This window comes from Leptosomus discolor, chromosome 1, assembly GCF_034619465.1.
Source record: "Leptosomus discolor isolate bLepDis1 chromosome 1, bLepDis1.hap2, whole genome shotgun sequence".
Lineage (NCBI taxonomy): Eukaryota > Metazoa > Chordata > Aves > Leptosomiformes > Leptosomidae > Leptosomus > Leptosomus discolor.
In genome coordinates, this window is record NC_141391.1 from 121,877,690 (window position 1) to 121,948,858 (window position 71,169).

Genomic DNA, 71,169 nt, shown 5'->3' on the forward strand with positions numbered 1-71,169 from the left:
GTGGGTTGGAACAGATTAAGCTTCTTTGTAGAAAACCGTGTTCTTCTTCATCCTAATTCTGTAACATTCTTAAAGCGGATATCCAACTGCAGCCCAAATGCACCGAATAATTTTCTAAAATGCTAAGCCTGATCTTTCATCATGACATCTATCATGCTGCTTTCCATTAAGGAAATAATGTTAGAGGCTTTTATCAACATAAAGCAGGAGGTGACTAAACACCAGTCTCTCTGATAATACAGAAGATTCCTGTGATCTTGAATCTGCTTTTTGTTTGTGCATCACCCACCACCTAGACTAGTGTTTCTGCAAGTAGCAATTCTGAACAGTAATGTACATTTGAAAGCTGATTTATATTTTGACACTTTTAAAAGATGTTCATTTCCACCCTGGAAGCAGGAAAAAAATACCTATTTCTACTGATTTAAGACATTGGATAATATATCTCTCCATGCCTTTAGCAAGACAACGGCTAGCAGTGAATTCACTAACACTGATTGATCACACGGATACCCAGCAACTGTGAACAGCTGATTAACCCTTCAGTTAAGTGTTTCTAGTCAGACATAACCTGGTTATAGATACTACAGCCTGAGAGTACAGGGACTGAATGGTAGCCAAGTGAGTCCCTAATTAGCTAATTCACTTTACTTAGGAAAGAACATATAACAGTACCCAGTTGTCTGTATTTGCAGTATTAACTGTGAACAAACCGAAGAGGATATCTTGTGAAGCACAAGCTTGTGTTGTGACCAAAGAAATAAATAAGCAGTATAAATACGGCTATTATTACACACCTGATATATAAAGAACTGGAAACTAGTCACTTGTCAGCTGTGAATTCTTACCCAATCGCCAATGCAAACACTTCTTTACGGCATTGTTCATTTTAGATTAATCGTTACATAGAGCCACAGTGCCATCTACAGACGGCATACAGATTTTTAACGGCTTAGAGGTCTTTGTTGCCATACTTAAGTTTAATACATTACTCCTCGAGAACACTGCTTTTCACTGAAACAATGGCTTGCTGTGTGGTTATTATTATTCAGTTTTGAACATAGGCTTGTCACCTGTCTTTGTGGTTTGGTGGTTTTTTTTTTTTTTTTTGAAACCTGATCTTAAATACGAAAATGCAAAGAAGACTGGGGACTGGTGGAAGCAGGTTTAAACAAAACTAACCTGACAATCAAACCCAGCTCCTGAAGTATTCACAACCTGAACTGCAGCTGTGGTGTTACACACCAGAAGGCACTATGCACTCGTATGATTATACTTGTGTATCCTTGTACTTCTAAGCCAATGAAAGTGGCGTATGCTTTCCCTTGCTGTATTTATCGGGGTGGCGGGTAAGGCTGAGATAGGAAGTACTTAGCATTTCCAGCCTTCTTGGTAAGAGTTGTGTTGGGAAGCCTGTCTGCTCAGCGCTGGCTAACACGCTGTTTTCAAGCACGGAGCTTCACAGCTATTACAAGGAAGGGAATGCTGCAGGCACAGCGGAGTGAGTGTCTGGGGAGCATTACTTCTTATCCGCTCCGTAATCTGCAGGGAGCAAATGCTTGGCAAAAGCTACTTACCAGAAGGACCAAGGTAAACAATCTGGGATGAGCAATGGGGAGAAGCAACAAGTTTTCATTTTTTTAATTAAACACAAGAGATTCAAGTAATGTCCTGTAATGACAAGGAGCCAGCCTGAATTTTCCTGAGACCTGAAGCACGAGTTGAGATCTGCCCCTGTAAACAATCACCTGCAGCTGTGTCAGAAAGTTTGGGATTCAGGGGGCCCCAGGGTGCAGAGTCAGCACGAGAAGCTGGGCGACACGGCTCTGTAGATCTTCCATGGCCATAGTTTGTGTAATTCAGTCAGGCATCCAGTATCAGTTGGGTTATGTCTCTTGTCTCTGTGGAGAAAATACAAACATTCTGTTTAATCCCCAAAAGGGCACTCAGGTCCCACAGAGGTGCTGTTATCTGTGCTTACGCTTCATATTCTTGGTACTTTGAAGGAGAAGGGAGAGGAAGGTTTGGAGGCCTGGGAGGCTTTATAGATTATTTAGGGAAGACCAGCAATTCCACTGTACTGGCAATCCCACACTCAGCCCATCTCAGTGTCTGTAAAGCTATTTCAAAGCTGAGATGACAGCTACTTCCAACCTTCCCAATTTGTTACTTTACACTAGTTACTTGAATATATGTGTCTTCTTTACTTACCATGCAAGATTAAAATCTTCTTTTTTTCACTTTTAAACAGAGAGTAAATGGAGATGATTGGGTAACTGAGTGATAACAGTAGAATACTGTGTGAGTTGAAGAAAAATCACTGGCAGGCAACAGTGGGCCTATCTGGAACCTCATGTCTCCCAAAATTATGTCTCTACATCTTCTTGAAGGAATTGCTCTTCCCCTGGCAGAGGGAGACCCTGCTTTTTGTTGCTCTGGGGTGTTTTGCTATCGCAACCTGATCTCACTATGTTGTTTTCGTCTGGTGAAAGGGCTTTTTTTTTCTTCTGGAAATAAAGACAGAATGGTGTGAGGAGCTTGGTAACTACCACAGCCAACCCAGGATTATCCTTCTGCAGGAAGAACAATTGTGCACATCTGCATCCAGGGTCTGCCAGCTGATCACTTTGCAGAGGAAGTCTCAACCATTCCTGAGGCAGCTCATAGAATGTCTGTGCTGGGGGCATCTAGGATTTTGGAGCCAAAGGAAGTCCTCGATAAAGGGCACACCACTGCTTTTTGCTCATGCAATTGCTGTGCAGCCCATGGAGCAGTACTGCTCTGCCTGAACCATCACAGTGACGTCTCTGAAGAAACCAGGTAGCCCCATGCTGACATGGGCGTGCAAAACTGGGCCTTGCTGCCTTCTGTTCCTGTTCTTTTACACATAAGAAATTACAGGGGGTTTCACCGCATACGACAGTGGAATCGATCCATGAAAATGGGACACATTTAAATTTGGGGGCTAGCCTCTGCATCCTGCTGCAATCCTCAATCCAGGGAGTAAAGTCAAAGCAAAAGGGATGCAGTGCATTTAGGGTTAATACTCACCACCGGACACAGGGTGCCGTGTACCCATCCACCTGACTCTATTCCATGATGACTAAAAAAAGCCTTCCTTTTTTCTTTTTAACTCAGCTGAGTGAAATGTAAAAAGGGGAAAGAAAATTACACCATGTCCAAATCAAAAATACTTATGCAAGGGAGACCCAAGGAAGTCTCTTTGAGCTCAGTCTTAACTACAGATCCTTTCCCTTCTTACCCCTTCATAGGGCTAGTCTTAGAAAGGCAGAAAAAACCCTCTCTGCCTTTCTTTAGATGGATATATAGCCAGATGTGTATTGCTTAATTATAATACACTAATACAGGCAGCAGATCTCTTTGTTTTGTTGTTTTATATCAGTTACCTTGTTGGTTCCTTCTTAGTTTCTATACATAATTTAGTCATAATTTAAAAAAAATAACTGGACACACTCTGTAACTTTTTCCAGAAATCTGTTTTCTTTCCCACTATGAAAGGAATTTCTCACTTGTTTAGGGGGTGTAAAGCTTAACAGTTGAGTCTACCTGCTGTTTGCCCAATATTAGATGTAACCATTGCATATTTGTCTGTAACAAGCAGAGTCAGATGTTATTTTATGAAAGTTATCGGGGAAACTTACAGGGCTTCTTTCAGTTTGACAGGGCAATTTGTTGAATCACTTCAACGTGACAAATCAGCCTGACAGACCTTCTGTATTTTTCAGCAGTCAAGAAATAACTCCAAGCTAAACCAAAATGCCTAGCATGTAGTAAAGAACAAAGGCTGTGGAGCAGGAAGGTCTAACTGGGCTCTTTCAGAGGGTGCACAAGCAACTGGATCTACTTGATAGTTTGCTGATAGCTCTGTGTCCTAGGTTACAGTGTAAAATGTGCCAAAAGGAAAAAAAAGGTATTCTATTACCATCTTCAGGAGCTGTTGAGACCAGGTGGGGTGATGCTCCCTGCCTCCCCCCTCTGGACTATCTTCTGTTAATGGGCACAACAATGCCTTATCGCCTGACCCATCGATAACTCCCTCCTGGACTATCTCCTGTTAATGGCCCATCAAGGAACTGCCTCACGACTCCCCATCCCATTGTGAGATGCTCCGCCCGGGGGGAAGGAGCCAAGCAGTCCATGCCAAATAAAAACTGAGATCTCGAACACCCTAGCAGCCTTCTTCCACTGGATTCCCAGAGGAGTTTTCCCCCCCCACTGGAGTTCCAGAGGACAAGAGCTACCTACCTACCACTGGACCTTCGGAGGAAGACCAAACCCTTTTACAAGATCGCTGCTTCCACAGAACTACATCCATCGCTTCAGGAGGACTGCAGCCAGCATCTTATCGGACTGCTACTGCCACCCTAACAGGGTGTCGGGTTGTATTTCTGACTCTGTCAGTGTAAACCAGTGGGTTGTTTGTTTTTCCCTGCCTTGTGTTATATATATATATATATATATTAGTAAAGAACTGTTATTCCTATTCCCCATATCTTTGCCTGAAGGCCCGTTAATTTCAAAATTATAATAATTTGGAGGGAAGGGGGTTGCACTTTCCATTTCAAGGGAGGCTCCTGCCTTCCTCAGCAGACACCTGTCTTTCAAACCAAGACACTCTGTCAAAAATCGCTTTTTAGTTTGAGAATAATAATCTTCAAATTTGCAAGGAAGCCTGTGGGTAAAACCTGGTTTTGCTGCAAATACAGACGTTCCACTTGTACAGTTTTAGAGTCATGTTCTGGGCTTCCTCCATGGGGATAGGCTGGCACCTATGGCTGGGACCAGGCAGGTGCTGCTGACACCAGGGTTTCCCGCTGGACCTCGACTGAAAGCAGCTCTTGCGTCCAGGTCGCTCTCCCCTGGGGGCACCCAGGGCCCCGCCACAGCCACGCCAGCTGCCGGGGGGGGGGGGGCGCTGCGTTCAGGTCCCTTGCAATTTGTAACTGAAGAGTTTCTGCATTGCACTTTCTTTCTCTTGGTCCTAATCACAGTTACAGAGCAGTTGGGGTTGTTTACATATATCGTGTCGCATTAAGAGTAAGGATGTGACGTTTGCCCATCAGAGTCCTCTCAGGGATCTTCACTGAAACAGTTTTGCAAAGTTGCAAATACAGGTCATTTATTAAGGCGACAGATATAACAAGTACGGAATTGCCCTTGAGAAATGCACTTACTGCAATAGCCCTAACACACTACAATAATGCTGGCCAAGTTTTCCCGGGTATTCTTCGCCAGGGGCAAAGGCACGATTCTTACCAAGAAGGCATCCCTATCTTGGGTGGAGGAAGAGGAGCACAGCCTGTCAACCATCTCTTCTAGATCTGCCATCCCTTTCTCCTAATTTTTACCCCTTATTCTTCTCTTTTTGTTCTCTAATTCTTTGTTTCCCCTCCCATAGGTTACATATAGCATGATTTAGGTGGAGAGCTGAGTGACATAGTCATATATGTACAGTATGGTCTCTGTAATTCTCATTGACATAAGCAGGGGTGTTAACTGTTCTAGATATAGCAGAAGTTTCACTCCGGGCATCGTAGCCTTCAGAGTTTTGTGCTGAAACACTTTTTCTGCACTCTTTAGCCAAAACGGAGCTGTCTTGACACCACAAGGCTCCCTCATTCAGCTGTTATCTCCCCTCACAAGGTTTGTAGAAGGAAGAAGCAGATACCAGCATTCTTACCCTTTTACTGGTTTTTGCCAGATGAGCAAGCTGCTCAGCTCTCATCCTTGCTCTATCCAGGGCATTGATAACCATGTTGCTTTACTTTGCTTAAGCTGAACCTTACAAGCCTAGCATTTCTCCACAATATAGTAAGTGGTGTCTTATAACAAGTTTCTTCTTCAAGGGTGAGAAATAAGGTCCTTGTGAATTCATATCCAAACAGATGTCTTCTCTAGATCACAGAAGTGAGGCATTGAGCTGCAAGCAGGACAGATTCAACAAAACAAAGAAGTGTGGGCTTGCCACACTTATGCTGCAGCATGTCAGGTTGCAGAGCTAAGAGCTGAGACACTGGGAAAATTGCATAGTAAGGTTTATTTTACTACTTTTTAATGGAGCACATCTGTATACATATATTATAACAGTCTTTATGTGATCATATATTCTTATTCTTCTCTCCTCTACAGGAGTTGAGAGCTTTGTTGATACACTTCCAGATTTCCAACAAAAAATTGAAGTGCTCATGTCGCTAATTTTCATTCCTGCTTCCTTCTTCATGATTAATTTAACCAGTACAGTGGAGTTATTTTCAGAGGCACCAAGTCAGACAGTCATTTCACACAGCTTTCATGCTGTGAGATGAAGCATTTGGGTTTGAATATGAATTTGATAGTAGCAACAGTAGCAGTGGGAAGCTTCATCTGCCAAAGGGAGTCAAAATGAAACAGAACTGAGAACTCCATCAGCAAGAGAAGTCAGTTATAGCTGTACTGCTGTATTTCAAGTCCTTTCTTTCTCCTCTCTTGTGATAGGTAGAGACACGGACAATTTAAAGTGCCAAAATCCAATGCGAATTTTATTATATTAGCAAGCGAACAAGAGCAAAGGCAGCACTGGGCGGCCGGGGAGTCTGCGCTCCGCCAACGGCTCGCAACTTCCCGTCTCGTGTAAGCACATTATATACAGTCTCATTTCCTGCATTCGTGATGTCGCAATCAGGTCGATACTCTGCGCATGTTCCTTCTGTTGCTGGGGGGTCTTTCTCTGCCTCCTGGTGATCGTAAGGATGAAGGCTGAAGGTCTTCCTCATTGCCCTGTGGGTGGACTTATGCAAGAATGTGACTACTCAACCCCCTCAGCTACGGGTCCTGTTGACTTATGCAAGAATGTCCTTCGGTTGGGCTATCAAGCCTTGCGGGCACATAAATCTTCCATCCATACCTTCCCATACAGGTTTAATGAACAAAGCACAATATGTTACTTATTACACTCTTAATCAAGCAACAGAAAATTGTTCCTGCCTGGCTCAGCAGCTCAAATACAAGCATGCTGTAAAAACATAAAGCCTTTAATAAATTTTGGCCTCTACAAATTTGTGTCGAAAAGTACAGAGGCTCGCTAACTAGCCTGGGAATCTAGAAGAACTAATTTTGGCTGACGAGATAAATATTAATCTAGTTTTCTAAATCCTAATCTAATTCTTTGCAAAATAATGAAAACTAGAGAAGACCAGCTAGGGGTTAATAGAATGTTTCTCACTGAGACAGGGAGGTCTCAGGTAAATAGTAAACTGCCAACATGATGCTCTTGGGCTCTGAAATCCACAGAACAGGTGGGAATCCTCACATGGCCTCCACTCAGGCCACTTTTAGAAACTGTCTTTGAAAAAGATAAAAGTTCTCCTGCTCAAATACAGCTGTGCTGGAGAAGATCAAAACTATCCACCCGAATTTGATCAGAGAAGCTGAAATAGTGCAAGAAAATCATATTGCAGTGCAGTTCATGGGTTATGTTTACACAAAAGTCATAGTTCTACCACTTCATACAGCTCTAATAAATTCCTTGTTGTATGATCAACGTTTGCTCATATGTGTTTAACCAAAATAAGGTTAAATAGTCTTTAGATATTTTCCCCTTTATATTACTCTCTTCAGCCTTTGATTATAAGGAAAATCAAATTTTATCACACTCACCTTTTTTTCCTCATTCCCCTCTTTTGCTTCCTCTAGTGGCTTGCCTCCAGCTTCCCTTCACCTGTGGCTTACCTCATCCACTGACCTGTTGTGTGATTGTAACTGTATTTGAGGCATCTGTCACTCTTCCCATGGTTTTAGTGTCCCTCACCTTAAGGACTCCTCCCACAATCTCACTTATGCTTCCTATAGCATCCTGCTCATTCTTTGCCCATTTTGTCTATCCCTGTCACTTCTGTCCTGTGATTTGCTCTGTTGTGATTTACACTCTACTCAAGGGATTCCCTTTGCCTATTTCTGGCTTGTCTTTGAGGAATCCCAGCAGATTCTGACTGCGATCTTTCTCCCATTTCTTTTTTGCTGCAGTCCTAAATGCATCCACAAGTTGTTAACAACTCACTGACAGACGCTCATAGGTTAAACCCCTCTAAGTTAACTGATGCATTCTCTGGAATCTCTGGCTCCCAAACCAGCCTTCCTTAGAACCATTTCTCCCCTTATCTTCTCCACCATGGAGCACAGCAAAACCGACACAAAGGTGAGCGTCACCTTCAGTGGTGCATATCTAGTGCTCCCATATTCAGTCGTCATCTGAACTTTGCAGATTCTGTCTACCAACCCCAGGACATGTCCTTTCCTACTCATCTTCAGAGATAAGGTTCTTATCCTAGTTGTCCTTCCACAGATAGTATCCTCTCTTGTACAAAAACTGTATTCACTTTTGTATTAAAAAAGTGTATTTCTTACACTTTCCTTTTCTACATATCTGCTAGTGACTATTGTTGGAGGTGGGATAAAAAAATGGCTTTTGGTTCAAACCAAGTGGGCAGTCTTGATGCTTTCTTTGCTTTTGATATGCTCCACAAATTCTGCTTTAAAGAGCTCTCCTAGCCTATCCTTTGACATAATTTTTTCCATGTCTATGACTTAAACTCCTATTTGAGTTTTAGCTTAGTTGCTGTTCCCAAGTATAAGCCTCTGTATGGGGATTCATGCCTTTCTTGAAGACACAGATTCAAGCCCAGGCTCTGTGTGAAGTTGTCTTGTAAACTCCTGAGAGTTTGGACCATCATTTTGTCCTGTGTATGCCCTGCATTGTGTACTTGGAGAGCCTAATTCTCTGATCACCTCTCTGTAGCATTGCCCAGACAATCAGTAAAGGAATAGGAATATGTGAAGGAAGTTTGGTAGTTGAAAGATAATAATTAAATGCCGGCATCGAAGTGGTTCAGAAAATTATGGAAGAGCCCTCTGAAGTTTGTATGTGGTCATCCTGTTTGTTTTTCTTTACAATGCGCAGTGCCTACTTACTACAGGAGAAAGTGTTGTTTTCAAGACTATGCAAAGTTGAGAAACCAGTGGCACTAGGACAAGCCACTCTTCCAAAGTGGCAAGCTGTAGTTGCCTGGTACACACTGCTTTGGACAGGACAGTCGCTACTTGGTGACCAGGAAAATATTAGTAAGGGTAAAAAGATCTATTAGTAAAAGTAAATGGAGAAGGTAAAAATGATGTCACTGTTGATATTACTCTAGATGTGAAGGACAGATGAACACCCTAGTCAGAGCCTTGTTGTCAAATAGTAAGACAAAAGCTACAAAAGAGAGTTTTATACTGAAGTTGTATGAATGTATTATGCAGCAGAAGTATAGAAATGTGGTTAAGTGTAAGTGGGTTTTGTCATCTCCCACAGCTTTATTTGCACATTTCTTAACAGGAAGGCAGTACTTTGGGGACATTGTGATGTGAACTGACTTCTCACTGCATTTCACAAATTGTTTTATGTGATATTTGAGACCAATGATGTCTTATGAGCTGAATTTCCAGCGCGCATAACAGTTAACATGAATCGGGACTGCCAAACAGGTGGAGTGAGCTGCTTTTGTGAAAATGAAGAATGGGCTTTCTAGGTCTTGAAGACCATATTATTGTAGCAGTGTAGAGTTGTTACAAGACTAAGTGTACTTCTTACAAAGGTCTGTGCCCTTTAGGATGGATTCAATGAACTTCAAGTAAATCATTTTCTTGGTGGAACTGGTGTGTGCTGAAGTCTGCAGAGCAATTTTGGTGGCATCTAGCACCTGGAATGTGCTTCCAGTCACGCTGAATTGTTCCTCTGCATTTGCACAGCAGATGAAGAGATCCAGTGCTAGTGGGATTCCACAGCCCTCAAGCATCTGTTCCCCCCTGGCTGGCCAGTCTTTCAGGAGGCACCAAGGTCTCTTTGAAGTGCCCCTTTATGCCACCAGTTTCTTCAGTTCAAAGACACTGGAAACTCTTATGTGAAGAGAAACCTTTTTTTTTTTTTCCTCTCAGTTTTTCCAATTTTTTTTTTTTTTCCCCAGAAATATATTAACTTAAATACAAAAATCGGAAATTTTAGAAGCTCAGGGAGCAATTGAATATGGATCACTGAGAACAGGGTTGCCAGTGAGAGCAAAATGTTATTTTGTGACTCTATCTTGCAAATAAATTTTAAAGTAATGTTCTAGATAATTTAAAGACCAAAACCCACTACTTAGACATACTCATGTATTATATAGATATATAATTTTTTAATTGCTTGGTTCTATGACTTTTTAATTCTAATTTTAGCACAAGAAGTTTGTATTTTGAAGGATCATTTTCAATTTATGTGTATTTTAAAAAACAGACAATATGTTAGGAGGGTTATAAATTAGGCTTTTGGTCCTAGGTTTACATTTGATTAGAAAGATAATGGCAGAGCTCTGGAGCGTTGTGGAATTATTCTGGCACTGTACAGATAGCTCTAGCAGCAATCCCTAAGTAACAGACTCACTAGTTAAACTTTCTTCTTGAATTCACATCATAACGATTTCTCTTTTGATCTAAAGTAAATCTTGCCATCAACAAATATCACAAAAACACTTTGTACCCAGGCACAAAACGTTGCAAAATTACAGACCGGCATAGATATCATGCTACAGTTGCAAATTTTGCAAAATTAAATGTAATTTGTTATAATGATACTTCTTGCAGAAACCTTTATTGGTTCAGTTTGTACAGTAAGCCACAGTATTGTGACTGCCTAGCAACATAGCTCAATGAGAACTCGAATTTTCAGCAGGCTTAGCTAGGACTCAGCCTTCTTTCTGTTTTCTTCTTATCTTGTGTTTTTTGCCACCTGGTCACACAACAAATGACCCTTCGGCTTGCTGCTTTATTCACAACAGCTGTCAAGCACACCCGCTTTGCTTTTAGCTGCTTTTGATCACAACTTTCAATCTAACCTTGATCTCCTACACCCTCTCTGATTATTCACTGAACACTTAACTCAATGTTGTCAAGAAACCTAGCTCTTCCTCAGATTTCCTATTCTTGCAAGAGGCTCTATCAAGAGTTGTGTTAAAGCTACAGCCCGGAGAAGTTGTAGAACCAGAGCTCCAAATGTGCTTGATAATAGGAGATGTCAATGAAAAGGCCCCACTAATTTTTACACTAAAAGAAGAAAAAACTGAAAATGGGTAAAGGCAGCAGTATGGCAGAAAACAAACTAGATACACAGACTTGGCACTGCTGCCAAAATGTTGCAGGTCTTGTTTCTGTAACAGTTGTTCTGTGTAAGGAAGAGTAGCTAACTATCCTACTCTTCTAATCAATTTGTTCAATCATAGGCATCAAATTTTACAGAAGTAGTAGCCAAAGTGGTGTCAGGGAAAAAAAAAAAAAAAAAAAAAAAAAAAAAACCACCAAAAACCCAAAGAGAACAATTGCAAGAAAATGTGGCTTGTAGGAAAAGACTGAAGGAAGTGGTTGTATTTGGTTCAGAAAATACAAGACTGACTAAAGGATGTACATGTTCTGATGTATAGAAGATTTTTAGAAAGTGATAATTTAGCTATTTTTTTCCATGTAGGGGTAGAAGCAGGCCAAGGTGCAGTCTCTCAGGAAAAAAACTTTACTTTTTCCCCCCTTCTCTGATGTCTGAAAGGCTAGTTAGTCACTGCAGGAGGCTATCCTAGGAACTGTGAAATCTCCTTCAGTGGATGAGGAGAAAAAACCAACCTAATCCTATTTTGGATTGGAGCAAAATGATTTTAAGAGCAGATTCACAACAGCCACAGCTTGGTTTGCTGTAGCTAAGATTTGAGTGATAATGCCCAGAGGTTCAGCCTGGAGTGACTGCCTCAACCACTCAAGCCCCACTGCCTTGGGGCACCACTGCTGTTCTACCTTCCCAGGCTTCTCATTACAAACTACACAAAACTTGGAGCACTTCTCAGTGGTTTTTTTCCTCTGAAATGAAAAGTTTCTATTGTCACAAACTGTCCACAGCATGAATTAGAATGACTTCAAGCTCTGTCACCACCACCAGCACAGTCAGCATGAGAACCAGCTGCAGATGAGAAATGAGACCAAGCTGTGGTTTTCACCAGGCCAGGGTTGAGGCAGCTTCCAGGAAAGGGCTCCTCTGCACTGACCAGAAGCTCTGGCTCCACTCTGGATGCACAAAAATTATTATGCTATGCAGTATCCTGAATTCACTGAAAAAGACTCTGCTCCTAACTATCATGTAGGCAACACCCCATCCAATTCTCTTCTGTTTAAGTGAGAGCCTTTCAGACATCAGGCAGTCTAGAAATTTCTGTCAGTAAACAGTGGTGAAGAAACCCAGGTGTTGGTCTCTCTCTCTGCATCCCCCTGGCCCATAAACTGAAATATACACAGACATCATCACAGTTAATACCATCAACTCGTATTTCTGACCACTCCTCAAATTCAGCTAAGACAGCAGCCTCAGTATGCAGGTTTGTGTAAGCCAAAAATACTTGCTAAATTTGTTAAGCCAGAAATAACTTGTTAGGAAATGTTTGCTCAGGGTTTACAGCTAAATTTGGCCCATGGAGATATATTGTTGTGTGATCCCAACAAACCTTCCAGGTATTTACACAGTGTCCATCAACAGGTATCCCAGGCTGTGATCTGCAAGCCCTGTTTTGTCTTTGCCAGAGCCTTGCATTTTTGCCCTGGACTAGCCCACCAGTGCCAGAGCAAAGCATATAAATGTATATGCATGCATATAAGATGCAATGTGGAGTTCCTGTGTCTGGCCACTGAATCATGCTGGTGGTTTAGTGACAGACCAGACCATATTTACAGCTTCTCTCTTCCATCTCCCTTCCGGACCTCTTTCTCTGGTATGTTTCTGATTTCTACTTTTAAACTAAGTTCCTATTCTCAGCTCCTCTTGAATGCTACAGACAGGTAAGGTAAGGTAAAAGAATCATATTAATTCCTATTAAACACTGCCAGGGAGCTGTGGAAACTGTATTGCCTTGACTTATCCTTTAAATTCTCAACTCTGCCAAAGCTGTGCTTGCATCGTGCACAATGCATGGTGAACTACAGAAAGGTTTTCTGTGTCTGAAGTTTCTGTTTTGCAGTTAGAACTTCTACCTGGGAATATAATTTCTTTGTTCGAATAATTAATTCAAAACCTTAAAAGGAACTAAAAACCCACCACTGCACAACTCCTCCCTCTTCATCTCATGATGCTTTCCATGGGGAGAGATTTTTAAAACAATGATCTTTGATTAACCAAAGCGAAGCTCTAATCTTACCATGTCAAACACACCATCACCCCTGCCTCCAGCTGACAGAAATGCATCAGATATGGGACCATGCTTGTGAACAAATGGAGTGTGTTACACAAAGTAGACCACTTGACCAGTAGCACAAGAAATTTCCTCCCTTCCTAACAGGAACTTACCATGATGGTTGGAAAATTTGAGTTGTTGCTGAAGTTTTAACAAAGCTAGCTATGCAGTTGCACCACTAAGAAAATTTGTAGTCCCAGGTTCTGACTCAGTGCTGTGGTTGACAGGACAGAAACAGAAACAGAAGGAGCTGAGATTTCTTTTTCTCCTGGAAAGTGCAGTGGAAGTGTTTCTAAAAAGGACTGGAGACAATACTTGTTTTTGTAGCAAGGAATTGCTGGATAGGTGCACAAGAAAACCTTCCTCAGCAGAGAAAGCTATTGAGCCCACTGTGCTTTCTTTTTAAATGAAGTTCGTTGTTTCACCTTATTTTTTTTCTATATTCCAGAGCAGAAACTAATTCTTTAAGAAGCAGATAAAGCTGTTGGCTTCCTTAGACACAAAAGCAGCAATTCATCATCAGCTAGGGCTGCTTGAGATGCTGTAGTTACTCCGACTGACCTCCATCTACAACTCCAAAAGGTCATGGTTCTGTCCATGCCAGTCCAGTGTCACACCTGCCAGCCCTGTGTGGCTATCTGAGACATCCTAGGTTGTCTACTACAGCACTAGGCACTCTATTAGGCATCCAAATCCACTTTCAGAGAATTTTAGAGGTGATTCAATTCAGGGGTTTTCAGACTTAGAAACTAGGAAGACTGAGCAGAACATCATCAATAGTAGTATCCAGAGTTGAGTACCAAGCTCAAAATTCATCATTTTTAACAGTGTAAGCACCATTCCTCTGATATTGTGAGAGTTCAGTAACTGCCCAGACCTCGAAATAAGCAAGGAGGTTACAGGTATTAGTGATCACGGCTGATAGTATCTTTCACTACTTTCAGTACTTTATTACCCAATCTACTAAGCTTTGGTGTCTCTTCCGGCCCCTTTTACTTATGCCAAGGTCTTCTCCTAATTCCAACACTTTTGCTGTCCTTGTTTAATTTTCTTTAAAAGCTTTTTCTATTCGGCATATTGAATTATTTTATCACAGGCTAATTTCTTTCTCCCTTTAACCTCAGTTTTTCCTTTTCAAATCTTCTTTCTCAGTATTCTCAAGCTCCTGTCCATTTGTCCCCTTCTTTTTTTCCTACAAATATTACACAAATTAATATTTTTTTCATTAATTTTCTGATAATATTTAGCTGCTATACCACTACAATACTAGTCTTTCCCTCCACTGCAGCTCCTGATTGCTATTCCAAAATTTCTCATCCCATTGCACCTCTTGAAATTGTTGCCTCTTGAAAGCTTGTGGGTAAGAATTAGAGACTGAGGCAACAAAGGGAACCTTGTGGTCGGTGTCTACTACAGGCCACCCAATCAAGGGGAGCCTATGAACAAAGTCTTCTTACCCCAGCTACAGGAGGCTTCACACTCACGAGCTCTCGTCCTGCTGGGGGACTTCAACAACCCTGGCATCAGCTGGAAAAGTAGCACAGTGAGCTGTAGACAATCCATGAGACTCCTGGAGTGCATCGAAGATAACTTCTTAAGCCAGGTAACAGACAGCCCCACCATAGAGGATGTGATACTGGACCTGATCGTCACCAACATGAGCTAATCTGTGACGTCAAGATTTGTGGCAGCTTAGGCTGCAGCGATCATGCACTGGTGGAGTTCACAGTTCTGAGGGATACGGGTCAGGTGAAGAGTAAAGCCGGGACCCTGAATTTTAGGGAAGCAAACTTCCAGCTCTTCAAGGAGTTAGTTAATAGGACGACTTGGGAAACTGCCCTCAGGGACAAAAGCGCAGAACAGAGATGACAGATCTTTAAGGATGCTTTCCATAGAGTGCAAGAGCTCTCGATCCCCAGTTGTAAGAAATCAGGAAAGCAAGGCAAGAGATCGGCATGGCTAAGTTGAGACCCGCTGGTCAAACTAAAGGTCAAGAAGGAAACACACAGGCAAGGAGCAGGGACAGGTATCCTGGGAAGAGTATAGGGACACTGCCCGTTTGCATAGGGATGGGATCAGGAAGGCCAAGGTGTGGCTGGAGTTGAACTTGGCAAGGGTTGCAAAGAATAATAAGAAGGACTTCTACAGGTATGTCAGCCAGAAAAGAAAGGTCAAAGAAAGCACACCCCCTGCAATGAGCAAGACTGGCAAGCTGGTAACAATGGATGAGGAGAAGGCTGAGGTACTCAACAATCTTTTTGCCTTCGCTGGCAACCTCTCTTCCCGCACCTTTCCGGTGGATGGGACACAAGACGGGGACTGGGAGAGCCAAGTCCCTCCCACTGGCTGTAGGTGTCAGAGCTGTGAGGTGAACATGCAAACAGCAAGTTTTGAAATCAGGAAGACCCTTGCCAGTGCCAGCATTTGTGTATCTGGACTCCACTTTGATCTTGAGACTGGGCTGTATTGCAGGGGTCCCAGATCCTTCTCCCCTCCTTTGAGGTCCCTGTCTCTCCTGCCATTCTTACCATCTGAATAATTGCTTCCCTCACATCTTTATTTCCTCCTTCAATTTGCTCTCCCTCACAAACACTGCCCAGCCTGGTTCTTACCTCCTGCTTCTCCAGGTCTCTGTGCTCCTCCCCTGGTCCTTGGCTTCCAGCAGGGAAAGTATAAAATGCCTGGTAGAGCATCTGCCACGGAGCTGGGCAACATTTCCTTCGTTGGGGAGCAGCAGTCTACATGTGGCTGTATCCTGTCTTTGTTGAATTGACAGCAGTTTCCCAGGGGTGGCAAAAGGCAATGTCTGACCCCCTTCTCCTTACTGACATATCTCCAAAATCATGGCACAGAGATACCAGAACTTCTTGATAAAATACTTATACTTTAAAAATAAGAAAGGGGTGTGGGGGAAGAGTGCTCTGTTTTAAAAAATCTAATTCTCAAATATTGCTGACTAGCTTTTACCAAAATTTGAAAAATCAAGTAAACAAAACAAACAAAAAAGCAAGGAAACAAACAACAATAAAACACAAAAAACCCCACAAAATAAAAACCAAACAAATGAATAACTGTGTCAAAGGCAAGTCTGCCAAGGAAAGGGATCAAACCAAGCAGCATTTTTGAAAACTATGAGCAAGAACCCTATTTGCAGGGCTTTGAGGCACTTTAAATATAAAAGCTAACTTAAAAATACAACTATACTTAGGTGTTAACTTAGCTGTTGCATAGCTTAGAAATGTGATACACAACTGAAATGTCTGCTGATATAATGTGACAAAAGACTCTCCCCTTCTGTTGTGGACAGTGACCAGTGATGACAAACCAGTTCCCATTTCCTGCTTTCACTGCAACCATGAGCTGTAAGCTCAGGCTGATAACTGACTTCACCACGGACGGGTCAGTGATAGCAACATAGATGAACTCGCGTAAGTACTTAGCACCTCCAATTTCAGCTGTCTGCAGACAGCGGCATTTGGAATAAATCTTCTTTTAATTCCAGGCTTCTGACATTCTCTGGAATTGCTCTGAAAGGCAAGAGACCTTGTTTTCTTTTGCCCATGGAGTTACCATTTTTTCATGGAAAGATAACAAGAAGAACCTGTGAAGAACTGCTGAACAAGAACAGAAAGAACGGTAGCTATTTATTACGAGAGAGTGAAAGTGTGGAAGGAGCCTTGTGTCTCTGTGTTTTGTAAGTACTCAAATATGAATTTTTAATGAGTCTTCAGATAGATCCGAAGATAAGCATTCATCTTCTCTAATAGTAATGGTTCTTCCGTAATATTAACAGACTCCAAGGGGGTGTGTATATCTATTCAAGTAATGCTGGTTGCCTTAGGCTTCCTTTATAGTGAGTGGTGAAAGGGTGGCATTTGCAAAAGACATTTTATGCAACAGAAGACAGAGGAACTGTAATCTGCTGATGCTGGTCTCTCTGTGCAGACAATAAGGGAAGTCCAGAGAAAATAGCTTAACCTGCCAAAACACAGCAAGAACCTTACTCGAAATTACTGCCTCCATAATGACGAGTAAACAGCATTTTACAGAGATGTAAAAGGAACTGTTTTGTAACCTACCACAAGACTTTTCACTGTTCCAACACTGAAAAGTCTCATGGTAGGTTACAAAACACTTCTTTCTTCATAGGCTTTCTAGCTGAAGAAAGATTAGACCTGTGCTTCAAAGGAATTTTATCTGATATAAGAACATAAGCTGAGACAGAAAGCTATAATGTCCTGTTCAAATTCATATGACAAGTCCAGGAACAAGATGAGCATAGAAAATTGCTACTTCTAGTCCTTAACTGTAATTACTACAATTAAAATTTTATTATTTTCTTTTCCTGTAGGGAATAGCACTTTTATTTCCCTTTCAAGAAGCCTGGTTTACACTTTTCATATATAATTGATTCGTTCCTAGTGCACTGAAAGTTTATAAATTAGTAACTCTGAGTCTTTCTTTGTTTGACCCTATGAGGTCTCCTTGAGGATGTGTTTGAGTGTGACATGAAAAACTTTTAACACCACCTCTAATTGATAAAAACATTTTCTAACATTTTTGTATTAATAATTGAAAATGCATTTATTTTGAAACAAATCACAGAAAGGAGAAAAGGGGAGAGGGAAATGGAGTACTATGGGGTTGGTGGGCAGAAGAATGGAGGTCCATGAAATGACAGAGTAAGGAGAAGATAAATGGCAAGTGGGGGACAAACAGAACCCTCAGGGATGGAGCTGCGGGAACCTGGGAGACAACATAGGGGGTGTGAGGAGGGCAGGGAGCCTGGGAGGGAATGGGGATGCATGCCCTGTCAGAAGGGACAAATGGGGATCCTGGCATAGAGGAAGAATGACTGTATTAGTCTCTCACATGAGAAGATGGCTGTTGAGATCTCATGCAGTAGAGGTAGATGAGAAAATGAAGGGCTACTTAGGTGTGTGCGATGAGTTTGAACTACTGATGGTAACAGAGGGCACGTCTACAGAGTACACTGTGCGCAGATGTAAGGTAACATAAATGTTAAGCTTAGTGCCACACAAACAATAGTTGTTTTCCCCCTCTTTTTTTTTTTTTTTTCCTAAGTGCAAAGCAGATCTAACTTGTGATAGCTTGCGGACATGCTTTCGTCTCTTGACAGTGTTCTGGGCAGGGATATGAAAAAGCATGTGACTTCCAGCTAGCCTCTGTGGGTTTTTGTGTTAAAACACATTAAAAACTTTAGTGTATTTGACTTTAACTCATGCATTAACAAATGTAATAGTTAAACTGTAGGGGTGGCAGCAATGTTATAACAGATACTGGCTTGCAGGGGAGAAAGCAAGGGTTGTCTTCAGACAGCAAATGGGATGGTAATAGTGTATCGGCTCAGAATTGCCTCAGAGACTGGACTGTCTGTCAGTGGTTGACTAGGCAGAGGAATTGTCCTAAAACTGGTGGCAATCAACACTGAAATGCTCAGTGCTGTTTCAAGACAACTTATGGATTAGAATTGCATCTTAAACCAACTTATTTTTTGTCCTCTTTTTGTTTAAAAACAACGAACTTTTTTTTTTGTCCTCTACTGATTAGTGTACGGGGGGAAGGGCACTCCCATGGAGGATCTGGGAGTCAGAATGGTGGGACCAGCTCAAATGCATCTCCTCTAATTAGGCATGGTGCACAGCTCTACTGATAGTCTTTCTCCACAGTGCACTGCTGCTCTCACTCAAAGATGTCCCAGGTCTCTGACAATGCCTCAGTCCAGACCCACTGTTCTCCTCATGGTTCAATATGTCATTCTCCCAAACAAAGCTCCTCTCACCCTGCTTTTCTGCCACTGGATCTCCCTGTGCCCAAATCAGGCACTTCATCAATTTGTACCACAGGTAGCTGTTGGTAAGCATTTAATAGTTAATGGGGAAATCAGAGTTTCCATTTTAATGGTAGTTTCATGTTTATTTAGTAAAAAATACAGTAGCCAAATAATATCCAGGCAGTAACCTTTCAAAATTTAGATGATCAGTAAAGAATGAATTTCAAAGATGATCAGTTTCTGGTATTTTTTTTCTCACTTCTATGTTTAAAGAATGAACAGCCACATTTATACAATACTCTTAAGCCAGGAACATGTACATTTCCATAGGTATCTCAAGGAGGAAAAAAAAAACAAAAGATGCATTCCTGTGATGCAACTCTCTGAATTAAAGAAAATCTATTCTAGCCGGAGATGTTACCCTGATCTCAGTATACAGTAACTTTTTTTGCAGAACAAAGCAGTTTACTTCCAGACTAACAATTCATTTATGTACAAGTCCCCTGAGCTAGGTTTTCTCCCTAAGATTCTCCCCCTCATGGCAGCTCAATTCATGTAGCTACAGCTGAAGTCCTTCTGATGATCATGCGTCAGTTAAAAGAACTTGTTTTCAGATACTGCCCCCCCCCGCCCCCCCCTTACTTGTTGTGTACACTTCCTTGCAACTTTACTGCCTTTTTTTTTATCATGGTCATGATCTCCAGTTCATCTTCCAAACAGCTGCCACTGCAGTATTTGATGAAGCTTTTATATATCCAAAGCCATCAGTACCCTGCGTATTCACACACTTGCATATTCTTTAAAATATTAAAAACTAAAACCCTGGGAAATGCAAAGGAAGAATAATTTTCTTAGAAGTAGGACCTGTGCAGTCATTTTCTGGGTGCTGGTGACCGGAGGCCATTTTCTGCTAACATCTCTCCAAGAATTCAACAGCCTTCTTGTGACACAGCGGCAAAATGAAGTTTAGGGAATGAGGTGAATAAGAAGTCAAATGAGAGGATGGGATGTCTGTGGAATCAAGTTACTCTTATACAAAGGCTTATGTTAGGCTTAATTCATAAGTTCTTTGAAAGCCCTGGTTAGAATAATCTCATGTTCCAAGACACGAAAAGTTCTCTCGTTTTGCAAACTCTAAGCTCCCTTCTGTTCTGCTTTTCTCTGTCTCATTCAATTTTACTGCACAGCTTCTCGTGTCTTTAATACTACCTGCTGTTTGCAGACATTTCCAGTCTCACGCTTTACTAAAAACATGATGTCTCTTCCTTCCACCATAGTGTCTGCTTTTGGCAGTGGGGGTCAGAGACTCAGCCCACTGTTAATTCCTTAATATCACACATAGTCTTGAGTATATGTCCAGCATCATATACAACTCTAGCTACACTCTGGTCAAAACAAACGTATTCTAGGTTGAAGTAGCCTGGTACATGATCACATCTGGAATACATGAAGGTACAGACAGCTCAAGGGGTCACTGTGTGGGGCAGCATTGGGGGAATAACAGTATGAATTTGTGGTGCCACAATTACTTGAGGGCTCCCACAAGGAAAGCGGATTACATGGAAAAACATTCTGGAACTTCACGCTCCCATGTATGCTGTGGTAACCTCCTCACCTGTTCTCTTCTTCAAAGGAATGCCAGCAGATCTCATGCAAAAGGTGAACTCCAAGTTTTCCACAGAACCATTCTTTACCACTACTTAGATTAATACGGTTTTCTTTCTCTCTCCCCTCGCATTCTTCTCAACATCTACCAATACGATTGACAGACATTGGCAAAGACAGTCTTTCAGAGCATCACTCCATGCCAGTGTGCTTGTTTCCATAAAGCCCATATCCCAGTGTCATATCCCAGTTGAATCTCTCATCCTTGTTCTCAGCTGTAGATCAGAGCTGTAGATCAGCCTTTTGAAAGGTGACTCTTCTTTTGTGGATGTGGTAAGTAGTTGGAAGCCAGCCCATTTTCCCCTAGAGTATGACTTCAGGGAAAGAAGGGCACCTCACTTTTGTCTTTGTAGCTATTTAGGTCTTCCATATAGCTCTGTTTTTTGAAGGAGGGGTATTTATTAGCACTGTCTTCCCATTGTGAAAAGGTTGTCTAATGATTAGTCCAACCCAGTATAATGTCTGAGAGTCAACCAGGCCACAGCTTCTCTTCCCCTCGCTGCTAATGGAGATACTGCAGTTCTTGGTGACGCATATGCCAGCCCTTTGCTTGCAGTTAATTCCCATGTTGATGTTTGCACAAAGTTGTTTCTTGTGTCATGAAGCAATTCTGATGGTGGTGAGCAAGGACACCCTATGGCAGCAAGGACTCTTCTTTTACAAGGCACCTGCAGGGGAGTTTCAGGGTCTGTTTCGTGTTTTACTGCCTCAGAACAAGTAATACAAATTCTCAATGGCATACAGCCCTTTCTGGAGCTTTCTGAAAGAAAGCTCAGCCACTTAGCTAACATTGAGGTGAGCTAGCTGGACATGCTTTATCAAGACCTATGCTAAGCAAAGTGCAGTGACAGCAGATTGAACACAGCACTCTAAGCTACATTTACCATATGTGGCCTCACTCTGCAGGGCAAAAGAGTGCCGTAAATTTGGTCCAAAATCAAACAGATCTGCATAGAAATGTATGGGGGATTAGATATGAATTGGCAAGGCATGTTAAAGTAATATTTGTGTTTCTGAGGCTTAAGAAAATAACATGCATGACTAATTTTGGTTAGCAGACAATTAAACATACGACTTAGAGAATCGCCAGTATTTGGAAAGCTCTGATAGATGAAGCAACTGGAAAAGTGAATGCATATATATATATACATATATCATTTATGCTATTTAGCATCAGGCATTCCTTTATATTTGTTTCTCTGTTTGTAGTCTTTTATTGTATTGCAGTTTAAGATACAAGCAAACAAAACCAAAACAGCTGTAGCAGTCTAAGCAAGTTGCAGTGGCCTGACAGTTTATAAAAAGCATAATGTATACAGCAATGTTTTTCACAGCTTTGAAGAACTCGTCTACACTTACCGTATCTTCAGGGAACATCAAGGATATTTCAGAATACAGGTAACTCTCATTTCATCTGTAAAGATTGCACTAAAGATCATTGTCTTTATTAAAAATATTAATGTACATGAACACATTACCTTAGAAATTATTTCCAAGTTTGTTTTCTTCTCTACTCAATTCTTGTCATTTTAATGTTATATGTCTTATTACACATGAGCTCAGAGGTAGCTATTATCTTTTAAGAATTGCCTTACAACCTAAGCAAATCTGTTATTTGTTGACCAGCTGCTTTCTGATTTGACTATTTCTTTCTGATAGCGCTGAAGAAAAATCTACCATTTTTGTTACTTGCTCCTGTTCTTAATTAGCTTTTTCTATTTGAAAGCTCTGCCATTGCACTTGGCATCTTGTCAGGATTTGGAATATTGTGATGATCTTCTTGATTTAAAGAGCCCTATCCATAATTGTGTGTGATTCTGAGGCACCTGAAGTGATGACCCCAGATAATGCTGCTCATTGCTTGAATAAGCATAAGAACAGACTGCATCAATCAAATCCCTAGGCAAGGTGAAAGGACACTTAAAAAGCTGGCTCACTCCTCTGCTTGTAGTAGGACAGGCAACAGCATCACCAACAATTTAGTATCATTTAAGTGGAATGAGGAACTCTCTCCATAAATGACACACCAAGCTCTCATAAGCTGGTAATTTCTTACTTATTAGCTGTTTGTACTGAGTACGAAAGACACAATTTCCCATGAAGAAGAATGGTTTGTTGACAAAAAATAATCTATTTTGGACTATAGCCACTCTGCTGGGGTTTGCTGTCATACCTATCAGCACATAATAACTCAAACACTTTTAATTTTTCAAATCCAATTTTTCTTACAAGGTTTTGCCAAGAATATGAAAGAAGAGTTCTGTTCTTCATTTTTAAGTCAGATATTGAGAGTGGAGGGAAGATTGTTTGAGGTTTTTTTTTAATAGCCAGATTCAGTCATGAACTGTCTAGAGTACGGTAGTGGGTAATTGCGCGCACAGCTGCTCACCCCCTCTCCCTCTTAGCAGGACAGGGTGGGGGGAAGAGAACATGAAAAGCAAAAGTGAGGATACACCTGGATCGAGATAAAAGGCAGTTTAATAGATGAAGCAAAATTGTGCATGCAATCAAAGCAAAGAAGGAGTTTAGTCACTACTTTCCATCTGAAGGCAGTTGTTTAGCCACCTCCTGGAAAGGAGCGCCTCACCATGGATAATGGTTACTTGAGAAGACAAATGCCATAACCACAAACGTCCACGCTTTCCCTGAGCTTTTATTGCTGAGTACAGTGTGGGATGGGATGGGATGAGGTGGGATGGGATAGCCCTTTGGTCAATTCAGGCCTGCTGTCCTCCTGTGTCCCCTCTCAGCATCTTGTGCACCTCCAGCCTACTCGCTGGGGGAGCCAAGTGTGAAAAAGAGACAACCTCAGGTCTGTGCAAGCACTGTCCAGCAACAGCCAAAACACAGGTCTGTTACCAACACTGTTTTAGTCACAAATTCAAAACACAGCACTAGACAGGCTGCGACGAAGAAAGTTCACTCCATCCCAGCCAGACCCAGTACACGGAGGCAGTAGCACCCAGTCCATACAGGGCTGAAGTGAAGATAAAGGATGCAGAAAAACAAAGAAAATAGACATGTGTTTTTGTTAGATAGCAAATGAAGCGAAACCAAAGCCCTGTTCACTTTCAATGACTAGCAGTAGGACCCTCACTGTGATTAGAACTGATTAATGCACTTACTGTCTGTCACTGTCCTGAAGCCATCAGCTCTGCAAGGTCTCTATACAGATCACTGGGGGGCTGTGCTATGAGAGCCGTTCAGTCCAGCTGTTATGAACCCACACATCAAAAAGCAGTTTGTGAGAGCACTGTTCCCCTGCTTAGGAGTGCCATCCTCCGTGTTTGGCCTCCGGAGTCTCTAATGCCAATCACAAAGCCGGACAAATAATAAACTCCTGCCTAAAACCGAAAGCTGATGACGGGGGCTTTGATATGGATCCTCTGACATGTCTGCTGCCTCTGCACATGTCCTTTGCTTGCCAGTGCTGGTATTTTGTAAAGCATTTGGCTTCTACTTGTCACATAGTTGTTTAAATGCAACACTTTAAGTGAGAACTACGCATGTTGCCCCTAAACTTGTGCTCTAAACCAGAGGGAAGCCAGTAATGCTGTCAGTCTTCAACACTGCTGTAGTGGATTGCTCAGCACACATCTGAGCCAGTATTTTACACTGATGTTCTTTTTTCAGAAAAAAGATGGTCAGGCAGGTTACACTTAGTGCTGTAACCATGCCACCAAACAGGTGTCCCTAGTGTTTTAAAGATAGTACACTATTCTGTCACCAAACCTGTTAACAAAACAGCTCCTTGGTAAACAAGAAACAACCTATCATTCCTTTCATTCAGGGGACTCTCTGTGATGGGCAGTTTCAAACAAACTTTATTTTCCTTTCCTTGCAGACTTCTGAAGGTGTTCCAAAGAGGACCTTCAGAACGTTAAAGGACCTAATATACACTTTTGAAAAGCCAAATCAGGGACTAATAACAAACCTCCGCTACCCAGTGAAGAAACAAAATGCCTCACAAAGAAGCCAGAAGTTCAAATCAGGAAAAGAAGACATTTATGATGGTGAGAAATTTAGCTCTGCCTTTGTGGGTTTTTTTAAGACAACTGCATTGACAGGTTTGTGGTGAACAGTTGCTACATGTCCTCCAAGACCAGCTCACACAGACAGGGGCTCAACATCCTTCCTTCTCTCTTGTGTTCACCGGAAAATGGTTATCCCCAGCTTACAGGTAACATACCCTCATCCACTACAAATTAAAAACTTTAAATTGCAAGAGATACAGAAGGCAAAGCACGATGTTGCCCACAGCTCATTCCTTCATGGGTGTTGATGCTTCTAGGCTAGGGACGGCTGAGGACCAGTTTTACCCAATGTGGTTCTGCTAAGCTGCCAGGCCCCTGCACTTCACTGGAAGTTGAGGCTGTCCTTTATCTTCATTGTCCATATTGAAAGCTATTTTTATACCAAAATCTAACTCAGTTATTTTTCAGATGCTAGGGAAAAAAAAGAAAAACGAAAACAAAAACAAACAATCCGGCCAGCTTGGGGTTGGTTGTATTAAAACATAACTAATTTTTTAAGTTCATATGTTGAAAAGGAGAAGCATATAGCATTGTGCTCAGGATCACAGCTTTGGAACCAGAGAGTTCAGTGTCTGGTTGACGCTCACAAGGTATAAGGTAAGGATACAACATTTCTACCTGACAGAAATATTGTGCAAATGGATACAATAAAGATGGAGGTTTTCATAAAGTGGTAAGCACGTCTTATAGTACCACGTCATCTTTACATCCTTGGTTTGGGGAGGATGAATAGAGATGCTATTGGTAACTTACCAGCATCCCTCACACACTTTGGAAAGCCATTCTTCATACTACTGCTGTACAACGCTCAACTGCAGTATCCAGCTCACAGGATGCAAAATCATTAAATCATATAGTTGGAAGAGACATTAAAGATCACCTGGTTCCAACCCCCTTGCCACGACCAGGGACACATTCCACTGGACCAGGTTGCTCAGCCTCGCCTTGCCCATCCAGCCTGGTCTTGAACACTGCCAGGGAGGGGGCAGCCACAGCTTCTCTGGGCAACCTGTGCCAGTGCCTCACCACCCTCACAGTGAAGAACTTCTTCCTAATCTCTAATCTAAATCTCCCTGCTTTCAGTGTGAAACCATTACCCCTTGTCCTATCACTACACTGCCTGATAAAGAGTCCCTCCCTGTCTTTCCTGTAGGCCCCAAAAATAACCTTGAAACTCTTCTATGTCCTTTAAGTGTAACATGAGCCACGGTGAGAGCATGCGTGAGCAAGGGAAATCCTTTCATTAAGTACAGTTGCCATAAAGTAAAAAAATCATGGAGTATCCAGTCCTCTGTGTGATTTATACCTCATGACTTACGCTAGCTAAAAGGCAGTCGCATGGGCCAGCCTCTCTGTGCTGCAGCCAGACTCCCTGTCAGTAGGACAGGTGCTGGTTTTATGCACACAACAGCAGTGCAACAGCTCTGGTGCTGCCTGTGTCAAGCAGACAGGATAGGAAGGGGTGAGCCGTCCCCACCACTTCATGCACTAAGCTGCATTTTTAGAGGCCAGTGCAGGAACAACTTTGCTGAGAGAACAGGTAGCAACGAGACATATCCAGTGTCTCCAACATTACATTATCACTTGTACCACTAAGGCAGATATGCCACGTTTGCTCGAAAAAGGTTTTTATGGTATCTTGTCATGCCGCTCCAGGGAGATGGAAAATACTGCAGTAGCATGGATATATTTTTAGGAAAAATCAAGTGTAATACGTATTTTATTCTCTGGTCCTGCAACATGAACTTTTCTAGAAGGTGCACAATGTCCTGGTCTGAACTCACAGGGAGGAAAACAAAACCTTTCATTTCACTATCAAAATGTTTGTGGTTGTCCACAAAAATGCAGGGTTTTAGAAATAATCAAATTACTTTGGAATTATTGCGTTCAATTTTAATTTAAATTTCTCTTACATAGCATTCCAAACTTCCCCCTCGGACTGCTTTATTACACACTTACAGGCAGAGCTTAGGCTAATGTCATGATGGACATCTCTCTGAAATGGAGGCACCACGCAAAACACTACGCTGCTTCCTAAAGCAAGCACCATACTTTTCTGGCCTGCTTCAGCAACTGGCACAGGCACATGCAGGACTGAGTGCTCCAGTGCCATCAGTGGACCGCTTTAAGGGACTGGGGTCACGGTACTGGTTGCTGGACATTTTTTAACATTGTTTCCTAGACTAGGAACAGCTTGTCTGAGGCTGGCTGCTTGAAGAGGCAGTAATTTTCCACAATGCAGATTAAGTTCCAAGCATTCTATTTCTGCCTTTCCCCTGGCTTCTCAAAAAACATAATAAATCTGGTAAGCTCTAAGAGAGAAAGAGTTTTTTCAGGCTCTCCTCCCTTAGTTGGGAGGAGAGCTTTTCTGTTGGCTACTTATTTAGAGAAGAAAGGGTGTGTTATGCTATAGTCATAGCCATGTCAGCTATTGATCTGATTTACTAGGTATGGATGATTTCCGACATTTTAGTGTTCCTCAGGAAGAAGGGGTCTCACGTGGACACAACTGTTTAACAATGGAGCTTGCTGGCTCGGAAAAGACAATGCAGGCCTTGCCCCTATATGGGCTCCTGGAGGACCCAGTCCATAGGACACGGGGCCTAAACATTGGCCCTGCAATAGCTGAGAAGATACCGAGAAACCAAATTGAGTTACTGATACCTGCCCAGCAACACGGCCACAGGCCACCCTGCTTACCGTGGGCTTTCAGAGGAGCCATTCGCAATGACAACCTCTCTTTTTTTTATTGATTTCTTCACAGAAATTGAAGACAGCGACTACGTCTGTGTCTTACCCTGAATGATCTGCAACCCGACGATTTGGGAAGCCGCCGTTTCAAGCTGTGCTAGAGCACAGTAGATCAGCTGGGGCATTCTCTGCTGTGGATCTGTACCTCTGGAATGACTCTCCCCCTTTTGCAGACTATCAGAGCAGCTGCATTGTCTCCAGTAGACCCAGTACAACCTACTATATGTGTTTGTTGAGCAATCAAAGAATTAACTTTTATAACAGACACATGCATGCATATACATATGTATTGGGGGAAAGGTATCCGTGTGCATGTATGTGTACTTTGGCTTTTTACTCAGCAAACTGTCCCAAGATGCCTACTGCTAAAATGAACAATCTGTTTGAAAGCAGCAATGTAAGTACAATAAATGAATGTGCATAAACCAGTAGTTTATGGCAAAACTGGTATGTGTTGATAAAAACCATACAAGACAAAAATTCTGCTGGCATCATATGATGCTTAAATACCTCTAAACTCTGTGAAACCTCCAAAATCTGTTATTTTGTGCAGGATTCATGTTGGATAAGTGGGTAGTATTTCAGCTACGTCAAGGAATAAATATATATTATCCTGTAGTTTGGAATACTATAAATTAAAACAAATAGGCTGTGTTAAATCCATGCCATAAAGAATTAATCAACAACATTAAAATGGTTTGAAATACTTCAAATACTGATGAAGGGTTCTGGTAGACTACAAGAAGAACGCAATTTGGTATGAACACATCTTTTTTTTTAATAGGCACTGTACATATGAGAACACTTACTACAGTTCATTTGCTACTGCCATTAGCTCTGTATTATAATGTGTATGGGTTTTGTTATTTTTTTAATGTAAGAAATTGCTTTAATCTTACCCTTAATTTTAAATATTTAATGTATGCTTTTGTTCTGAAGGTAGCCCACAACTAGCAGCCAAAGCCAGAACTGGAACATGTGTCCTGATTTTCCCAGTCACTAGTACCAACTCCCTCTCCATTTGTGATCTTGAGGAAGACATTTATTTTGTGGTTTATGCTTATTTAACATATTTCACATATTATTTATGTATTTTTATGCGTAATACTAGTTAAATTTTTTTCTGTTATTTTTTTCTGTTATGTTTTTTTCTGTTATGTTTCTTTCACACCATTATTTGTTAAAAGATTTTAAGATCTTTCAGTGCTTTGGAGTTCATTATGGATTTAACAGGGCTAACAGTTTTTGGTGCCAGGCTCAACTGGTACTTCTAGCATGAAGGAGACCAAAAAAATAAGAATATTAATTAATTCTGGCATTGCCAAAAATACTAACATATGTGTCCAAAAATCATGAATTGAAAAGAAAGTAGCGTCCATAAGAAATGGTACTGTTGGAGAGAACCCCCCACACACACCTTGCTCTGTAGAAGCGCATAGACTGATGTGTCTATTTGCGGAATTCAGCAGCCTGCCTGATAGTTGGTTAGCGCACGTACAGAGTGCAAAGCATCAAGGATTTAAAAAAGGAAGCAAGGAACCAGAATGAAAAGAATTTTTTTTATTATTATTTCAATTTACATTACATTTGCAATATTTACCTGTGCTTTACAGAAATGCATGTGTTCTGATAACAGTGTAAGAAATGAAGTTAATATACGCATTTTTACCCTTCTTCGCAGGCCAGATACACTAGAAAACAATCAGTGCATGAGTTTCAAAAGACCACGTTCAAAAGCTTCACACACTAGCATCTACCTTTCAACATCCCAAAACAGTGGTACTTGTGTGTGCGTCTGCGTGCGCGTTGAGCAGCGAGGGGTCAAATCATGTTGTACCTGAATGCTCGAAAAGTATAAGAACCAAATTAAAAGCACATTCGGGGTGCCCCAACTGGAACGGGCCACCTCGTGCCCATGAAGGAAGAAGGAATTACTCCTGTCACGCTATCCTTTGTATCCCAGCCTCTCTGCTGGGTGGGCACTGGCCAGTTGTGACATTTTGACGACACTCCGAGGCCCCGAGTAGGCATCTGGCAGCAGCAGCAGCAGGTATTCCGCTCTGGCAGCAGAGGAAAAGCTTGCCGGAGGGGAAGCAGCGGGCAGGGAAGAGGCGAGGAAGTCGAGGGGCCGCGGTAGTCCTGCCTGCCCGGCGGTAGCTGAAGGCGGAGGAGCAAGGCGGGGCTGGTGTGGGGGTGGCGGTCCTGTGCAGAGCGGGGGAAATGGAGGAGGAAAGGCGAGAGCGTCCGTGCGGCGGGGGAGCAGAGCGGGGTGCACAGCGGCCGGTGCCGGGGGGCTGCGGGAAGCGGCGCGCCCGCGGGTGCGAAGCCTGTAGGGGGAGAGCCGAAAGAGGAGCGCTCAGGTCGCGGGACGGAAGGCCCACAGTTCGATCCCCACCCTCAGCTCTTGCCGGCGGGCAGTCCTCCGCAGACCGCGGAGGTTTGCCTCTCGGCATCGCCTCGGCCGCACCCGGGCCAGCACTGCACGGGCAGCGTCGGCTTTCCGCGTTCGCACGGCGTTAGCTTGGGCCGGGAGGCTTTTTTGCTCTCTTTCCTCCTTTTCCAGCGGGAGAGGGCAGAGAGCGACGGGCAGGAGGGGCGCCTGGCTGCTGGCCGGGCTCAACCCCACCCCAGAGGGACAGCAAAGGTAGCAGCAAGGAAATGCAGGGCTGTGGGCGCAGGGGGGAACCTGCGGCAGCTCCAGTCCTGAGGCTGCCTTCCACAGGTGGGGGCTGGAAGGCTCAGCACGCCCCAACCCTACGGCACCTCCTCTTAGGAAAAGCCTCATTCCCTAACTCTCTGCATCGCCTCGGTCGGCCGTCCGTGAGCCCTGAAACCGGAGGCATCCACCCAAGAAGCTACATGTCCCGGATTTCTCCCTCAGGGGATAAAGCGACAGCTGACCCAGCTCCGCCAGCCCCAAGCCACAGCATCCGATCACTACCTAAGCTCCTCCCCGCTTCCCTCTCCCTCAGGGCAAGATGGCGGAGGTGGCGCCTCCCGTCATGCCCCGCGGGGTCGGCGGCCGCTCCCCTTCAGTGGACGCTACTTTCAAAATGGCGGCGGCGGGAAATACGAGTGGAGTTTGTTGCTCCTGTGTCTGAGGGGGTCGCTGAGGCGCTATGGATGCCTTGGGCTGCATGAAGTCCCTGCTCCTGGCAGCCACGCAGTACCGAGCCGCCAAGACAGCACCCAACGCGGCGCTCCTGCAGCGTAGCCTGGAGGTGAGAACGGCGCCGATCCTGGGCCCACCCGGCCGCGGTGGGAGCGGGGCGGCGCGGCCGGGGGTGTGTGTGTGGGTGGTCGTGTCCCCTTGGGGCACGGGTGGCTCTTCTTGAGGCCCGATCTCGGCTGGCTTCTCGCCGCCGTTACCGCCCTGGGCGGCCGCAGCGCGGGCTCCGGAGCGCCGGGGCCTCGGCTGGCTCCGAGACGCCGGCGCCTGCGGAGTTACGAGCCGGGGAATCTCGCCCGGTGACCGGTCGCCAGGGGAGCTGGTGGCCGAGGGAGGATGTCGGACAGAAGAAACGTTTCCATTTTTAGCAATACCCCCGGACTGTTATAATGTCCTTTATTATAAAGTTTTATGGTGTTCGTGTGTATTTACAGGTGTGTGCAGTGTGTTTATATGCACATAGGCTAAGCATGGAAGGTGCCTTGTGAGGGACTTCCCCCCCCAACAACAAAAAAAATTAGGGATTTTTTTTGTGGTATCTGCAGTTTGCGAATTTCGAAGGAGTTTGCTGGTAAGGGGTAGGCCTGTCCCTTTCCCTGACCTCCAGGTAGATCCTTGTGTACAACCCTTGCGGTGGGCACGTTTGGTACAGTGGTACTGATACATTGACTGAATTGCTTAATCTGCAAGGTACCCTTTTCAAACACCTATTTATTTTTTTAATTGATAAAACATTAATATAAGAGTATTCAGCTTAGCTTTCTTCTCTGTATCCATTGTAAAGAAGTTTACAGGGGATATGCAGAACCAACATTATGTTGCTCCATTATGCAAGTGTAACCCATGTCAACCTGTATTGATGTGCAGGTGCATCATTTTCAGCATCTTCTTATATAGGCTTCCCTGAACTCAGGTTCCATTTTTCCACCTCAAACATGGAGTTCTCCCAAAGCAGCCCTACCTGTTACCGCTTACCCGTCCTGCAGAGTGTCACCTTTGGATTTCTGTCCACGTCTCTACAAAGCAGGCTGTTGGGCTGAGCCGAAGGCTATTACCAAATGTTTGTGTTGAGCAATCTGGTTGTTCTTTCATAATAAACCCTATCTATGCTAAAACGTATCTAGGAAGAGTAACCTGGTGTTAATTAATTCTGTTCAAATGTGTGAAGATATATAAAGCGTTGCTCTGCTACAGCTATGAGGTTAAAAATAATGCTATCAAAGAAGCCCAAATATGTTATGAATGATCTTAATGTAAACTTTGTACTTTCCAAGAGTAAAGGGAACAGGAATGAAAACCAGGGTTTTTTTCAAACTTTTTTTTTTTGTAGCAAATGTCAGTATAAATGTCCTGTTAGAGTGGCACTTACGTTCTCAGTTTGTCAAATAGGGAAAAGTCTTTTCAATACAACTCTGTGCTTTGACTTCTGTGTTAATACTTTGTTGTTGCAGTTGAGTAATTAAGGCTGTTTTTCTCCTTTCATCTCCAGGTTATCTCTGGGCTGAAGCTTACGCGGTTATTTGCTTCAAACCAGATTCTACCAAGTGAATGTCTCAGTTGCCTGGTAGAACTCCTTGAGGATGCTAATATAAACCCATCTCTAACCTTGTCTGTGGTTACTTTGCTATCACAGCTAGGTAAGGTTTGCATCTGACTTTTTATCTTTGTTCTGGGAAAGGGTGGGACAAGACAGGTGCTGATTCTGTGGCATCGGTGATGAACTTCTTGGAAAAAGCATAAGATGTGAAAGATGAAATGTTTTTCATTGGCTGAGCCACCTGATTGTACAGAAAAGGCCGGATAAGATGTTAAATCACCATGAGAAGCAGATTTGATGTCATCACTGTGAAATGGCAATGATCATGCTTGTCAGAATTTGTTTCCTCACTGGGTAGGGCAAGGAATTGTTCTCTTGTCCTTAATTTTTGGAGCTACCTTTTTTAATAAAGAAATCTGCCTAGGAGATGCAAAGACAGGGAGAAGCTGTGTTACATCAACAACTGTCATCACCTCAGTTTACTTCTCCCATTGGAGTGTTGGCTGGGCATGGCAGTTTGAGCTCTCATGGCCTGGGCCTGTGTACGTTGTTTCCCAATTTAAAAATAGTTTCTACTGGCTCTTACTTGTTTCTTGAGGTGCTAATTTTTTAATTTCCCCCCTGCTCTGCTTCATAGAAGTGGGACTTCATTGTCTAGGGAGCTCCGTGCTCACTATAACCTACATATGTAGGTTGCATATACAAGGAAAAATACCCCTTAGTTGTATGAGTAGTTATTCAAAATTCAAGTCCTTTATGATGACCCCTTATTTGTCTTCTCTGATTCTTGGAGATTTTAGCCTCTTCGAGCTTCCTTCTAGGTTTTTGAAACAATTGCTGTAAAATTGTATTTGTTGCTGGGGTTCTTAACTATCTTTTCTAACCCATAAGGTCTGGAAAATTTTAAGAATTAGTCCTCCTCCAACTGATCTGTTGTTTTACCTGCCATCCTTGTTTCCTGCATCTTTTCCAGGACTGCCTAAGCAGAAGTGGCTTTTTTTAGTTAACTATTGCTGGATAACCCTATCAAGGTATCAGTTTTAGTCTACTTGCCCACCACAGCATGAAGCAAGAAACTGAGATAATTGATTTTAAGCTTTTAAAGCATTAGTGCAAGATCTCAAATAGAACTGCAACTTTGCAGGTAGGCAGTAGGTCATTCCTTTAGCGTCCAGCATCTTAAGGAAAAGTATTAGTGTTTCAATTAACTGTAAGTTCAGAAGTAAGGTGGAAATGCAAATGCGTAGGAGCTGTGATTTATTTGTAGTTATTTGTGAAACGTATGTGAAAAACTGGTCAAAGACTTTGGCTTCTGCTTAGATTGGTTGCTTTTGCTTTTAGATAGGGTTGTTTTGTTAATAATTCTTAAATTCTAGCTTTAGACAGTGAGACTAGAGAAGCTCTTCAGGATACCTACAATCTGACCAGCGTGCTGGCGGGAGTAGTTCATCGAAGTTCTACTAATCTCAGTGACCCAGTCTTATTACAGGTAACAGGAACTAATATTTAATAATATTTGGCTACTGTTACATATACATTATACTGTATGCATATAATAACTCTTTAAGACCTCTTATATGAAATAATGTGTTGAGGGAAAGTTGATCTTAGCTGTGTATTTTATTTGCTGAGTGAGGTTAGGATGAGAGAATTTTAACACTGCGTAGAGTTCTTGTATTATCTCTTTAATCTTGCTTGTGCTTCTCACCTGCTCTAATTTAAAAAAGAAAAACCAAACAAAAAAACCCTGATTTTGAAATTATTTCAAGAAATTGTTGCTTGAGAGCTTGGGGCGAGGTCTTTAGTAATTTCTCCTAATGTTCATAACAAAAGCCTGGAGATTGTTTTTTAATCGAGACTTCAACAGGTTGTTGTGAAGGAGTGAAAAGAAAGCCATGACTGCCAATTCTCATTGAATGCCAGTGCATTCAAGGGGGCTGTGCTAATGGAAGCTTACTTTTTAAGAGCCAAGCGCAGACATCATTAATTTTTTTTTTTTTTGTGAGCACTTATCTCACCGTTTGACTTCACCAATTTAACCTGTTCTTTCTGTACATTGAACAGTAAAGTTGGGCAAAACTTTTTTTTTTAAATCTGCACAGGTTTTCTCATATGTGCCTCTTGAGTTCACAGCAAGTACTTGCTGGCCACCTGTGGTCACATCTCTCTTCTGGAGAGGGAAAACCAAGAAAGAATTTGCTAGCAGTTCTGTTGCTCTTGATCTGTGGAAAATGAGTCAAGCATCCAGTCAAGAACACTTTTCTCACAGTTTATTTCTCAAAGCACTAGAAGTACCAGAAGACTTAGGGATCCAGGTGATTTGCCAGTCAGTGGGAGAGATTTTGTAATCATCAAGTAGATCCAGTTATAAGACTTTTAAGCATGTGTTTACATGGTGAGATTTTGTTTCAGCTGCTATCCTATGCTGTGGTTTTTGTCCCATTTGAGTATATTAAATTCATCTCAACTCGGTTACGGGCTGAAAGGGTGCTGCATGAAAGACTTCACAACCATTAGATCTGTTGGCAGTCATCACAGCAAACCTGTTTTCCTATAAACATGCTTTCCGCAAGAGGCTGCAAAGCACTCCTTGAATTTTGGTGAAACTTCTAGATCTTTCACTAGGACAAAGCCCCTTTCTCACTGACAGAATGGAGAACTTGCTGACTAGGCAAAGTGGAGAACTGGATGGGCTGAAAAGGTAACTCCTCTGTCAAAATAAAGCCTTATTCATCTGTTTGGGCATTTAATAAGCACATCAGTGTGGTAGGATGTTACTCATTGTGCTTGCAGCAGCTCGTGTAATTGTTACGTTAATATTAGAGTCTGAAAATGGATTAAGTTGTGGTGTCTTGTTATTTGTCCTTTCAGTTTTAACTTGTAACATTCTTCAGTGAGATGCTATAGGAAAGACGTGTGAATAGCTTTTTGTTTCCTCAGAGTATTCAGTTGCTGCAGAGGCTAACCTACAATGTTCCAGTCTTTTGTGCTGGTGCCAACATCGATGAATTAATTTCATTTCTAATGCATCATGTGTAAGTGTGTACTCTGTCTTTTCTTACGGGAAATATCTAGCTGAGTTTCTAAACTTTACGAAGGCCATCAGCATACTGCGCTAGCCTGGTCTCCAGAGTGAGCTGTGGAATTTTTCTTTGAAAACCATGTTGTATAGATTGTCAAATACAGTGATTGTGAGACTTTAGGTGCCTTAATATTAAGTGGCCTCTTAGCCTACACCCCCAGAACCCCGGGAACAGGAAGCTAACAAAGAAAAAAGTTAAGAGATAATTCGTGCTTGTTATTAGGAGCAGACTTGTTAGATTAATACAAATTGTGTGCAAGTGTCCTTGTAAGAGGTCTAATGACTGTTAAAAGCACCTGCTTTTAGTTGTGCTTGATAGCACTGATCTCTTCTTCTTTTTTCAGATATGTGCCATTAAAAACTGCCCATGCTGTAGGGATTGCAATCTGAATTTTGCTTTACTTGATGGAACAGTGTCTAAACAAAAGAAAAAGGGGGGGGGGAATTTGAGTCTGCCAACCACCCTGCCTGCCCCCCACCTTCCCACCCCCTATAATTTCTTGTAATTAATTTCTGCATGCTTTAATAAAAACACCTTTGTTTAAACTTCTGGACTTTTCTTTTAAGTCAATCCGCTGAAGATGAGTTAACAATACCGTGTTTAGGACTCCTGGCAAATCTCTGTCGTCACAACTTATCTATTCAAACTCAGATAAAATCTTTGGTAAGAGTTTTGGTTTTGTGGCATGATTCTCTGGCTTGGGGGCAAAAGAGATTTACTTGACTCTGGGGAATTACATTAATGTTTCTTATGCACTTTTTTGCGGCAATGAGAGCCCAGGCCTGCTTGTTCTGCAGACTTGGTGGTTTCTCCCACGTTGGAGAAAATAGCCAGTAGAACAGGAAGTTGGGTGTTCTTTTTTCCTTCTCTGTATTGCTGTATTGTTGCACTAGCTTGTGTTATGTATGCAGTTTCTGCACCTGTTCTCTGCAAAGTGAGTTTAAAATTTAAGCACTCTTCCTTAGAAAAACGAAATGTTGTTAACATATAAAGACTGTAGTTGGATTTTTGGTAAGCTGCATTAACTTTGGCCTAGAGTGAGATTTGCCTTTTAAAAGATAAATCAATAAAATACTACTGATCTCCATGACGGGTCAGGGCCCTTAAATCCTCAAATACACATCCATATCTGGGCTACTCGGTTCCTGTCTCTTCGTAAATCCATGCAAACATAACTTATTTTTTTAATTCAGAAATACAAATTCATCTACGTGGCAGTGAACGTTATACTGTTTACCTTGGAAGAGACACAGGGAGCGGGGGGGGGAAAAAAGGAACTGTTGTCAGGTCTGATCACTGAGTAGAGGTAGAGGTAGGGATCAATTCTCGGTGGTTATTTTCCATTGGAGACTGTAGCAAAATTACTTTCTCATATTTCTTTAAAATAATGATGTAATTTCTTCCTTGTCTGGGTTGGTTTTTTTAATTTTTCCTCTTACAAGTTCAACAGAGAATTTAGTCATTGACATCAACACCAGTATTGTGCAGTAGAACCCTAAAATAGATTTCCTAGAAAGCTTTTATCATTCTAATATTTTTTGTATTATTATTCCTGATTTGCATGGCTTATTTATAAATATGTACAGTCTGTCAGTTTGGTGTTTTGGTAAAACAGAATAAAGTTTTTAATGCCTGTGTTTCTCCTTTTTGTTCTAGAATAATGTGAAGAGTTTCTATCGCACCTTAATAAGTTTCCTGGCCCATAGTAGTTTGACTATGGTTGTATTTGCACTTTCAGTATTATCAAGCCTTACTTTAAATGAAGAAGTAGGAGAAAAAGTAAGTGGTACTTTGAAGTCTGTTCTGTTCTTAAGTTGTAGATAAAACTAATAGTTTTATCACACTGACCAAATAAAATCCTACTTCCAGCTAGTTTTAATAAGCAAAGTAAATATGTGCCCATGCATAACTTTCTTCTTCCTTTCAGCTCTTTCACGCTCGAAATATCCATCAGACATTTCAGTTAATATTCAACATTGTTGTAAATGGAGACGGTACTCTAACAAGAAAATACTCTGTTGATCTACTTATGGATCTTCTGAAGAACCCCAAAGTTGCAGATTATCTTAGCAGGTATGACTGCAGTTCCTAAAAGTACAGGATATTTTTCCTAAGCTCTTTTTCAGTTTCTTTGCTGTATGCTATTTGTATTCTGAACCAAATGTTAGGGAAAAAAAATAAATCTCTAGATGCCTTTTTGAATGCTACTAGTTGATTTTAACTGCTGTACCTGAAACTAAATGTTTCTTGTTTTACTAGTTTCACACAGAAGTGTCAATCAAAATCTGTTTTTTCATTGTCACTTATGGAATATTTAATATTCCAGTTCTTTTTCTGGACAGTGTAGGTAGTCAGACAACTTGATGAGTAGGGATGTTGACTTTTATAGGCCTATGTTATCTTGAAGTGGAATAGTATGGTTGAAGTTGTAATAATTCTACTGGAGGGCGGTACAGACTAGTTCTGTGGAGAGCTTGACTAGTGGTTCTGCAAATTCAGCCAGCAGAATTTAGTTGCTGAATTTCAATCCAAATCTAGTAGTAAAAATAGCTGGGAAATCTTGGATTATTTTAAGGAATTTGCTTTCGTTCTTGGAATGTTTTTAAAGCTTAGTCTGTTTTAAATAGAAATTACGTTATCAAGACTATTGCTGTACTTGAAGTGTTTGGGGGAAAGAAGGAGAATAGAACACTTTCATTCATCACTTGGAATAACTGTCTGAGTGTGACACTTCAATTTTTTATTATTTTTCCCCTCCTCTATGTGCACTGTAGATACGAGCACTTTGCCTCATGCCTTGGTCAAGTATTGGATCTTCTTCATGGAAGGGATCCCGATTCATCATCTAAGGTATTTATACTTTTTCGTTTTGTTTAAGACTAAGAGGGTACAACTCCTAATCTAGTTCCACTTTTGTAGTCATAAGTAGGTTCCTTGTGTACAAGGGTTGATAATGAAATGCATTGACTTTAGGATGTTTAAGTGACCTATGGTATTCCCCAAGCTTATATTTTCTAGTTATTCAAAAGACTTGTAAAGTTGAATTTGTAATGGTTGGGGCTTTTTTTTGCCAGATTGTGTGTCTGCTTTCGGGCAACAGACGTAAAGGGAAAAAGCCAACATAAACATCTTTTGTGCTTTGGCTAATGAATTTTGGGATCTACCAGAAATGCAGCGTACCCCACTTCGCTGGCTAAAACTTGAGTTGATACTACTCAGACTTTGAACTGATGATCAGGGAACCACGATGCTAATTTCAAAGACTGAGGAATAAGTTCTCTCTTAGTTGAATAAACTGATGCCACATTTGGTTAAGCAGTTAACTGTTGCATTCAACTTTGTCTTGCTACCGCCTTAAGTAAATGAAACATTTGCTATCTGTTTCTAAAGGCTAAAATATGAAATGTTGTGAAAATACTTGGGCTAAAAACATCAGTGCAACAAATCTTAAGCTTTTTTTTGTTAATGTGTTCCACATCATAGTAAATAACAAATGCCAGTGTTTCTGTGTATGTGATTTGTGGTTGTTGTTCATTGGTTTTATTTAGAAAGACATTGACAAGGAGCTTTCCAGGGTGCTTTCCTCTTTGTCTCTGAGTATGTACATGTGCGTTCATTCATGTCTCAGAATATTTTCCCTTCCATAGCTTTCTTCATTCTGAGCCTATGTGCGTTTCTACTGCTTATTAGATTACCAGCCAGCAGTCATGCTTTTTAAAAAAGGAAGGGGAAGCAATACACTGTCACAAGCCTTCACCAATCTAATGAACTGTGTTTCTGCCACTGACTTGGCGTTAAGGAAAGAAAACTGTTCTTCAGAAGACTTTAAAGTGCTGAAGGGAGTTGTATAGAACTCTAGACTTGTGCTATGAGTGTTGCAATTTCTGTGTAAGTACTTGATTTAAAAGCATTTGAACTCTCATTCACTTCACACAGATCTTAGAGCTGCTGCTTGCCTTCTGTTCTGTGACAGAACTGCGTCATACCCTGCGGCAGGCAATACTGGAACCATCTGGCTTGCCGGTCTCTGGAAATACCAGATTTGTGACTCGCTCAAAGACTTTTGAACCATCTGTTGCATTGGTACACTTGTCAAACCAACCATTGGAAGGCTCTGAAGACTGTTCAGTTCTAGCATTGCAACTATTCAAAGAGGTTTTTGAGGTACCAAGACTGATAATTGAGTTTAAAGAACTTCTTAGCAGCTATATATTTAATTGATTTTTAAGCAACTATTAGCATTTTACTAGAAAAATAGCATGTAAAAATGTACCTGAGCTAATTCTTCCTGTTCTAGGATTCCATACTTTGTAAACCAACTTCTCTTTTAAAGACATGCTGTATTTTAGAAATATGTCTGTGTTGAAAGTTGAGTGGAAGACATGGCTGCTCATGAAGTCATGAGGTAGATACAAAGCTATCAAAGAATTGCTTTCTAGGACTTGTAGAAGTGACTCAGTTTCTTCTATTTCTGTGCTCTTTGTTAAACTTCCTCCTCTGGTATGATACTGATCAACAGTCTTAAACCCGAAATAGCAAGAGGCTGGGAAGACTAGAAGGAGGAAAGGGTAGAGTAGGCTTTGGCTTGCTTGTTCTGTAGTTTTAAATATTGACATAAGATGAAACTTCTTTATTACAGGATGTTATTAATAGTGGGAACAGTGCCTCAGCCCAACACTTTGTGGATCTCTTGCTGCCTGTTCTTCTTGATCATCTTCAGATGCTGGAACAGATTGTGGATGAGCTATTAGTGAAGAAAAAATGTGAAAGAATGGTCAAGGCTCTTAACGTCCTGAGGAATATCCTTTTTAAGTGCTTATTGGCAGTTAATTTATTATTCCTCCACAATGATCTGTGCTCTTAAAAGAAATGTCTATCTTGGGCCACTTTAATAGCTTTTTATGACAATAACTGCCCTAATTTTACTTAAGACTGTCATCTTGAAAGACCTTAGGTAGCTTTCTAGTTGCTGTGAAATTATTTTGTAATACAGAGCTGCAGGATAAAATGTGGTGATTATTCAACAGTTATAGAAGCACTTTGCAGATCAAAACCGAAGATGAGTGGGTTTTATTGAAATTGCAAGGGCAGTTTGGGTGGCCATCTTCTTGATCAGTGTAGTATTTTTGCCTAGCTAAGTCAAGTGCAGCTCCCAGCCAAATATGATACAAATTTAGATCGGTGAAACAAGGAAAAATAATGTGGAATGATGCAGTTTTACATTCCTCTTGAGGTTCTTCATGTCCACAGTGTCATGCAGTAAGGAGGACATGACTGCAGGACGTAGTCCTGCATCTAAGCTGAGTTCTGTGAAGAAGTATCTTTGCTAGTTCACTCCGAGATAACTAGTATTAGGGACCGATTGTTCACAGCCTTTTGTTCATCAGCTTTCTTTATGCCACTCATTTTATTTTGTTTTCCCTTAGCTGTCTGTTTTCCAAGTAAGTGTGGTTTTTTAATTGAAGAGTGAAGCTTACTTGGCTTGTGAGTTAAGCATGACTTAAGTGGTTTATGTAGTTGGGTCTTAAAAGTGTCTTTGGAGGCTCTTTTGCTTTGATATACTAACTTTGGTGTCCCTTATTATTAGAAAATGTTGCATTTTGGTGCCAATACCTAAGCACAGGTATATTAAGTTTATTCTTAACTCAGTGTACTGCTCTGTAGAGATGACATACTGAAAATGCAGGCCTCGAAGGTACTGACTGCCAGCCAATGCATGTCTCTAATAGAACACCAGTTTACCTATAGTGGGATTGATACTGGTTTTGGGACAAAAGTAGTGGACTCTAAAATGTGGTGAGCACACAAATTTATCTAAAATCTAATTTAGCAAGACTTGTGTGAAAGTTGTGATATTGTTCCAGTGGAGAGTATATTGTAGCTGAAAGTACCATTTAAGTGCATGTAGATCAACTCAGTATTTTTGTGGCAATAGGAAGTAATGTTGCTGGTCAGTTCGGTAAGTCAAACCTAACTTAAACATTCAGAAACTGTTTTCAGCATGAGCTGGAGATCCACTTATGTGGAACAGTGATCTTAAACCTCATGCAGTAGCTTAAGCTTATCCAGGTTGAAGCTTACCATAACGACTTATGGTACCTAATTTTTCATTTTATGCAACCAGAGTTCAAAAATATCACACATCAGTATGGGAGGGAATTATTGCACTGAAAATGGAATGTACATTCCTACAGCTCAGTGTCATTAACCTGAATGTCAATATAATGAAGAGTTATATGGCCAAAACCCACTGAAATATAATTGGACCTACGACTAAACACTCCTCACTTTCAACCTGAAAGTGTTTTTTTTTTTTTGGTCTTCACTGTTGCCGTCCTTGGTATGCTGGAGAAGCTCAGCAGTATGTCCAAGGAACTCAATGATCTCTTTTGGTGTTGGCATTGTTGCCTTGCTAGACATTTAATTTCTTTATGAAGATTTTTTTTTTGATTGACCGAATTTATTTATTGGTGCTGACTTGATAAATCTAGCTCTGCATTTTTTTTCCACCCACTTTGCTTTTCTATTTGTATGTTTTAAAAGCAAACTTGCTGCTGATATTATTTTGAAAACACTTGATCTTATGAGCAGACTGAAGCAGGATGTACCTGGTATGGAGGTCAGCTTCTACAAAATTTTACAGGTATGATATTTTAAAGTGTCTTATGAAACGTATCTGTGAAGGAAAGTGTCACTGCATTGCAGTAGTTCCAGTTCTGAATGTTCTGCATGCTTATCTCTGAAGTGGTAAAACTTCTAGGAAAATATATTCCCCTGGGCACAATTCATAAAGATTGTTTCATTGGTAATTCTTCTAAAATAAATGGAGTAAAAGCAAACTGCTCTTATTTCAGTAATGCACGTGAAATCAATTCTTACCAGGCAGCTGAAGCATCCTTTTAAGACTGTATTATGACTGCAGTTTAAAGGTAGCAAACGAGAAAAAGTTATCACAACCATATAATTATTTGTGGGGTTGGTTACTGTTAAATATGTACATCTAATTTGTGACTTTGCATAGTCAAAACAGTTTCTGGTAACTATTGGTCAGATGGTACCTTAACAATTTACTTTGTAGATGGAAAAGTAATCCAGCAGTAAACGCTTTATGCTGGTTTGGACGTATTTATGTCAAGAACAGGAATTGTGTAATTTAATAGGTAGCAATGAGAGTTTCACAGTCAGCAGGAAATCCTTATAAAAATTGAGTTTGTGACTCTTTATGATGGAAATCAGGCCCTTGAAATCCTGAAGGAATTAAGTAGTCTCCTTACCTGCTCTGTTGGCTTTAATGGGAGTGTTTTGGTTTAAAAGCAGTAAACCAAAGTGTTTTGGTTTAAAATCACTTCTCTTCCGTTGACTTCAACCTCAGAAACTTAGGAGAGTGAAATTTAAGAAGGTAGCTTAAGTTTTGAGTAAAACATTTCTGTGCTCATGGGCCTTTATATTGTCTGGGTGGTTTGGGGTTTTTTTTGTTATTGTTGACTGTCATATCTCTTTTTGACCAAAGTAGTTTCTTTTTTAGGATCAACGCTTGATTACACCTTTGACATTTGCTTTAACATCAGACCATAGAGAGCAAGTCCAAGTGGGACTTAGAATACTGTTTGAGGCTGCACCCTTACCAGATTTTCCTGCTGTAGTGTAAGTTTATTTTTGTGATAGTCCAGTAGGATTTGACATTTTTATGGGCTTAGTGATATTCGTGTTTCTTGGCATATTGCTTTCAGTTCATCAGAGACAGAAATTTTAGAAAGATTATCTTGTTTCTTTTTATCTGTGGTTAAGCGACAGTAGTGATCTTAGAGGCCAGAGGAAGTAGTTCAAATGCTGATGATACTCAGTTAACATCAGATCCTAGAGAGCATAGTTCTGTCCCTCAGGATTCATTTGTCTGAAGTCTGTGCTTGGAACTTTCTACTTGGAGTGCATCTAATATTCTGGCTGTCAGATTTCTCTCTCTACTGAACTTTGTTAGACATGTCACTCTTCAGTTCCTAAAGCTTTGCTTACCCTTTTGCATAACTTCCAAGGAAGAACAGAACAGGATAAGATACAGGCAGATGGCAGTTCAGTTGGCTTAAATAGGGAAAAAATATTGAGAAACTCTATTTGATGGAGTCCTTATTTCTGTAGATGTAATAAAATAAGAAAAAACTATCTTAAATTGTATCATGGTCTTTGCAACCTAGAAAAACAATCTGAAACTTTTTCCCTTTTTGTTAGCAGAGCTTTTTAAGAACTAAAATGGGAATTGTTTGAAAGCACTTCCAGATCAGATGCCTTTTTGGCATTTGAGCTGCTTTTCTTGATTGAAAGACTTATAACATAACTAGCTTATCTTGGAACAATGGCTGAATTACAGTTTGGAGGTGTGGAGGGAGTAAAGGAAGATGACATAACAAAATCATGATAATTTGTCTCATTGTGTTTTTTAGTTGTTTTTGAGAAAGCTTGTGAAGATAGTGGCATTTATAGGAACTTTAAAAAAAAAAAAAAAAAAGAAAACCCCTCCCCACACCCTAGGGAATCATGCTCTTTTCTATCGTAACCCAAAAATAGATCAGCGATAAGAACATGGTAATAAGAGTCTAAAACTGTGTTCACCCTGAAAACATCAGTGTCTTTATTACCAAGTAGTACTATATAACAATATGTCTAGTTAGCTGTAGACTTCAGAAGAGGAATATGGCAGGGGGAGGGCACCAGCCTGTTGTTTAAGTAGAGGAATGTCTGTAAAACCATCAAAACAGGTACAAAATAAATTTTGAAAGCTGAAGTGCCAGCCCAAATAAAGTTTCAGAAGAGGTATGTAGCTCCAGAAGTCTCAGGCTGCAGGGAGTGCTTAGGACCACTTACGAAGGCTGGGCCAGTAGGAGGTGGTCTTCTAGCCTGCCGGAGGTGTGCTGTTGCTGAGGTTCCATGGTGCCAAGTAAAGGAGCTGTGGGAGGTCAGCAGCCTCATTACCAGAGATAAGGAAGAGCTTGACCAGATCCTTCTTTAAGGCCTTGTAGTTTCAAGTGCCTGAGACCCCAGATGTACCAAAGGAGAGGCAGACAGACTCTATCCCTATTGGGCTGGGAAATGGAGACCTCTGTGATGGCAATGGCTGGAAGCCGTTGAGGCACAGGTGATGTTTCCCTCACTTCTGCCAGGGAGAGGAGAAGGCTTTGAGGAGAAGTGGACAAATTCTGTAGGTCAGCAATTGGTTGTGCAACCAGTGTTGGAAACAGTTTTGGTTTGGTTTCCGTGACCAAAGACTGAGGGTCAAGGACTGGTCATCCTTATGAGGAGACCTTTAAAATAAAAGCAACAAGGGAGGGGGAAAGATTATCAACAGTCAAGTGAGGAAGTGGTAGACTGGGTTGGAAATCAAACAGCTTGAGTTTATATGAACAGGAGGAACCTTACAAGCAACACAATAGAACTAAAGCTGGGTCACCCCAACATGCACGTAAATGAGATTGCCTACAGGACTGTATTGTAGGGGAAAAGCCTTCATGCTCTTCCCAGGAAATCAGTGAGGTGGCGTGCCTCTTGGAAGTGCCTGCAAAATAGTGCACACAGCATTGGGAAGAAATAGGAGAAACTGGAAGTCTGCATGCAGTCACAGGGCTGTGGAATCACAGAGCTGTGGTAGGATGGCTCCTATGACTGGAGTGTGGCAATGGGTGGATGCAAGATCCTCTAGGAAGGATAATCCAGAAAGGTGAGGAAGGGGAGTTGCCCTTTTTTATGAGAGAGCAGAAGGAATGCATGGAACCCTGCCTTGGGACAGATAAACCAGCTGAGAGCTTGAGTTAGGATTAGGAGGCAGACCAAAAGGGGCAATGTTCTAGTGGCCATCTGCTGCAGACTGAACTGCCAGATCACAACAAAGTAGTTGATGAAGCCTTTGGGCAACTGTAAGAAGCCTCACGTTCCCAGGCTGTGGTCCTTGTAGGAGACAGCCTTGATAGCTGCTGAAGAGGGCACAAGCAATCCAGGAGGTTTCTGGAGCATGTTGATGACCACTCTCTAACACAGAGAATTGAAGAGCTGATGATAGGAGACATCCTGCTGGACCTGATTACTTACAAACAAGGAAGAACTGTTTGTGGATGTGAAGGTCAGTGACATCCTTGGTTGCAGTGACCATGAGATGGTGATGCTCAAGTTCCTGAGAGGAGGGAACAAGGCAAAAAGTAGGATCACAACCCTGGACTTCAAGGGAGCAGATCTTGGCCTCTTTCATGGTCTACTAGGAAGAATCCTATGGGATACAGCCCTGGGGAGAAGAGGGGTCAAGAAGAGCTGGTTGGTTGAGTTTTGTTTTGTTGTTTGGGTTGTGTTTTTTTTTTTTTTTTCTCCTGCCCATTTCCCTTCACCCCTCCTCCCTAAAGGATTATTTTCTTCAAGGCTTTAATGGTATGTCCCATCCCAATGAACAGAAAATCAAACAAACGTGGCAGAAGACCTGCAAGGAGCTCCTGACAAATTCAAATATAAAAAGGAAGGACTTGAGAGGAATATAGAGGAAGTGTTCAAGTATATAGAGATAGGGTCAGAAAAGCCAGAGCTCATCTGGAGTTGAAGATGTGAAGGGAAACAAAGACTTCTACCAGTACCTCAGCAGCAAAGACAGACTGTGAAAAATGTGTGCCTTTCTGAGTGGGGCAGGGGACCTGGTGACAAAGGACATGGAAAAGGTTGACATACTTAATGCCTTGTTCACCTTGATCTTCACTGGTATGATTTTCCTTTGGGAATCCTAGGTCCCTCAGAGCAATGAGGAAGTCTAGAGGAAGGAAGACTTACCTTGGGTGGCAGAGGTTCAGGTTATAGAACATTTAAACAAACTGGACCTACAGAAGTCCATGAGACCTGACACGAGGTACCCTTGCATGCTTAGGGAGTTGGCTGATATCTTTGCAAGGCCACCCCAGATTATCTTTGAAAAGTCATGGTGCTTGGGAGAGGTTCCTGAGGACTAGGAGAAAGCAAATGTAGCTTCTGTCTTCAAGAATGGTGAAGTTGATCAATAGCACCCTGTACTGCATTAGAAGGAGTATTGTTGGCAGGTCAAAGGAGGTGATATTCCCCTCTGCTCAGCCCTGGTGAGACTGTCTGGAATGGTGTCTCCAGGTCTGGGCTCCCCAGTGCAAGAGATACAAACATACTAGAGTGAGTCTAGTGAAGGGCCTTTAAGGGATAAGCACGTGTCATACAAGATGAGACACGGAAAGCTGGGATTGTTTAGTTTTGAGAAGGCTTGGGGTGGAATCTTACCAATGTAAAAGGAATAAAGATGATGGAGACAGTCTTCTCAGTGGTATGCATTGACAGGAGGAGGTAGGCATAAACTGAAATATAAGAAAAAAAACTTTGTAATTTCTTTAAATATAAGAAAAAAACCCTTACTGTAAGGGGAGTCAAATGCTGGTAAAGGTTGCCTGGAGAAGTTGTGAAGTCTTCATCCTTTGAGATAGTCAAAACTACTGCACATCGTCCTGGGTAACTGCTTAGAGCAGGAGATTTGAACTGGATGATCCATAGAGGTCCCTTTCAACCTTGACTATTGTATGATTGCATGATTTGTGGATATAGGAAATATTTTTATAATGGCAAGTAACAAATAGGCTGGCTGGAAGAATGAACGATCTGTACAGTCTAGTATGCCTGAAGTTGTACAATGGAATAGCTAAATACTATGTCTATAAATGCAAGTTAAAAATAGGCTTTGTTCACTTGGGAAGCAGCTGAGACAGCACTTCAGTGAAGTGGTTGGGGTAACTTAGTTATTAAGAAACTTATCAAGAAGAGAAGATTTTTTTTTTTTTTTTTTTTTGGCTGGTGCCTCAAAAATTACCTCTTTTGACTAATTCTCTCTGATTTGGAACATGTCATTAGCTGCCTTGAAAATACCAACCACAAGTTAGATACAGACACTGGAATATAGGTACTGTAATTGCTTCTGTCTAAGCTTTTATATTCTCTTCCCTATACAAATTTTAAACAATTGCATTTTTATCTGCATACTTAAATTTTGGTTAAAACTTACAAAATGAAATGTGCTGTACTCTGTATAGTATTGTGAAATAGCATCACAGACAAGGAAAAACTAAGATTTGTTGGTAGCACTCTGCCTTTTCATGATTCAATCTTCTCATTTTTATGCCTAATAAAAATTCTTACTAAATACCTTTTCAGTCTTCCTACTTACAAACTGGCCTAGTTAACCTGCATAATGACATGTGAAATAACCTGTTTTTCAGGCTAGTAAGAGACAGATGATCTCTTCTGCTCAAAAAGAGCTGAACACCATGCTCTTTCTGGCAAGATACTGCATTTGTTTCTAAAGGTTAGCCATGACAGGCTTTCATTGTTTTTTGCACTTTCTGTATCCGTGACCGTTAGGGCACATGTCTGATACTAAATCTTAATGTTGTGTGATAATGCAAATGTGACTGTTCTGTAAGTGGTTTCCAGCAGAGAAGTTAATTGTGTTATGAAATTGTTCTCATCTTCAGTCCTTGCCATTATATTTGTAGCAGGTTGTTTCATTAACAGCCTGTATGTTTATACAGGCTCGGTGAAAGCATTGTGGCAAATAATGCTTACAGACAACAAGAAATGGGGCACGAATCAAAAAGAATCCAAATGCAGTCACCTGTGACCAATGTTACTTTGAGGTGTCCTTCATCGGGTCCTTCAAGTGATGAATCCACAACTTCAAATATTCAGGAATTAATACAAAAACTTCATTCTGGACTAGAGGTTAGTAGAATTTATATACCCTTGTTAATTTTTTGACACTTTTTTTACTGGGGGGAACAGAAATTAAAATCCAAGTGTGAGGCTGTAGCATATGTATCAGTTGAGTTCAGTTTGGATTCCTGTGTATTTAGAAAGTGCTCTTTTTACTGAGCTCCCGAGGAGAATTCGATGATGACTCTTTGTGCTACATCAGAAGCTGGGCTCCTTATTGAGATCCCTTTCTCCAGCGGGGTTGCCCACGCTCGTCTAGCTGTCAGGTGTGGAGGCAGGTGTCAGATACAGTCGTAGCTGCCTAGAATTGCTGGCACATGTATAAGGAGCCTCCTCTCCCTGCTTCCTGAAAAATAGCCTGTGATAAAATAGAGCTGATGCGCTGCTTTGTAAGTGTATGGTGCGTCTCTTGTAGGCCTAAATACACGTCTGAACATTTTCTTGCTTGTAGCTTACTCTTCAACATTTGCAGTTTGATTTTTGTGGCTTTCTTGGAAAGGCACTATTATTACTTCAGAAGAAAGTTTTTGCTTTCCTCTGCAGCAACATGCGTTGTGAATGTGACACTCAGACAGGCATCACGTACAGTGTATTGCTTTGTGGGCCATTCTGTCAGATACTGAGTATATTTCCTCTTTTCTGTTCAAAGCCAGTTGGCTGCTTTGTAGCTGCTTTAGACTCAGTGATGGATTGCTGCTTCTGTTTTTCTTTCGGCTTGAAAGAACAGTATGCAAATTGGGAAAATGAACAGAAAGTGCCTGATAATGGCTTGATATCTGTGTTAGTGTCATTGCCTCCAGCCTTAGCTTTGCAACCCTCCTCTCTTTGTAACTGATAAGAATGAAACTCTGCAAGCTACTAGTTCTAAGTGAGCTGCTAGAATAATAGTGAAAAAGGTCAAGTGAGTCTTCATTGTCTTACTTTGGGAGCACCCAGTGGCAGAGTACATTGATCATCCTTTTCAGGACTGCATGTGACGGTCTGTAGGTGCTTTACTCTCTATATATTAATGTAAGTCAAAACAGCCACAGGTGCCAAACAGCACTAGTGCGGCAGCTTCCAGTAACGTGACAGATAGTAAAGCTGCTTCAATTTTTTAGAGAAGTTGAGTGAATCTTTTCTTAGACCTTCTGCTTAGAACTTGCCTGTAAAAATCAATATACCCATTCACTTAAAATATCCAGTACTTCATCTCTGTGCGTGTTCTGCATGTTGTGTGAAGCTCAAATGTGTGTGAAAAAAGTTCTAATAGTATTAACTGTACAGAGAGAGTAAAGGGAACTTATGTAAGCTTTTCTTATGCTAGTAATATCTAAAAGGACATAGAAGTGACAAGTTTGCAAGCAGGAAAAGAAAATACTTGTTTCCTAGTTTAGGGACAGGAAAATGAGCTGAGAACTGGATCTATGTGGGGGCTACTGTTAACATGCACAAAAGTTCTTACATAATGGTTCAAAATGGCGCAGAAATGGTAGCTTTTCAGTAGGTGTACATTATGTGAACAGCTGGGATAACTTGTGTTTGATCGTGCATCAGCATATATGAACAGCTCCTCAAAACTGGTGTTCTAGTAGCACTGCCTAGGAAAAAATATCCTGAAGTCTCCAAGTAGCATTCTCTTGACTCAGGCATATATTTTAATAAACACTTAAGACTTGTGCCATATACAGTGAATTTCCTCTAGCAAGTCAGTGGGCTAACCTAGAATCATAGAATCATTTTTTTGATAATCTGTATGTTGAGAAAGCCACGGAATATGAACAAGGATTTTTAGCATGTGCATTTCATGCTGTTTATATTAGGGCAAATTACATTTGGTGCCCTATGAGGGGACTGCTAGTTCTCCAGCAAAGATTAGACCAAGGGGAACCATTTTAGAGTGGTAATGTTACCTTTTCATGGTGCTGGACTGATAGTCTTCTGCAGATGAATCCTATTCAGCCTAAAGAGTACAATTATTCTCAGACTTTCCACAAGAGTCAGGACGTATTTGAGCAGACCGTCTCAGGTATAAAAAATAAGAACTCAAAAAGCTAGTGGACAGGCAGAGTTCGCAGAACTACTGAGCTCTTTAGGCACATGTTGCCTATCTAAGTAAATAAAAACTGTAGTAGCAGTAATGGGAAAACATTTCCACAGATGGAGCAGCCGTTCACTGACGCGAGGATATCTGACATAATGGATGTCTATGAGCAGAAGCTGTCGGCATTAGCAGTGAGTACAACCTGATGTGTCTGGGTGCGTTGTTGTCTGTACGCTCAGAAAATGTTAATGAGAAATGTTCTTTCTGTGTCCAGTCTAAGGAAACTAGGCTGCAAGACCTTTTGGAAGCAAAGGCACTAGCACTGTCTCAGGCTGACCGGCTGATGGCTCAGTACCGATGTCAGAGAGCCCAGGCTGAGTCCGAGGTAAGTAGCAGGAGCTTCCTCCTGGGACTCTGAGGTGGGGCTAAGTAATCGTTGCCTGGGTAGCTTTAACTGTGATTGCATGTGTGGAAACTCTGTACTGCTTAGCTGTAAGCTATACTTGCAAATTAGTGCAATCTTAACTTTCATCATAACCATCCTGTTTTCCTCTGGATTGTTCTTTGGAACAGTTTTCGTTAATGTCCTTTCCTTTATAGGAAGTCAACGAAACTAACCTGCTGTACTCGTTATCATTTGTAAGCATTAGTGTTAATTTAGTGGTAGTAATCTTGAAAATGAATGAAGCCACTTACTAGAATTCTGTATAGGATTTGCTGCTATATGAAGAACTGTTTCCTGTTTGTGCCCCTTCTATAAAGGGAGCTAAAGGAATTCAGTGAATAAATTAATTTGTACTTCATATTAGGTGAGAGAAATCCTGGTTTTAATGTAGCTAACAGCATTTTAATGTTAGATCTATGACCTTAAATATGCCTACTAGACGGTGACTTGTGGAACAGGATTGCTTGTAATTGTGGGCTTTTTTTTTTGGTGGGGGGGTCTCTTTCCAATCAAAGGCAAGGACTCTTGCCGCAATGTTGAAGGATGCAGAACGAAAAAATGAAGAACTTAATGATTTGTTGAAAGCTCAGCACATAGAATCTGAAAGAGCACAGACTGATATTGAACAGCTCTTTCAACACAACAAGAAATTACAAACAGTTGCTGAAGAACATGAAATACTGAAAAAATCTTATGTTGATCTTCTTCAGAGGTAAGGCACATAAGATCTCTAAGCAAATACTTCATATTCAAAGAGTGGTGAAGCCTTTTACTGGGCTAAGCACGTTAGAAGGGCAACATGGTTTTATGTGTAAAAACTCATTCCTTTTTTCTTCTATGTACTTGTCAATGAGGTTAACTTAAGTTATTCAAGAAGTTAATGTGTTAAATAGAGTGAGAACTGAAGTTGTAGATGTTGATGGTCCAGTTCAGGAAACAGCATGAACTTTGTATAAAAGGGAGCATTCTTCTCTAAGAAATGGAGTTAGCAATGCTTAGTTTCTATTCGTATTGTACCATACTCTGTACTTCTTTCTTTGATCTTATACGCTGTCTTGATGACATACTATAAATAGTCTGGAGAAGCAGCCAATAACATTATGTCTGCATAAGGTAGGAGCTTGCATCTTTGATCACTACTGTAGCAAATTTGACTGAAATTAGGCAAAAGTGAGGTAGGAAGGAAAGAGGCACCTTGTGTATCCCAAATTATTTATAAGCATTATTTCTTTAGACTCTGCAGCTAAAAAAGGGACACATGAGAGACAAAAAATACATAAAGATAGGAACTACTTATGAAAACTGAGTGTGCTTTGGAAGAATAAAGAGCAGCTTTGGCTTTTCAGCTCACATGAGCTGGTCTCGTCACTAGGTGTCAGCAAGGCAAAGAAGCTGATAAAATTGAGAGCAAGTTTCTTGCTTAATAATGGGAGCAGGCATTATATTGGACAACTTTTAAGGCGTATTGTTGCCAATAAGGGAGTCATGGATGAAAAATGTATAAAAATTTTGTCCATTATGGGGTTTCTTGAATAAGTATCTACTATGGTCACTGTGGAAGTGCCTCCTTTTTTTCTTGCATTGTATGCAGCCATACACTCTGTGAACATGTATTTGACTAATTTATGTGTAATAAAACAGCCTCTGTCTAGTATCTATCAGTTATAAATTCTCCACAGTAAGAATAAAATAGCTTTCTGATCCTTACAATGTGTTTATAAAGCAAAAACTTGCTTTCTGAACAATCTACACACTTTAAATATACTGTTCCTTAAAATCAATCAGATAACTGACATCAGGGGAGAGAATTTTCCTTATGGTAAGAAAACATTTGCTTTGAGTGTGAGGTCTGGCTCATAAACTTGTATTAAATGCACATTGCACTGTCTTCAGTATGTTCAGTTTTTGGTATCACGACACAGCTGGAGGTCATAGACTGACTCAAAGGGTTCCTGAAAAGATGAGCGCAAATAGTCAATTTGTAACAGTGTTTTGTATTCAAATTTTTAAAGGCTTCTGTATGTTTTGTCAGTTCCTAAAAGCTTTCTACTGGAGGAAGGTTGCTTCTTGATCCTTAATAGTTAAGGGTATATAAGGGATCCACTGAAGCTTGCCTTGGTGGTGGTTGTTTGGCGTTTTTTTCTTCCAAGTATGTTCATTTAAAAAAGCAAAACAAACAACAAACTAGCACCAAAAAATCCCCAACCAAACCCCACCCCCCCAAAAAAAACACCTTGCTTTTAGCTTGCACAGATGATGTAAAGTATTTTTATTTGACAATCAATTAAAGTAAAAGCTCTTCAAAAGCCCTTATACTCTTCAAACATAACCTCCTAATTAATTTGTAGGTATGAAACAACTGAAAAACAATATAAAGATCTACAGATTACATGCAATTCACTAAATAAACAAATGGAAACAATGAAGAAATTAAATGAATCACTCAAGCAGCAGAAAGACAGGTGAGTTTAATTTGCTTTAAAAAGACTGACTTAAACAGTAAAACTAAATAGCACTTTAGTCTCAATTTTTCAATTATGCTTTAAGTAACATCTGAGAAGCGGAGTTAAAGGAAGCAAAGGACGCTTCAGGGTTGCTTTATATGTGTGTTAGATAAAAATCAGTAGTAGTGACTTTGGGCGTTTACTTTGCTTCTGTATTGGTTGGGGGGTGGGGAGGTATACCTGGAGATTCCAGTGACAGTAGGAATCAAAGAGAGCAATGAAGATAACCCAGTTCTTGGGGGGATGGGGAGGTATTTTTTTGGCTGTTGTTGAATCCTTAAATGCTGTTATCACTCAAAGATTTTCATGTATTCTTTTAGCCTGCAAGGTTTTTCTGTAATATTATCTGATTGGGCAGGGAGCGGGGGGGAAGGGAAGGCAAGCAACAAAAAACCCTACTAAACTAATATATTTTAAGGTTATATGAGAAATGGTATTCTGTCTGTGGTTAAAAACATCATTCTTCAACCATAAAACTACCATTACTTATGTCTTCTTGACAACTAATATTTTTTTCCTTTTTGATGTCTTAAAATAGAGGTCTGATGTACCTTTCACCAATGTAACTAAGGCAATAAGGTTGTTCTTTAAGAAATTTTATTTAATACTTAATTTTGCAGAAGATATCTTTAAAATATTTTCATAGGCAGGCCTTGTATTGTTTAGAAATAAAATGCTGTTCTTGGTTTTACTTGCAAAGTTCACTTCATCCTTCCAGGCTCTTGCCTTTTCGGTAATCAGAGCAGTCCAAATCACTGCCTTGAGTTCTGATTCAAATGGAAGAAAATTTCATACTGATAGTTAGTTTGCTACTGAATAAATTTGGACACTTACTTTCACTGATGCAACATGCAGCTCGATGTGATTGGGCAGATACTCCAACAAAAGCTGCCCATTTTTAAAGGCAGGATGGGGAAGCAGTTATTATATTCTTGAACTGCCACAAATGAAATGGAGACCATGGAAATACACTCCCCCCTCTCTTGCTAGAGGCTGCAGCTTAGGAAACTGGTAGATAAGAAGTGGATAAACAAGAGTGACAGCAGATGCCATCTAGGCAAGGCAAGTGGCAGATAGAATATGCCTTAGAAATTAGGCTAGCTAGTAATGGAAAAAGATTAGCTTCACGGAGTATGAAGTGCTCGGGTTACAGCTATAATGCTGGTAGATGACAGTACCTGTATATTAAATGACTGTGGGAACTAAATGTTACCCTAACTAGTGAAGACTGGAGCAGGCCTGTGTGTGGGCAGTGGCAGTATCTTACACAATAATCGTTTCTGCTGTGTCGTGTGTGACAATCTGGAAGATGTTCAGAATGGTATTGGAAAGTCTTTATGCATAGATGTGCTTGCATGGGTAATACCTGAAACGGGTTTCACTAATGCTGTTGTCAGTTCAGGGGTGTACCAAGAGCTTAAAACCCCAGCACCCTTAAATCACTAGTGGCAGTGAATTTTGACTCTGGTTGAATGGCCATTTCAGTTCTCTCATGGTGTTTTGAATGCATTGTGGCTGTAATCAAAAGCAACAGCTTCCTGTGTTTAAGCTCCAGGTATGAACCTTTTCAGTGGTTTCTACAGTGTCTCCATGATCAGAGAAGGGAAATGACTGGTTGGGGGATGGGAAATAAATCTCTGTGTGCTCACAGCCTGCAAATTCATCTGTTCGATTGGAAGCTCCTGAGAGCAGTTGGAAATGATACAATACAAAAGTCACTGTAGCTTCTTAGGACAGAGGAATGGCGGCATATCTCACTTTGATTTCTTTCTCTGAAATTTTAGGACTGCTGCACAGTTGGTAGAAACCGAAGAGCACAGAAAAGAATTACAGCAGCAACTACACGAGAGAGATGGCAAAATAGCGAGTAGGTCACTTACTTAAAGGTCACTTAACCTAGAGAACTAACTAGATTAACTAGTTGTTGTTATTATGGGCTCTAGATAAGCAGCGGTATCTTACTTAGTAACTTCTAAATCTTGACGTTAGCCAGGGATACCTAATTTAACAGTCGAATGAAACAAATACAGATTTTTATTTTTTAGAAAGGATACATAAACTCGATTTCCCAGGCTATATGAACTTCACCGAATCTCTGCACAGCATCATCTGTCCTTCAGGATCTTTTTACAGCACGTCCATTTTCTGTAGGAACTGCAAATTATAAGAGTTTAACTCTTCCGCAAATGACTGGAAGCAACCACTAAAATTTAGCACTAGGTGGCACTACTTAGTAATTCAATTATTAGAAGCCTTTGGAAAAAAAAAATTAAAAATACAAAAACTTGTTTCCCAGGCAATACAGTATCTCTTTTCTGAGTTTGGCAACTCATCTTTTAATGTGTTCGTTTTCTTAAGCCTTGCAGCAGAAAACAAAAGTTCTGGAAGAGAAACTGAAAGATCAGCAGAAAGAAAACACAGATATGGAACAAACTATAGATATTCTTAGAAAGGAATTAAGTAAAACGGAGCAAGCAAGGAAAGAACTGAGTATCAAGGTAAGAATTATTTGCACCTGCATTCTAGAGACTGGAATTTTAGATACCTATGTACTGAGTTTGTAAGTCAATATTTCAGTGCTAAAGAAGCTAAAGAAACAGGAGCAGTCTGTGTAGTGGACAAGAATAGATTCTGTCAGCTTTAATTGTGTAGCTTTTGAGTTTTGAGTAGCTGAGCTTGAATTTAAGAGAAAAGAAGTCAGGCTCAGGTTCTGATGAGGCTATATGAGGCATTAATAAAATACTTTTATCTCTAAGAAAAATAGTGTCTCTTTTCAAAACAGAGACCAGTTTGGCTATACCAAGTTAAAAAGGTAATGTTTAAAAAACAAACAAAAAAAAACCCCCTACATCTCCAAAACTTCAGTACACCCTATATATCCCTGCCTGTAGGTAACGCTCCCTGTAAACTCACAAGGCAGAAATTCACTTCACATGCAAACTGATCAGGAAATGCAAGGGGTGCAGTCTGGCAGACACGTTTGCTCTGTTTCCATTCCCTGGAAGCAAAAGCAAAGCCTAATCTCTCCAGGCAATATTATCTAGTATGCAGCAAATATTTCCCTTGTTCCCAGTAAATATTTGCTGGTGTGGGGTTTGAAATGAAATGTGGATGGCTTAACTGTGAATGCTTCTGCTGCCTAAATAGGGCAATGATAACATGGAGGTTGGCGCCTTCCCATGGTATCTAACGTTTTGAAGTGTGGCAGTAGCTGTAATTATTCGTGTGCACCAAATGTAGAGCTGTGAGAGATTTCTGAAACAAGCTTGTAATTTTAAATCAGCTTTTTAATTACTTGCTTAAATTCACCACCAGGCCACTCAGCTTTCACTGTATTGCGTATGCTTTTTGGTTGATAATGGAGGAAATCCTAACATTTTGTTTGTTTCTGCAGGCGTCTTCTCTGGAAGTTCAAAAATCCCAGTTGGAAGGACGCTTGGAAGAAAAAGAAGCGCTTGTAAAACTGCAGAAGGAAGAATTGAACAAACACTCCAATATGATTGCAATGATTCACAGTCTGAGTGGTGGCAAGCTAAGTGCAGAAGCAGTGAACCTCAGTTTATAGGGCTCTGTTGTAAGATTTTAGTATTTTATACATATGTGTGAATATATGTAAAGATTTTTAAACTCGAAGCTATTGTACTGTCTGACTTTAAAAAAAAAAAAAAATAAAAAAATGAAGTAGCCTAACTACCAACCGAGAAGAAAAAATAGTAATTGCGTGGTTGCTTTGGTATGAAAAAACTGAGCTACTGAATAGCAAATGTGTCTTCTGATGGTCTTGGTAGAACTATTGTCACCTGTATTGGGAGCTGAATGCAACCTTTGCTGGTGACTAAGCTTCCTAAATAAATATAGGGAAATGGGAAGCAGAATAGGAGACACTGACGACTTTTTTGTCTGTATATTCTTCTGTTGGCTGTCTGGCAAGCCGTGTGCTTCACAGGTTAAGCACTTCTATAATTTAATCTTGTTAATTTTGACTCTTCTGAATACCATTATTATTTGTGCAGGGATGCTTCCTGACGTCTAAGGTACAAACATAAAAATAAAATGGATTGTATCAATTAGAACATGTTACATTGAAAGCTGTATTTATCAGCGTGTTGGTGCAAGTGCTTCATGTAGCGAATATGTGGAGACGTTTCTAATTGAGGAGATAAGATTTAAGTAAATGCCACATTTTAATGACTTTTCAGCAAGTAGGGAAGTCATGCTAAAATGAAATACATGAATGTACAAATATTTCTAGGTAATGCTTTCCTAATCCTACAACACTTCTTTTTGTTCTTTAAAAAGACCTGCACTTTTTTTGGCAGTCCTATCTGGTGCACACTAGCTGTTGTCAGCATTGTCGTTTTCTGCTGTGCAGCAACAGGATTTCATATATTGTTCATAGTATAACTGTTTAGGTAATTATGGGTTTTTTTTAAAAAAAAAATACTTTCATATGAAAGACTAATACTGTCATTTGATGCATGTTTTTGAGTGGCATAACACTTTTGTGTCCTTAGTTTACATATGACATGAGTAATATGTCTTTTAGCAGTTGGCAGACCTGTCTCATTAGCATCTGTATTTTGGTAGAACTACCAGAGTTTGGGGTGATCTAACATGTATCTTTTTCTGTAGCATTACTGGCTTTATTTGTATCTAATTTGTAATGGCTAGATTTTTAGAAAAAATGAGATTCTTTATCTTTTTCAGTTGTGTAATAGATGTGTCCTACTGAGTCTGTTCAATTCATGTCTAAGTACAGCCTTGTACATTCTGTTGCAATTGTACAACATCAGATGAATTGTGTCTATTTTAACCTGTTGCTGAAATACAGTTTTTATAACTTAACCACAGGTAAGATTCATAGACATTGTTCTGGTCTCTGTGAAGATCAAGGGAATTAAAAAAAAAAGTGCTCCATTTTCTGTGTTATGTATTCTGTTAAGTAAGGTAAACTATAGGGATAACTGCCAACTTTGTACGTGCAGTTTTGTTGCCTTTTTTGCTTAGGAAGGTCAGAAAAAAATGTTATCAGAATTGCTGAAGTGAGGGGTTTTGTTTGAGTGTTGCAAACTCAATTGGGAAAGAAAGCATCATTAAACATAAATTTTCACTTCAGTCTAATGGATTAAGAAATTTGAGTGTCAAAGTAAATTTGCAGATGTGGGTTCACTTCTGTTTAAGCCTCTTGGTGGTGGGGAAAGGGCAAGTAAATGAATTTTTTTTTTTTTTCCTCCTTTTCTGCCAGGAACTGCTCATGTAAAGAAATTCAAGCAGGAAATGTCAAGTGTGTTACTGATTAAACTGATAGACGCTGGTCTGACTTTGTTTTCGAATGGTGGGAGGGCAAAACTATCAAGCTGCTAACCAGAGTAAGGTTATGCAGCAAGAAGGTTCATGTCACCAGAAAATGGTAAAAGAATCTGTGGAGTTTACGTGATAGAATCCACAGTAATAAGCATGGTGTATAAATATTGATTGGTGGTGGCTGTTTGGTTTTTTTCCCCTGCAAAAATGGGCTGCCTCAGTACGCTGGTCTAAGCCAAGCGTTGCTGAACTCCGTTGGGTTGCGTAGCAAATAAATGCACGGCCACATCAAGCGACTTTGACAGCATTTCTGTGTTCTTTCCTGGCAGTGCTTTTCCAGTTGGTGATGGATAGTGACTAATGGAACTAGCAAATAAATGGATGTGTGTTTGAGACTGTTCAAAACATGTAGCTCTTCTCACCGTAGAAAAACCTGTAGATTTTTACACTTAATTCATGCAGAGAAATAGCTGTTTTCTGGGGTTTTGCTTTTAGGCATCTTGATATTATCAGTGTTCCAAATAGCTCTGTAATAAGGTTTCCTGTGCAGTTTTAGTATTCTTGTTGCGTGCTGTATCCAATATGCTATCGGACTTTTTTCTTTCCCCACAGGCTCCCTCATCTAGTGCAGAGAGTAGCTGGCACGAGCACAACAAATAGCTCTCCAATAGAGTCGATTTTTAATTATCTGTGTTATGTCAGGCTGTCAATTGCCTGTTTTACAAGTGCAGAGACTCTTGAGCTGTCTTAGTTCAGAGCAACCTCACAGCTCAATATTGGGCACTTTGGTACTTTTTATTTGAAAGCACCTGCCTTTTTATTCTTCGTAATCTGGAGAAAGTTTTCCATTCAGCATGTGGTTCTATTTAGCTTGTTATATTATTTCAGTCTTGCTGTAAAACCAGTATTTTTTCTTTCTGTAGTGTGTGTTTTCTGTGCTCTGATTCACTTTTTATGTACTTTTTGGGGATAATGAGGTAGTAAACAGTTTGGAGTTGATGCTTTTCAATTCATCATCTGTTGTATGTTGTCTTCATCTTACCACTCCCCTTCTCTTTGGTCTCGATTCTTCATCAGAATCTCTTTGTGCTTCCCTGCTAGTGGTTTGTTTTAGGCTTTTACTTTCTGCTACTCCTCCGTCTCACCACCTCTTTCACCAGCGATTCCAGTGACAGTGCCTACCACGTGCTTTTCCCTGGGGAAGTCTGTCTTGTATTGAAATTAGGAAACTTCTTGTGTGCTGCTTGGATCTAGTAGTGGAGTCTTTCCCACCTCTGGGATAAAACGGTCTGTGGAATTGAGCTCTGACTTTTGAATTAAGTGCAATTGATCATCCCTGCCTGCCCAAAAGATGGAACATGAAGCTTTTTCTGAACAATTCCCATGCTGTCATTGTCCTCCCCCTACGCTGATCTGTTATAGACATGGCAGAATTTTTTTTTTTATTAGTGCAGTCAAAATATCTATACTGTAGTATTTGTGTCAGCACGTGCAATTTATTGTAGGCAAAGAAATCAACGCCTTTCCTCCCAGGCTTGTGAAACTTTGTCTGGAATTTTCTTAACTTCAGGATAAAGTTAATATCCTGCACACACGGTAGGACTTCTGAGCTTTACCGACCGAAAGCATGGCCTTGCTGTAGGAAGAGATCCTAAATGTAAGTGCTTCTAAGTATTGCTGGTTTTAAACAGGCTTATAATGAGCAGCAGATGTGATCTTTGACAGAATTTTTTTAGGAAGTATTTAGTACTGATTGCGAGTAGTAGGATTTATTGGGTGATGGTGTAAACAAAACATAAAATTCTGAGTAAGGAGGTATAAAAACCATGTATCCTACAGAATCAGCAGTGCCAAAGGTGTTAACTGCTGTCAGGATTTACGTCTTGATTTATGCTTACAATTTTTTCTGATTGAGAGGTACATGTCTAGTTCATCAGGAATTCTCCAGCAGTGCACTTTTCTGGAATAAATGCAGGTCAAAAATGGGACAAACTACTGAAACTGACACCCAGCTTCTTACAGGTTCAGCTTAAGTGTTCTTGTGAAGATGTAAGGAGATGTTATCTGCTCGTTTTCCTAAGAGTTTATTGCTAGCAGCCAAAGATCAAGTATTTTTAGGCAAGTACTCATTTCACAAAAAATGCGTTTCAACCTTGCAAAGTTGGTTTATATATAAACTCCTCCATGCATTCCCATCTGGTTACTTTTGAAATCTTCAGATTTGTTCACCGTCTGAAACAGGCTTCCTTTCCAACCCTTTCTCACCAGTTTCCCTTCTGCAGTGTGATGAAATTGGGAACAGTCTGCTAGCTTTATATCCCCAGTGACACACTCCTATCTCTCTACCCCAGCCCAATCTCAATTGGCTGCTTTCCTAGGAGTACATAGAAATGAGGGATAACTAGTTAGGCTGAGTGCTGAAAGCTGTATAGCTGTGGATGTAAATATCCTGGTAGTCCCAGACCATGCTGGACAACTGGGGCACAGCACTTCCCCACCTTCTGAATGGCAGTCTGGGCTGTTCTGGTCACTGCTGGAAAAATTAGGCACCTTTATCAAAGAAGGCATCCATTTGAGGACAGGAGTAACAAGGTGGTGGGATCCTCATTTTTATGTCCAGCTTCTGTTTTATGGGTTTTTTCACAGTTGTGGTACGTTAGACTCTTCCTAAGGAGCAACCTTGTGTCCCTTCTGACACGTTGCCCTTTGGCCTGGGGTTAACCGATGGTATTGGCTGAAGAGCTGGTGCTCAGATGGAATATCTTGTCTTATTGTGAATGATTCTTGTAAAGGGGAATTGGTAAGAAGAGCCAGCTAGGTCCGTGCACGTTTCACACTCAGCATTAGTGTTGTGTGTGTGATTAGAAACTCTCCATGTCTCCCCTTACGCCTGCACAGCTTTCTAACTGAACAGTAAATGCAAGTTTGAGTCTAGAAGGTGGGGTTTGTTTTGGGTTGGGGTTTTTTTGGTTGGTTGGGTGCTTTCTTTGTGGCTATTAGCTTTTGTCCAAAAATGGAAGTTCAGGAATTATGGGAGCCCTTATATGATGTGTTGCTTCCATTGATGTGTTTAGTCTGTCTTCCTGACCCATCATTGTTGGGCTGTGTTGGGTTTTGAGCAAACATTGCAGCCACTTTGCTTATAACAATAGTGGGGTTTTTGGTTTGTTTTTGTTTGTTTGTTTTTACTGAGGGTGTCTTTGGAAATGGAAATAGAAAAGTTTACCAGCATGTCTCTATTAAAACTTTTGTGGTGTTTGCCCCAATACCCCATGTGTAAGGGCATTGCTGCCATGCTGCATTCTTCTGCCAGTATTTTCCCTTCTGAATAAAAAGCGTGTGGAGAAACCACAGAAAAGAGAAAACAATGTAGCAAAACTAGTGGGGCAGCAACTTTCTCCTGTAGCTTTATGTATTCCCAGTGTTGACTGGGGAAACAAACAAAGAAGATGGTGTTGGGGATAAAGCACCTGGCTGGGAGGAAAGAAATCTGGGTTCACCTACCACGGAACTTGCAGTGCAGGCTCTGGCCTAGTTTGAAAAATGGAGTGCATGGACAAAATTGGCCACAGTCTAGACAAGAAGTCTTAATGGCAACAGGAAGCGTTGAACAGGATACTAGAAGGTAAAGGGGCCCGAGATAGTTGGTTTATATTCAAGGACCACTTTTTCTAAGCTCAAGATCGGAGTATCCCAGCAGGCAGGAAATCAAAAAAGGGAGCTAGAAGACCCCTTGGTTAAACAGGGAACTGATGGCAAACTCGAGGAGAAGAAGAGAGTTTATAGATCTTGGAAGGAGGGGATGGCCACTTGTCAGAGGATGTAGGGAGGCAACTAGGAAAGCTAAGGCCTCCTTGGAGTTAAGCCTTGCAAGGGAAGTCAAGGACAGCAGAAAGGGCTTCTTGAACTACGTTGCAGACACAACTAACACTAGAGGAAATGTAGGCCCACTGTTCAATGAGGCAGGTGCCCTGGTAACAGAGGATACAAAGAAGGCGGAGCTACTGCCTATCTTCTTTGCCTCTGTCTGTACTGCTGGAGACTGTCCTCAGGAGTTCCAGACCCCTGAGGCCCCAGAGGAAGTCAGGATAAAGGAGGAGTTTGACTTGGTTGATGAGGACTGGATTAGGGATCAATTAAGCAAGCACGATAGATTCACTGCATTATGTACACGGTATGGCACTACAGAGGTAGATCCTTGCCCTCTTCTAGATACACCAGGCTGATACAAAAGATTTGATACTGGAGTAATAAATCCATGGGCCCTGATGGGATGCACCCATGGGTGCTGAGGGAGCTGGTGGAAGTCATTGCTAGACCACACTCCATCTTTGGTAAGTCGAGAGGAACAGGTGAGATGCCTGAGGCCTGGAGGAAAGCAAATGTCACTCCAGTCTTCAAAAAGGGCAAGAAGGAGGAGCTGGGTAACTACAGACCCGTCAGCCTCACCTCCATCCCAGGAAAGGTGATGGAACAACATACCCTTGGTGCTGTCTCTAAGCATATCATAAGAGGGTCATTAGGAGCAGTCAACATGGCTTCACCAAGGGGAAGTCATGTTTGACCAACCTGATAGCCGTTTATGAAGACATAACCAGGTGGATAGATGATGGTAGTGCAGTGGATGTGGTTTATCTTGAGTTCAGTAAATCATTTGACACCGTCTCCCACAGCATCCTTGCAGCTAAACTGAGGAAGTGAAGTCTGGATGATCGGATAGTGAGACGGATTGTGAATCAGTTGAAGGAAAGAAGTCAGAGAGTTGTCGTCAATGGGACAGAGTCTCATTGGAGGCCTGTATCTAGCGGAGTCCTTCAGGGGTTGGTACTGGGACCAGTACTATTCAGTATATTTGTCAATGACCTGGATGACAGAACAGAGTGCACCCTTAGCAAGTTTGCTGACGACACAAACCTGGGAGGAGTGTCTGACACACCAGAAGGCTGTGCTGCCATTCAGAGAGACCTGGACAGGCTGGAGAGCTGGGCAGGGAGAAATTTAATGAAATACAACAGGAGCAAGTGTAGAGTCCTGCATCTGGGAAAGAACAACCCCATGTACCGGTTGGGGACTGAGCTGGTAGAGAGTAGCGCAGGGGAAAGGGACCTGGGAGACAGCAGGATGGCCATGAGCCAGCAATGTGCCTTCATGGCCAAGAAGGCCAATGGCATCCTGGGGTGTATTAGAAGGAGTGTGATCAGGAGGTCGAGAGAGGTTCTCCTCCCCCTCTACTCTGCCCTGGTGAGACCCCATCTGGAATAGTGTGTCCAGTTCTGGGCCCCTCAGTTCAAGAAGGACAGAGACTTGCTTGAAAGAGTCCAGCGCAGGGCCACAAAGATGACTAAGGGGGTGGAACATCTCCCTTCTGATGAAAGGCTGAGGGAGCTGGGTCTCTTTAGCTTGGGGAAGAGGAGACTGAGGGGTGACCTCATCAATGTTTATAAATACATAAAGGGTGAGTGTCAGGAGGACGGAGCCAGGCTCTTCTCGGTGATGGCCAACGATAGGACAAGGGACAACAGGTGCAAGCTGGAGCACAGGAGGTTCCACATTAACATAAGGAAAAACTTTTTCACTGTGCGGGTGACAGAGCACTGGAACAGGCTGCTCAGAGAGGTTGTGGAGTCTCCTTCTCTGGAGACATTCAAAACCTGCCTGGACGTGTTCCTGTGTGACCTACTCTAGGTGGTCCTGCTCTGGCAGGGGGGGTGGACCAGATGATCTTTTGAGGTCCCTTCCGGCCCCTGACATTCTGTGATTCTGTGAATCCAGTTGTGTCAAACATGCACAGTGCTACATTTGTAAAATGGAATCCGAAGCTGTTAGGCTAGTAGCTGAGCCTTTGCAGAACCTTGAGGAAAGCAGGTAGTGAAGAACTTTAGTCTATGGGGGCAGGAAGGAAGAAGGTACAAAGGACCTTGAAGTGTATTTGGGAATGATCTGAAGTACTTTTCAGTCAGTACACAGCCTTAGTCCTGATCACGAATTACTCTGTGTGTGTGTGTGTGTGTGTGTATGAGAGAGAGAGAGAGAGAGATACAAACTTCAGGGGCTCTTAAAGAAAGGACAGCATATGTTACTCAGGAGTGGACATTGTAGCTCTTGTTGCTTAGACGGACTCTGAAAGCACAGCTTGCTTGCAGGGCTTTAAAACATCTTTGCCTTCTAAAGCTCTGCATCAGAAATTAATTCCTCAGTGTTCGAGAAATGTGATGAAGGTGGTTTGCATGTTCCTCATTGCAATGTGGGAAGCTTAGGGAGTATCCAGTGCAATTGGGGGGTTTCTTTTTTTTCTGTGATACATTCCCAGCACTGCTTGTGCTCTGGGATAAGGAAAGGAGAGAGTGCAGGAAAGGAGGGAGACTGTGTCACCAGATCCTAAAGAAATTGGTAGGAGTGGAAAGATCCTGTATTTCCTTGGCAAAGCTACTGTAGTATAATATACTGCAGTTCTAATGTGGCTGGCTTATTATACAGAGTCTCTGTTGTAAGCCCACCCTGTGGGTTGTCACTTAATATGTGATTAATTTGTCACTTAATATGCTGATTAAATTCTGTAGGATCTTGTTCCTTTGGGCGGAAGTACATCTTTGGAAAGGCTGTCTCTGTATGGAGAACAAGCACCTCATACTGCTGGGGTGTCCCACATAGCACGGATGGCTAGCCCTTGGTTTACCCATACATAGCTAAGCCTTTACATGAGAAAGCAAATATTGTATTAGTTACATTTTTCTCCAGAGTAACTGAGCTAACAATCTAGTTTAGGGTTTTGCACTGTATTAAGTTATTAAAAACTAATTTTGTAAGTGAGCAGCTGTTGTTTTGGCTCACTTTTACTTCAGAATCATTTATCTGGGTGTATTACTTGCTTATATTGATACTCAAGTGTTGCGTTTCACTTGTGTTTTACAGTACAACCAGAATGTCCTCTAACCTTTGAAGGAAATTTAAGGCTATTGTAACTTAAAAATCCAGAGGCTTCTGATAAATCTGGGGCGGGGCAATCCACTGCTGCTCGGTTACAATATGTTTTGTTTAATCTTGGTTGGAGGGTGGAGGCCATGGTCAGGAGCATTTCTGCTTGCTTATGTGTCACATCAAGTGCCTTAATTATTTCCCTTTTTATCTTTCGAGAATAAAGCTTATCTTTGGCTTATTTTTATCATATATCTAGCAATTGGAAGTGAATCTAGTTTTAAAAGAAGCCTTTCATTTTCTTACTTATATTCAGGATGAGGTGAATCAATACAACTTCTTTGTTGTGGCTTTCTAAGGCATCAGGAAATCTCGGAGAGCTATTGTGCTCGTTTCAGTATCAGTTTAATGGTTTGCTTCAACACCAAAAAGCTGCTCAGAATATGCTTCAAGGTATTGTGCCGTTGCCTTGCTTGTGTTCTGCAAAGACCAAGTAAATGCCTTTATGCCTTTCACTGGCAAGAGCAGAAGTCATTTTTATGGGGATCGGGGTGTGTGGGGAGTGTTAATACGCTGGGGAACAGCATCCTCTCTGTGTGTGAGGCTGTTGTCACTCCTTCACCTGTTTAGTGTCTGTGGCTGAAGTGCTGTATATTTTTAGGCACAGTGTTCTTAGAGAGTGCAATCTTTGGGCTGGCTGATGCACGCTACCCTCCGAGGTGACTGTTCTCCCCCAGAGAGGTTAACAGGCTACTCAGCCCTGTGGAGTGCCAGAATAGAGGTTTCTTCTGCCTCTCCCTGCATGAGCAGAACACGGCTGCAGCTTGTAACTGCTCAAACATGTGCTGCTGCTGAGACTGTGCTTGAACACTTCTCTGTGTGTGTGTGTGTGTGTGTGTAAAGAACCTTTGCCCTTATGTAGCTATTAAACAGATGAAGAAGAAATATCTAACATGTAGCCTTTCTCACTAGTTCAATTCTGTATGTACTTATCATTATGGTACCTACATACAATCACCTTCATGTTACCAACAGAGAATCAAGATGCAGCTTGGGGTAAACGGCTATTTTGGGGCTCCTTATGTGAAAAGCTGAAAGCCTCCGTTTGTTAGTACATAACGCTTCATACATCTGTGCAGATATGCTTCCCGTAGCTCCAAAGAACGGTTCTTGGTGGCTTTGGCTGCAGCCCTGGCATGCAGTACTTTCATGCGCTTCCACTCAGCATTTCCATGTGAAGCAGGGATTTTCAATCTAGTTGCAAAGAAAATAAAACCAGTTACAGTGGTTGCCTGTCTAAAAGTTGGTGTAAATGGCTTGCTTGCCATCACACAGGTACTTTTGTGGTGAAGCCTCCTAGCACACTGATGCAGCAAGCAATTACTTGAATCTTAAAATCATCTTTCTTTTCCCACTTCTGACTCATGCAGAAGGCAGCTTCTGCAACAGAGTGAAAAGGGACAGGCAGACAGCAGTGTCTCCTTCACCACCTGACTTTGCCTTCCTCCCCACGCAGGCCTATCTCATGCAGGATGAGGCAGAGCCCCGAGGGGAAAAATAGCATCTAATCACATCACTGGAAGCAGAGCGCTTACGCACGCAGGTGCTGAAGCGAGGTCACACAGCCTCCAATTTTAGTTCTATTTCTGAAGCCTAGAGTACTCAAATGGCACTTTTCCTTCCCCCTTTCCCTCCTGCTCCCAAGCCTTGTTTATGATAACTCTAGCTACTCAAGGCCTGATGATAAACTGTCATGTTTATTCATAAGTTGGTGAGACGAAAGCGTAGAAGCTAGACCGAAAATGCAGATACAATTTTATTAGCTTGCCATGCCTGCACACGAGGAGGGTTGCTAGAGGGTGAAAAGCCTTTTGGCTGTGCCCAAGTGCATGCAAGTCCTGAGGTACAGTTCTCCAGGAGACTACTTCACTGTTTGATAGGGGAGTGACACTTGTTGAGTCTCTTCTATCTTACTTTTTCTTTTTTCATTTTTCTTACTTTTTCTTTTTTCATTTTTCTTACTTTTTTCATTTTTCATTTTTCTTACTTTTTCATTTTTCATTTTTCTTACTTTTTCTTTTTTCATTTTTCTTACTTTTTCTTTTTTCATTTTTCTTACTTTTTTCATTTTTCTTACTTTTTTCATTTTTCTAACTTTTTTCATTTTTCTAACTTTTTTCATTTTTCTAACTTTTTTCATTTTTCTAACTTTTTTCATTTTTCTAACTTTTTTCATTTTTCTAACTTTTTTCATTTTTCTAACTTTTTTCATTTTTCTTTCTTCCTCCTTCTTTCTTTTTTCTTCCTTCTTCTCCTCTGATGCTTTATGTCAGTAAGTCTCAGGTTAGAGGGAAGGTGTTTAAAATGTCAATGTTTAAATTCTGTAAGAATTTTACCATCATATGTGATGTGTGCAATCTAAAAAAAAAAAAAAAAAATCTATTGCCCTACAGCCATGAGTAGCCTGGACATAGGAGTTGTTTTGCCCAACAAGCTGAGAAGTGTGGGGTGGCTTGCATTACAGAAACTGGAGTGTCCCTTCTGCCACCACCTCCCCAATATTTTTCCATTTCTCAGAACTTAAGGTAGAAAGCAATTAGAGGGGAGATAGGAGGAGTGGTGCTAATCCTTGGGAAGTATTTTGCCTTCGTTGAAGTGTGATTAAAAATGTTAAATCAGTTAGCTGAAGTCTGGTGTTAGTCTCTGTCTGTTGCTCAGTGACAACATTTTCCTGGATTTCTCCCAGACTCATTAAACATCACCAGTCCCAGGCAATTCTAACAAGGACGTGAGCTTGGATGAGAACACTGCTGGACTAAAACATTGAACAATGACCATTCATACCCCTAATGCAAACTGGTAACCTTTTTGTTGGATAATTACAATGATGTCTCACAACTTACGAATAAACTAAGGGGTTTGGTGGGCTACTTATGCCAGCTGGGCTCTGGTAACTTCTGCACTTGTGCATAGCCCAAGGTAAAGTTAAGCTCAGCAATTTAGGTCAAACGTGTTTTACTGCTGTCTAAAATAAGTTGCTTTCCACAATTCATGCACATGGCCAGCTTGCCTTTCATTCAGTAAGGTAATGTGCAACTTAAAAATACAATACTTAAAAATATCACAATAGCTTTGAGGTTTTTGTTAATCTACATATTATTCCTCTATGGAAAGGTCTCTGTAATCTCTTTAGTGCTTTCTGGGGAAGGAGGTGGGATTTTCCTTTCTTCCAGGAACAGGTGTGTAGTCTAAGCTACCCTCTGAATCCTTAATTTTATATATAAACGCCACTATTTACTATAAAGAGCTCAACTACTAAAGTAGTACTTGATGCATGTCCTTTTGGGGTAATCTTTGCTGCCTGGTTCAATTCTTCACAGTGCTCATGTACTTCCTTCTTTACAATGTTTTTATCTCCATAAAGGGCAAGAAAGGATGTGTTTATTTTTACCCATTTAGAAAGGGATAAAGCTTAGATCAGATCTGGGACTTGAGTTCAGCATTCGGGTAGCAACACTTACAAAGGCTGATCTAGGCAAGTGAAACTGGATTTTGTTATCTCATGTTAAAGGCTCTGGCACGCTTGTATCTTTAAAACATTAAAAGCTGAATGTCATCAAATACAAGATCATTTAGGCAGACACAATGTTAATGTGAACGCTAGCTACAAACAGATTTCGCTGTGAAACTCCATGAACTCATTGAAAATTTAGTTTTCCAGCACCTTAAAACTATTAATACCTTGACAGGGAAATTTGTTTGGAAATATTGCTGCGCATCGATGTTACATTTTTAATAACCCTGTTTAGCACAGAGAATATTGGCTGGTTTATATAGACTCAAGTGGGTCGATAAGTGGGTAACACATGCATGTGACATGCTGGAAAACCACTTAGAGAGCAATAGCCAAGGTCACTCCATGTCACTTCTGCAGCGTGTGGCAGAACTGCAGAGCCAGGTCTCCCTCACCTACTCTTCCAACCAGGAGAAATGTAAACTCCTCTTCACAGTTCTGTGCGTAAATAGATTGACTTCAGAAGAGAAGGAAGACTCGGTGGCAGGAGCTGGTTACTATGGCTATGTACATTATTCACTCTAAAGGGAGAAATCAAGCCGACAATCTCTGTATACATTAACTATATTTGTATATGAGGGAAGCTCATTGCTGGCAGCTGTGTGAAGGTGTTGTGCTGAAAATCCAGCTTTGTTCAGGCCAGTCAAGGGCTTAGTGACTTTCATGCATTTAAAGCAGTGCATACTGAAAGCACCAAAAGTATGCGCTGTGGGATCGGGTCCTTTGTCCCCCTTAAGCCCTTATTTTGTTCTATGCAAAAGTGACCTCAGCTTCCTCACCTGTGTGCCCCTAGAGACTATAGAACAGCCCAGGGTGGACAGGACCTTGAAAGATCATCTGACCCAGCCTTTGTGGGAAAGAGAGCCTACGTGAGATCATCTAGTATGTTGTCCAAATGCATCCTAAAACCCTTCAGTGAGGGGGGCTCTGCCACATCCCTGGAGAGGTTGTTCCACTAGGGTGGAAACAGTGTGTCGTGATACTGGCTGGGAAATTATGGAGGTGCTGGCTGGCCCAGGCTCTGGCGCACAGAATATGAGAAAAACAACATTTGCCCACGTTGGCTTCGGAGTCCAGCTTCTAGCCAGTGACTGACTTGTATGTCTGTCACTGGAGCCACTTTCCCCTTGTCAAATGCCATTGGAATAGATCGGTGAAGACAAAAGTAGCAGTAAGTGGGGAGAGATTTGTAGCGTAACCACAGCCTTATTTTTGTTGGTTACAAATTTAAAGTAAAATATTTTATCTTTCCTTTTTGAAGTCATCCACCGAAAGCAGTGTTTCTGTGCGGTGCCTAGCAAATAGAGTTCCCTTATTTTGTTGCAGGGTGGCTTTCGGTAGCTGTCAGAGCTGGGCGTGGTTTCCCCCTTTATACACTGCTACACAAACAAGTAAGTGTTTGGTATGTGAGGGGATTAAGCCGAGGGGGTTACCACTAAGGGCTCTAGCTAAAGCTCTTATTCCTCTTTCCAGTGCCCGGGCTTTCATGCACATGGGAGCAGCAGACTTTGGTATTCTCGAGAGCCAGTTTGTAGCTTAGAGTCCAAACCAATTGAGCACTTCTATTGCCTGCTGTTGGTTGTAACTCCGCAGTTAAGGCTGAAGACGTTTTTGCACTTAAAGTAGGGGCTGAATCTTTAATTTGAATGGAAAATAGAGTATATTTGCTGTAAATGTAAAGGGTTGCCTTTTGAAAATGGACTGGATTGTTGCAATCTACAAATCTTTTAATTAGCCTGAGTTCAAATTAATTAAAAACTCATTTAAAGAATTAAGCGTTTGGGGATTTTACTGAGTTCTGAATGACCTTAATGGAATAAAACAGACACTTGGAACTTGCCATGTAATTAAAAATAATTGAAATCTTTTGCCTACATGTATATGAAGAAATCAGCTAATAACTAAGACAAGTTATTAGCAATGGCTGTATTTAATGTTACATACAGAGTGCGGCCAGGCTAAAAATTCTTAAATAGGTCCACTGTGATATCAGGAATAATGCAACTTATTATCAGTCTTCTGCAGTGACTGAAATACCACTCTTACGGAGGAGACAGGGCACACGCAGACTCACTGGTGGATTAACTGTGTCACTTAGCTTTAGTTTTTAAAAGTTAAATGGCTTAATGATTGAGTGGCTTGCATGTTTCTGCATGAAATGTCCCCATACCACTGAAACCTTACCTGCTGGTGGGAATAAAGGAGAACCACAGAGAACACTAGAAGTATGGCGCTAGCAGGACTCAAAGTAAGATCTTCACACCACTTCTTTGTATGTGTTCTCCCCTTTTAAAAAAAGCCCTAAACCAGTTCTCCTAGTGCAAATTAAAAGCCAAACCTGTGAATGGAA

General features: G+C 41.2%; 2 protein-coding genes across 5 annotated transcripts; both read left to right on the forward strand.

Annotated features, from left to right (window-relative positions):
* Positions 1-16,672: 16,672 nt before the first annotated feature.
* SH2D1B (SH2 domain containing 1B) lies at positions 16,673-28,379 on the forward strand. Of its 2 annotated transcripts, XM_086463487.1 has the most exons (5): positions 16,673-16,702; positions 16,777-16,968; positions 22,068-22,131; positions 24,578-24,746; positions 27,532-28,379. In XM_086463487.1, exons 2-5 carry the CDS (start codon positions 16,835-16,837, stop codon positions 27,567-27,569), a joined length of 405 nt encoding a protein of 134 aa, XP_086319613.1. In that variant the 5' UTR covers positions 16,673-16,702; positions 16,777-16,834; the 3' UTR covers positions 27,570-28,379. The 2 variants fall into 2 exon arrangements, with proteins under 2 accessions (XP_086319613.1, XP_009952909.1); XM_009954607.2 differs by lacking the exon at positions 16,673-16,702 and having other exon boundaries at positions 16,758-16,968.
* A 2,258-nt stretch (positions 28,380-30,637) lies between these two features.
* CIP2A (cellular inhibitor of PP2A) lies at positions 30,638-56,591 on the forward strand. 3 transcript variants are annotated; one of them, XM_086463502.1, is made up of 21 exons: positions 30,638-30,739; positions 32,177-32,324; positions 33,601-33,713; positions 35,165-35,259; positions 35,874-35,970; positions 36,964-37,086; positions 37,235-37,380; positions 38,082-38,157; positions 39,244-39,482; positions 39,946-40,106; positions 40,962-41,103; positions 41,851-41,950; positions 42,833-42,951; positions 47,874-48,063; positions 50,194-50,268; positions 50,352-50,462; positions 51,038-51,234; positions 52,871-52,984; positions 54,811-54,893; positions 55,385-55,524; positions 56,421-56,591. In XM_086463502.1, exons 1-21 carry the CDS (start codon positions 30,638-30,640, stop codon positions 56,589-56,591), a joined length of 2,742 nt encoding a protein of 913 aa, XP_086319628.1. The 3 variants fall into 3 exon arrangements, with proteins under 3 accessions (XP_086319628.1, XP_086319636.1, XP_086319645.1); XM_086463510.1 differs by having other exon boundaries at positions 39,244-39,471; positions 39,947-40,106; XM_086463519.1 differs by lacking the exon at positions 52,871-52,984 and having other exon boundaries at positions 39,244-39,471; positions 39,947-40,106.
* The last annotated feature ends 14,578 nt before the right edge of the window (positions 56,592-71,169 follow it).

What these genes read in the sequence shown, in the direction of transcription:
- SH2D1B (XM_086463487.1), top strand. Translation starts at nt 16,835, where the DNA reads ATGGAGTTACCATTTTTTCATGGAAAGATAACAAGAAGAACCTGTGAA. An exon ending in GCCTTGTGTCTCTGTGTTTT is followed by an intron (nt 16,969 to 22,067) that starts GTAAGTACTCAA and finishes TGTTTTTCACAG; the next exon opens with CTTTGAAGAACTCGTCTACA. An exon ending in AAAAGAAGACATTTATGATG is followed by an intron (nt 24,747 to 27,531) that starts GTGAGAAATTTA and finishes ATTTCTTCACAG; the next exon opens with AAATTGAAGACAGCGACTAC.
- CIP2A (XM_086463502.1), top strand. Translation starts at nt 30,638, where the DNA reads ATGGATGCCTTGGGCTGCATGAAGTCCCTGCTCCTGGCAGCCACGCAG. An exon ending in GTTGCAGATTATCTTAGCAG is followed by an intron (nt 37,381 to 38,081) that starts GTATGACTGCAG and finishes TGTGCACTGTAG; the next exon opens with ATACGAGCACTTTGCCTCAT. An exon ending in GTAGTGGACTCTAAAATGTG is followed by an intron (nt 41,104 to 41,850) that starts GTGAGCACACAA and finishes ATGTTTTAAAAG; the next exon opens with CAAACTTGCTGCTGATATTA.